At 44.4% G+C, this 72089-nt stretch overlaps 2 protein-coding genes across 2 annotated transcripts; one reads left to right on the plus strand and one right to left on the minus strand.

Annotated features, from left to right (window-relative positions):
* Positions 1-5011: 5011 nt before the first annotated feature.
* Positions 5012-6486, plus strand: LOC123444721 (probable WRKY transcription factor 54). The gene is made up of 3 exons (XM_045121539.1): positions 5012-5545; positions 5662-5769; positions 5853-6486. The coding sequence occupies exons 1-3, from the start codon at positions 5286-5288 to the stop codon at positions 6265-6267; spliced, it is 783 nt and encodes a 260-aa protein (XP_044977474.1). The 5' UTR covers positions 5012-5285; the 3' UTR covers positions 6268-6486.
* A 136-nt stretch (positions 6487-6622) lies between these two features.
* LOC123444720 (protein FATTY ACID EXPORT 3, chloroplastic) lies at positions 6623-12018 on the minus strand. The gene is made up of 7 exons (XM_045121538.1): positions 11626-12018; positions 10801-11197; positions 10438-10608; positions 8593-8639; positions 8477-8514; positions 7135-7218; positions 6623-6981 (listed from the first exon to the last, which is right to left on the minus strand). The coding sequence occupies exons 1-6, from the start codon at positions 11857-11859 to the stop codon at positions 7137-7139; spliced, it is 969 nt and encodes a 322-aa protein (XP_044977473.1). The 5' UTR covers positions 11860-12018; the 3' UTR covers positions 6623-6981; positions 7135-7136.
* Positions 12019-72089: the final 60071 nt, after the last annotated feature.

The following is a 72089-nucleotide window of genomic DNA, read 5'->3' on the forward strand; positions in this document are numbered from 1 at the left end:
ATGTGACTAAGAAGTTAGTCATGGGATTTTGTATTACGGAACGAGTAAAGAGACTTGCCGGTAACGAGATTGAACTAGGTATAGAGATACCGACGATCGCATCTCGGGCAAGTAACATACCGAAGGACAAAGGGAATAGCATGCGGGATTAACTGAATCCTTGACATAGAGGTTCAACCGATAGAGATCTTCGTAGAATATGTAGGAGCCAATATGGACATCCAGGTCCCGCTATTGGATATTGACTGGGGAGTGTCTCAGGTCATGTCTGCATAGTTCTCGAACCCGCAGGGTCTGCACGCTTAAGGTTCGGTGACGTTTCGGTATAGTTGAGTTATATGTGTTGGTAACCAAAGGTTGTTCGGAGTCCCGGATGAGATCCAGGACGTCACGAGGAGCTTCAGAATGCTCCAGAGGTAAAGATTGATATATGGGAAGTCATGTTTTGGTCACCGGAAAAGTTTCGGGCTCATCGGTAGTGTACCGAAGTGACAAGAGGGTACCGGGGACCACCGGGAGGGGTGTGTGACGACCCAAAAGGGTTCATGGGCTGTGAGAGGAGGTAGACCAACCCTTAATGGGCTGGCCAAAGCCTCCCCTAAAGGCCCATGCGGCTGGAATAAAGGAACAAGGCAAAAAAGTCAAAAGGTGGAAAGAGTTTCCAAGTAGGAAAGTGTCCTAATAGGATTCCACCTCCCACAAGGAGGTGGATTCCTCCTCCTTGGTTCGGCCGAGCCTTAGAGGCTTCCCTTGGAGGCCAAGCCTCCTTCCTCTCTCCTCCTATATATACTAGAGGTTTTGAGGGTTTTGACACACAATTAGCCACGTGCTACCTCTCCTCTAGATCGTAGTTCTTCCTCTAGATTATTTCAGCGGTGCTTAGGCGAAGCCCTGCTGGAATAGTTCCACCACCACCACCACCACCACGCCGTCGTGCTGGAGAACCCATCTACCTCTCCGTCCCTCTTGCTTGATCAAGAAGACGGAGATCGTTATCGTGTTGTACGTGTGCTGAACGCGAAGGTGCCGTCCGTTCGGCACTAGATCGGGATGGATCGTGATGGGATCGCGGGACGGATCGTGATGAGATCGCGGGACGGGCTGCGATTTGGATCGCAAAGATGTTCCACTACATCAACCGCGTTATATACGCTTTCGCTTAGCGATCTACGAGGGTATGTAGATCCAATCTCCCTCACGTAGATGATCATCACCATGGATAGGTATTGCGTGTGTGTAGGAAAATTTTGTTTCCCATGCAACGTTTCTCAACACATCAAGGAGAAGTTGAACACGGGAGGTCGCTGCCGCTTCGGTCCCATGAAGGCCACCGCCGAGACGACGGTTCTTCTCTTGTGAGGACCTTCGTCGGCCCTGCATGGGCTGCACGGAAGCGGAGGTGCCCGCTTTCCCTCCCTTTGAAGCATCGGTCGGGGGGGTCCGCTCTGACGAGCGGTGCTGAAGCGAGGCATCCTTTGAGCTGAAGCATATGCAGCTCGGGCTTCTGACAGTCCGGTGAGCGGGTTATCAAACATGAGGAAGACAAAGGGATCCGCCGCGGCCGGCTATAGACTAGTGTAGTGTATTCGGGTCGTCGGAGTGGAGCTCCGCGCAACCTTACGTGCACGTGATTTTACCTTTTTAATTAAGATATGCTCAAAATGTAATTAAATCAGTTGTGTTTGCATGAAATTCATCATGTTTGCATGAAGTCCGTCCGTGCTTGCACGAATTTCGTTCGGTTGGTTTGAGTTGCTATCAAAATGTATACAGCTACGGTTAAATATCGTTCTTCTACATTCATATTCACGGGCTGGTTTCGTCCTATCCACGAACGGATGCGGAACGAAATTTACGAGTTGACATTGAAAATGCGCTGAGAAGAGGCTGCGTACGGGGGAACAGGATGGAAGTTGTCCATGTCTCTGATGGAGATATCTGATCAGTAAGCATGCCAGCGTGCAGCGTGTCCTTGAGCTCGGTCGACGAAACCATTCACCAAGCGGTCCCCGAGTTTTCTTTAGGAAATCTCACGCATGTTGCCAAATCCTCCTTTTTTCTCGCGGGAATGCTACCAAATCGTTTAACTGCCCATACATATGAATGTGATGCGCCAGCTGCCACAGCGATCTTACCCAATCAGTCACTAGTCCTTAACTAGCCTTACAGCCATTTGGACCCCTTCAAAGATGCTAAGTAGTACCACGAGCTAGCAGTCATTTTCCCTCGAGTAATGTCGTTTTCCCGCCCGGTGGAAGCGTGTGTGCGTGACCATGCAAACCCTAATCTTTGTAACCAGCTAAAGCCAATGAACCGGGAGTCGCAGCTACGTACCGCGTATATAGCAGAGCATAGAGGTTACTGTCAAACCCTAGCTAGCAGTATTCCGGTCAAATACCTGCAGAGGAGGAATTTAATTCTTGGACCGGCCGGTTGGTGCATGTTCTCTCGTATAGGAGTAGTTTTCTTTTGCAGGTGACGTTTTCCAGTATATAGTTAACAAAGACAGTAGTCCTACGTTCCGTACTTGGCATCGCAGTCCTGGATCGGTCAAACACGTAGTACATTGAAGAACAATTTTCTTGCGAAGACCCATGAAAATATGAAATGAGAATCGCGCGCGACTTCAAGGTGCATACAAACACACATACGTACATCCACATAAACCTGACCATAATTTGTATCCATGCGTGGAAGTCTAACCTAATTAAGCCGTTTGTTTTGCATGTATATATGTGGCGATTTTGGAACGTTCTAAAATGCGTACTTTCAATAGTCTTCGTCCTGTGCGCAGGGTTTTTTTTATGATAATAGTGTCTTATTTATAGAATAAGATCAAGTTACAAGGCACGTAAGCACTGATTTTACAAGACTGGAAAAATAAAATTATCTTATGCAAAATATCAATGATTATCTTTCTCCTTCGATACCATCAAAACAGCCATCAAAAAGAACGAAGCCAGATGCCTCTTCACCTGAACTCAACGCAGCTCCATCGCTGATGTACAGCTTTACGGACCTCCAAAGTAGTTTGTCAGAAGCAAAACCATTGTCATTGAAAGAATCAAATTGGGGCAACATGCTCCTGGACATGCCTTCGAACTTCAGATCTGATACCCTCGCAAGACGACAACGTCTGAGTAGGAAACAGAACTAGCATCCATCAATCACAAATCCAGCACAAGATGCACCATCTTCCACTTGTCACTTGCGTAGACAACCGTCTGCGCATACTTCTGAACGACAAAACCTCCCTGCTCCACCAGGACGTTGGAGACAACGCCGCAGCAACAGGGACAGAGCAGAAGAAGAGACACACCTGATGGAGTCGCCGCCGCCACCTCGCCGACACCATCCACGAACTCTAAAGCCGCCGATCTGAAGGATCAGCAAACACACGATGCCATCAACACCAAAACGACGTCATGAAAGACACCACCGATATGAGAGTGAAGTTGAAGCAGATTTATTCGTCCGAACGCTGCTTTCATCATTCCAACGACGCACCACGACCTATAGCTCCAAATCCTAACTACACACCAGAGGAACGGGTCCCCCCTCCCTCCTACCGCAGGAACAGCGGCCAGAGGGAGAGGGACCAACACACTGAACCGGTTGAGATCCCGTGAAAGAAAATCGCCTCCTTAGTCGCGTGGCTCGTGGCGATGGCTAAGGTAGGAAACGTCCCAAATAGGGTTGTGGTCTTGGAGATGGAAATTGCTTGTACGTTCGTGGCGACTGCTCAGGTTAACATGATATACGTATTTTAATCGGACAAAGTCAGGTCAATTCGAAGAAAAGGGGTCCCGTGCACACAGGTCCGCGATTATTCTCGCCCTTTCGGCCTAAAGAAGCCAATCTCGATCACCTGTTACTTGTCGAGGCTTCTTTACCTAGTTTAGTTAATTGATTAACTGTCGTGTCATATCCACTTTTGGAGACCGATCGAACATTACGACATGTCGAACCGGTACGTTACTCACGGGAGGTGGTGGCTACTGCGAGTCTGTGACAGTCTAGTTTATATCAAGAGAAGAAGGAAGATCGTATCAATATTCTGAAATCCAAAAAGGCATTATTGCAGCACACATGCTGGGCAAGGAACAACCCCATTGTTTTTGGCAAGGAACAACCTAATCTCGCTTCTCGAGCAGCGTGGATCACTGGCCATCACCCATTTACACTCAGAACACCAACACAAAAGCATTAGACTTTAGGGAGGGAAGACTGTCCGTACTATCGGTGTTCTCATCGTGTTTTTTATAAGTTGGCTTTGGATCAGCTTGGGGTGCAAGTAAGCTGAAGATAGGCAGGCGCACATGAACACGAGCAATATCATACTGGTGTGGTGCTCGTCGCTTCAATTCGCAGAAGGATCTTTCCCGAAAAGAAAAACTGCAAGAGGGTCGATCGATCAATCAATCGGTTGATGTACGCGGCCGGCCCAGGGATTACACGGCCGCTTTGAATCTTTTTGTTTAGGACCCAACGCGGGGCTTTGGCACGGCACATATATACATTGAACCGAACCTGAATCCGAATCCAGAGCCGCAGAGCGAGCAGGCAGCGCGCACGTGCCAAGCGTCAACCGCCAGCGAATCTAGGGAACACTTGCATTTTTGTTCTCTGTTCCTTGCGTCTCTCTTGGCGCCCGCCCGTGTGTGCATGTTGGTTTTTTTTTTTTTTTTGCGGGGGCCGTGTGTGTGTGTGTGTTTTCTTCTCAGGAGTTGATTAGGGCCTTGTGGCAACACGACTGGTGTCACGTATGCATCACCCCGTACGTCAGGTATCACTGGTGAGACGAGAGTGAGCTCGGGTCGCCCATGTGACGGCGCACGTACGTACAGTACGTGCGTAGGGCGACGCGTTCCCGTAACCACTACGCGTCGCCTTCGATCTCACCCGGACTGCGGGCTCTGCTAGCTTCGACCTCTCTCATCACAGGTTACAATTGTCTGCATCTGACGCATGTACGTAGTTTATCGTCGTTACTTACCAGTTAACTCTTGGCCCTTGACTTTCCACTCGATCGTCTGCAAAGGGAAAGGGAGGGAGGTACTGAGCTCGGTTTCGGCCGCCTTCCATGCACCTTCCCCGTTGTTCCCCTGCCCGAGGTTTCCTATAAATTGTCGAGGATATGGCACGACCAGCCGATCCATTCGCACTCACAACACAAGCTCGACAACGAGAAGCCAGAAGAAAAGTTGGTGCACGACGTACTGTCCAGTCCAGTTATAGGGACTGCCAAGTTCGATCGAGGTAGCAGAGGCGGAGAGACCCTTGCCATGGCGCTGGCCACCCCAACAGCGGTGGTGCTGGAGCTGATGACGATGGGGCAGCAGTCCGCGGCGCACCTCGGGGACCTTCTCCGGGCGGCCTCCCCGCCGGTGCGGGCGGAGCACCAGGCGCTCGCCGCGGAGATCCTCCGCTGCTGCGACCGGGTGATCGCCGCGGTGAGCGCCGGCGCCGCCGGTAAAAAGAGGAAGGCGATGGACCCAGGCAGCCATCCTCACGCTCACGCGGCCGCGATGCCGTGCAAACGAAGGTGCGAGGCTTGGATCGCCACTCGCGCCGGGATGGAAGGATTCTGAATTAATCCTCCACCCTTGCACGAGCATGACAGTATGTTTGACTGACAGACTTGCCGTCGATTTCTCGCAGGGTGCGTGGCGCGGAGGCGCACAGGGAGGTCCATGCCGGCACGACGGCGGACGGGTTCGCGTGGAGGAAGTACGGGCAAAAGGACATCAACGGAAGCAACCACCCGAGGTACATACAGTATGTGTACAGTAGAAAGAAATGCCGCTAATGGTCGATCAGAGCAGAGCCTGACGCTATTTTGGTGCATGCAGGCTCTACTACCGCTGCGCGTTCAGAGGCGAGGGGTGCGCCGCGACCCGTCGGGTGCAGCGGGCGCAGGAGGAGCCCGCGGCGTTCGTGATCGCCTACTACGGCGAGCACACCTGCGGAGCCGCCGTCTGTCGGCAAAGCGCGGAGCCACTGCCTCCTAGTGTCGTCGACTCCGGCTCAAACGCTCGTGGAATCGTCGGTGCCACTGCCATCGACCAGAACAGGGGCTCGCCTCTGCTGCCGGCGGGCGACCAGCACGGCGCACAGCGTCACGGCCAGGCGCCCTGTGACACGTCGCGGGGATGGTTGTCGCCGTCGTCCTCGTCATACTCGTCGGAGGAGTTTCTCGATGGCAGCTTCGACTGGGAGTGGGAGACCGTCGTCAACTCCCTCAGTTACGGCGATCTGCTTCAGTAGAGCACAGCAGATAGCCTGCCTCGGCTAGCGTGCGACGACGACCTGTTCACCGTTTAGTGGACAGATCTGGAGTGCCTTGGCTGTCGCAGTGTGACTAATGAGTAGTGATAATGTACGCGGGTGGGTGAGAGCTGAGAGGTTCCGGCTGCAAGAGGTTGTGTTGTGATGTAGAGTTGGCTAATCAAATTGGTTGCAATACTAAGCGTTTGTTTCAGCAAACGGAATAGATCGACAAATGGTTGAACAAATTGACAAACTCGGCTACAATCTAACAAGCATTAATAAGCAAACAAAAGATAGCATGCCACCGTCACTGCCAAATTGTTACCCTCAGGCCAAACAGCAACATACTGAGTGAGACAAGCCGATTTTCGGATTTCACTGGATATTCAATGTGTTACAACTACGTTGCATAAATAAACAATATAAATGATGAAGAGCTTGATACATACTAGAGACCTTGAAGGGCCATTCCTTATTCTGGTTCGGGACAGCATCTATATTACACGAGGAAAGGAACAAACGCGAGGGGCGAGTATGCGAGCAATTCTTGTGAGTCCAGGTATCACTGTATAGAGCAACTTTAGAGTTCAGACACCATGGAGCGTGCCTGAGTTGAATGCCGATGAAAGAAGGATAAGGCGAAGGGTCACCATCAATCTCCAGAACCCAAGTTCCCGCGGTCATATGATTCATCCAGGTGTGTTGTATAACCTAGAGAAGTGTTGTGCCGTGAGATATAGAGCAATTTAGTTCAATCATTTAAGGCACATACGGTTTAGCTAGTTCAGTATCCAAGTGCACATACTATACAAGGTACACTGGTTTATACAAAAGGATCTTTAGGTGAAAGAAGTGAGGTATTACCATTAGTTATCTGAACTGCTCTCGGTGCGACCTTTGTGGCCACCAGTCACAATGCGATGAATGTAAAAGGTCGCTACCATTCCACTGCAACACAAATAAAAAATATATAGATATTGTGCATGTTTTCCGTGGTCCAATTCAAAATCGCCCTGGTGGCCTTTGCAAACAGCATAAAGTGCTCTCTAAATGAAGTACACAAATAGCCAGCTTAATTGCTGAAAGAAAATCTCCAAAAAAAAAAAAATCAGTCCGCCTGCAAGTTCACAAAATGCTGATTTTTTTTTACATAGGTGTCAAACTTCAACCTTCTATGTTTTCATATATTTAAATTGGGCAATCATATGTGCTGATTTGTCTAGAAAGTACTTCCATAGTATCACAGCATTATTAGATTTAATAAATAGAACAGAATAGAAATTATGGGTCACTGTGTGATGGAGACCGCGTAAATATCCAAAACGCTAAATTAGGGAACTAGAGGAGCTCGCCCATCCTCGTCCGATCCGCAGGGTGTCACATTTCTACCTAACAACATACAGCTAAGGGAATGAACTTCACCTCTTAACACGTTTTTGAACTAGAGGAAGTAATAGAGCTATCAGACCTTTTAGACTTTTAGTTGACGGGGGGCTAGTACATGTCCAACTAGTATTATTTGACAGCAATTTGTGTGTAATGCTTGACAACAACTATGTGATAGATACTTCCACTAGTTCCATCCTTCTATTTAAAGGAAACATTCATCACATTTGGGTTGATAATGGTGCAAGTCTTGCACTATAAGACACATCCAAAGTGTAGTAGGGAAACTCAAGGGCGAAACAAGATGAAAATGATGTATTTACCAGTTTAGCCTTTAGTCATCATCAGCTTCTTGTTCACACCTTACAAGTATAACGCGATAAAACTACCGAAAGGTGGTAGCAACAGAAGAAGGAAAAAAGAGGATTTCTAACAGATCAATGGGAGGTGTCACCCTGTCAGGGGATTGCAGCAGAGGCAATCAATATAGTTTTGGAAAGAACTATGTGGTACAGTGTAGTACAGTAAAAGTGAGAGGTGGTCTATTGTGGGGCACAGGTTGCCAGAAAGGTTGAATGCAAAATTGCAAATAGGTGAGAAAATCGTAATATCCACCAAGGAAAAACTGTACTGTGTAGAGCCCTTGTAGACACAGGAACAAGCCATTTTATGCAGTCTTGCAGGTATAAACGCACAACATAAACATGCAAGGAAGCGACGTAGCTCATGACAGTAACTGTTTATATAAAACTAGTATATGTTTCTCTGATTCTAGACTAAAAGTATTCATAGCAAGTACAAGGATAAAATGTCTACTGACCTGAGAAGGACCGCGAAAACATTTGGAAACCACCCATACTGCACACACACAAAATTCAATTAAATCCTGCCATTGCTAATGGGGGGGATACAATTTGAGCCAAACTAGAAACCTACCCGGAAGAAAACTGACAAGTCCTTGAAGAAGATAACGCTTGCAATAGCTGCATACCACAAGTCAAGTATGTTGGGAATTTGCAAGTTATTAAAAAGAATAACAAACCAATAACTTATCAGAGCTCAACTGGTAACATCATCTTGAGACTATTACTCAATGTGCAACTATAAATTGAGCCTCACTAGCGTTACACGGTCAATACAAGTCAATATGAATAATCAGATATATGAATCATAGAAGAAGTGCATTGCACTATCAATCTGAATAGTTGAAACCTTGGAGGATCAACTTGAGTCGAAACTCCATCAGTAATATATGTTCAATATTTGTATGCATTATGGAATTCAACTTGAATCTAAACTCGACGTGTGCTATGTGTGGAAACTCCCAAAAAATATCAAAATAGAAATGGATATAGCCGGAGCACCCAGTCATGTAAAAAAAAAGAGAAATCAAGATCAAACAGAATCACATCCTCAAGGTTAAAAAAACTGCATGCAAGACACTAGTCACTGTACACCACCTACTCTATGTTTACAACATTGTTTGACAACTTCAGAAGAAAAGAAAAAATGCATGTGGCTTTCTTAGAGTTTACGCTTGGTTGTGCTTCATTTGGTATTTGCTTTTCAAATATATTTACATATCATTACAGAACTGAACATCAGCTCCAATAGACAGCAAAAACAATTTTATTGTACTAAAAATGGAAAATGTCAAAATAAGTAGTACTCCCTCTGTCTCAAAATAACTGTCTCAACTTTATACTAGCTCTAGTACAAAATTGTACTAAGCTTAAGACACTTATTTTGGGACGGAGGGAGTACAATCTTCTTGTTGGCATGGACCAATTATCAAAGTTAACTTTTGACGAATAAACATCAATGATTGGTTAAGTTTGCAGAAATAACAAAAGCAAATCTTAAAATCCATTATAACAGGAAAAAGTGAAATCCAGATATATTTAGGGCCTCTTTGATTCGCAGTATTCTCAAAATGCAGGAATAGAAAAAACGCAAGAATATAGTGACATGCCCTATTGTATACTACAGGATTAGCAGACTACAGGAATTTGGATGGAAGAGTGTTTGGTAGCACAGAAAAAAACAAAGAAATTCTACCAAGAGGTTTGAGTGGATGGGAATTTTCCTCCAAAATGCAGTACAAATGAATCCTATGGAAAAATTTCTAAGGATTCCAATACTGAGAATCAAACGACCACCGAAGGAAAAAAATCCTAAGGATCCAAATCTTTAAAAAATCCTATGGGTTTCCTTTGGATCAAAGGAGTTATAATTGCAACAATATCATGCAGGAATACTGAATTCCTGTTTGATTTACTTTGAACTAATGTGATTGGATTTTATTGGAAGCTGTCGAATTTAAATAGAGGACAGGAGAAGCCTGATAAAAATATTCTTCTATTCCTGGAGCCCAAAGCTATTTTGCAATACCGATACATTTCATAGCTGAAAGCAGTCACCTATTTGCTCTCAGCAGAATTGTGATGGGTCTGATAGTATGCACAACAAAAACAGATGCATATCACCTCACTCAACAAATGTAAATAAGCACAAAAACATAAAACTCTTAGATAGACAAAACAAACAAATCAGTTGAAGAGCAATCTTCTGAACTCAATACATCACAAACAAATGTACTCCTATTTTACTTCTTTTTTCTTTCATTCTGTTTTTCTTAACTATGCCAACATTAAGAACATGTCACATAAGCATACAGATAATATTTACTGGCAGAAGTAGCTATGCCAATGCCACTTCAGTCGTGAAACAGGGGTAAATAATATGAAGCAAGGAAAATAATGTGAGAAGAAATGAACTAACCAGCTTGCCCTTTCAGCAGAAGACGAGGCTGACGACCGCCTGCTCTTTGCGATCTCAAACTTGAGATACCCAGAGCCAATAGTGCAAACCCAAGAACAAAACCAAAGCGAATTGCAGATGTACTTCCAGTTAGCATGAAGTTAAGGAAACCTCCTACAGTAAGAAAGGTACCTACAAGGAATAAAACAGTTCCATTAATACTATTCAATTGCAACGCTAACATAGCAAGGCAGCACCAAACTGCCTATATACAACTGATGATCTAACAAAGCCATTTCCGGAAAGAGCCACATGTTCGTCAACTTGCGGCATGAGTATTACATAGATAACTGGAAATGCTAGCAACAGAATGCCATTACATACCAAATGAAATGCCGACATGATAATCCTTGTACTCTGATGGCCCATTGAGGTTGCCAACTGCATTGATTGTCTCGGTGATATCCTTGATTGAATCTGGGGAGTTCTTAGCTGCCAGCTGTAGATATTCCTGCCCCTCCTCACCAACCTCTGCAGCGATAACGCTCAGGTCCTTTTGTGCTTTATCAGCCTGGATCCTTAGCTTCTCTGAGGCCTCTAACAGCACCTCCCTCGCCCTCTTGGAGTAGACATCGTATGCCTGCGTTGTCAGGGCCTGCATTCGGATGGCCTCGGCCTTGAACTGCTTGAGCATTTCCTTCCACACCTCCTGGGCCTCCTCGGGCTCTATCTCGATCTTCTCCGATTCCTTTTCCTTGTCATCACCCAATTCTGAACTCATCTGAACTCAGCAGAGAAAATAACTTGTGAGCTTAGCATAATTTGACAACACAGTTGAGCCACGGAATATGGTATTTAGCATACAGAAACATTGCCGAAAGGCCTCGATGCGTTAACAGAGACACCGCTGCAAACATCTCCCATTTGGCTGGCACACGAAAAGAATATACTCGCACATTATCCTCAATGCACTTAACGAATCGAAAATTGTAAAAGCGCACAACGATTACTTCAGCCCGTGCATCGCGCGAGGAGGATAAAACAAAATGAAAGGCGGGCGGGTGAGATGACCAACTACTACTCTACTCCTACAACCTAGCAGATCAGATAGGTAGGGGCAGAAGAAACACGCGTCAGAAGACAAAACAGGGCATCACCACTGGAAACAGAAAAAACGGGGGAAGGATCTCGGAGAGGGCGGGCACGCACCGGTTCCTCCCCTGCGAGGGCGGCGACGAAGCGGCGAGGACGGAGGGAGGCGGCGAGGCGAGCGCCGCCCGAGAGCGCCCGGGGCGGGGCGTCCAGTCGGCTACGGCGGTCGGGGGAGGAGCGAGCGAGGCGCAGGAATGGGGAGGAGGCGAGGGGGCGGAAGGCCGCGCGGGCGGCCGGGTTGGGGCCCGCGAGCGGGGAGGAGGCGGCGGCGTGGAGGAGAGAGGCCGCCATGGGAGACGGGGCGAGGGGCTGGTCTCGGGGAGGGTGGCGAGGGGTGGAGGACGGGACGGCGGAGGCGGACGGCACGAAGGAAATGGGAGCGGAGGATGGAGGGGAGTTCGGTGGGGTTTCTTCGGGGCTTTTGTTTTGGGTTCCGTTCCGTGGTGCTTGGCTTGGCCGCTGCGGGGATTTTGCTCGAGATTCCTTTCTTTTGCTTTTCGGCTTTCGTAAGCAGGGAGCAGGGCAGTGAAGTGAGATACAAGTCCCGTCCATCCAATGATCCAACGCTCATATAGGGTGATTCTAAATCTCACACATGATTTATTTATTTTTTGCATGATATCTCACACATGATATTGATATGGATACTTTCACACACTGTGCCCAATGTCGAATACCACTGCGGTTAGAGCATCTACAAGTGATTAGAGCCATGGACGGATTCAGGCCGAGGCAGCCCGGGCGGCGGTCTGGGACGTGAGGCCCATCTCGGGTGTACACTATAGTGTTTAGTGTAGCTAGACTTCTACAGGCCTTGGTCTGGTCTGGTTCGTCTGGGGCTTGGTTCATTTCTGGGTCCGCCACTGATTAGAGGATCTATAGCTCGACCTAGCTAAACTGGTCCAGTTTGCGTGGAACTTGGTTCATTCGTGGGTCCGTCACTGATTATAGGATCTATAGCTGGACCTAGCTAATCATCGCACTTTGTGGGAGTGAAGGCGACGCCGACAGCTCCAGTTGTTAACCACCTACTCTTTGCGGATGATAGCATGCTGCTTTTCAAAGCGAGTGTTGAAGGGGCGACGGTGGTATCAAACCTGTTGACCACTTATTGCAATGCTTCTGGCCAGAAAGTTAATAATGTGAAGTCCTCTATCTTTTTCAGTAAATGGTGCCCTCAAACTGTTAGAGATTCCACTAAGATATCACTGGATGTCCACAGGGAAGAACTATGTGTGAGGTACTTAGGTTTGCCGACTGATGTGGGACATGCAAGCAAGGGGACTTTTAAGTACGTGTGGGGCAGAGTTTGGGAAAAGATTAATGGATGGATGGGGAAGATGCTTTCGTATGGGGGAAGGAAGTTCTGATAAAGGTTGTTGCTCAAGCAATACCAGTTTTTTCGATGGCATGCTTCAGGTTACCTCGTGGCATTTGCGAGAACATAACTTCGATGATTCGTCAATTTTGGTGTGGGGGTAAGAGGGGCAAAAGGAAGCCATGTTGGGTCTCATGGGACGTTTGTACTTCACCAAAATCTCTTGGAGGTCTTGGTTTCAAGGACATTGAGTTGTTCAACTTATCACTCTTGGCAAGACGAGCATGGAGGCTGTTAAAGGGGCGTGCAACACTAAGTGGTAGGATTCTTAAGGCAGTGTATTATCCCACGGTCTTATTACTAGAGGCTTAGCTGGGCGGGCATCCTTCTCAAATTTGGAGGGCAATCTTGAATGGGAGAGATGTTGTTGCACAAGGGATTATCAAGAGGATTGAAACTGGAGAGAACACCAATATTTGGTCCCAGAACTGGCTGCCTAGGCTGGGTATGATGCGGCCGATTGCCCCTCTGGTGATTAACCCTCCCCAAAGAGTGTCAGATCTTATTGATGCCTCCGCTAGCGCATAGCGAGAGGATGAACTTCGTAGAGTTTTTACTCCGATCGATGTTGATATGATCTTATCTATTCCATTATGCACGAGGAGGATGGCAGATTTTTGGGCGTGGGGTGAAGATCACCGCGACATGTTTTCAGTAAGTTCAGCTTACAAGATGCTTCTTAAATCAAAAAGGGATGGAGCGAACCTACTAGATGGAACTGGTGGGGCTTCAGCTACGGATCGAGAGAAACATGCATGGGCTTCCTTGTGGAACATTAAGGTTCCCTCCAAGTTGAAGAACTTTGTGTGGCGGCTTTGCAGGGACGTAGTTCCCTCTGCGAATGTCCTTTGTCATCGACATATGATACCAGCTCTATTTGCCACTTCTGTATGGCGGAAGATAGCTGGAAGCATGCTCTGATAGACTGCATCTCAGCTAGATGCGTGTGGTCTTTGTCATCTGAAGAAGTGGTGAAAAATATGAAGGCGAATCTGAACCTTAATGCCAGAAGTTGGATCTTCACTATGCAGGAAATCCTATCGCAACAAATGTTTAACCATATGGTGGTTACTATGTGGGCTATCTGGAGATCTAGGCGTCGAGCTATTCATGAAGAGATATAAGATAGCCCACTTCAGACCCACCGTTTCATCGAGGCATTTCTGCGAGATATTGACATAACTTCTAAATCGGCACTTTGCAGTCCTTCGCTAAGGGCTCCCAGAACCAATGGGTGGATTCCCCCACCACTGGGCTTCTTAAACATGAATGCAGATGCCACTACTGTGATGGTTGTGGTGGTGTTGGGGTGGTGTGTAGAGATTCAGAGGGAGTTTTTCTGGGGGCATCAGCCATCTCTTATCAGCATATACATGATCCGGTTGTCTTGGAAGCTCTGGTGATGAGAGAGGTGATGGCTTTAGCAGAGGATGTGTACGTCCAGAAGATTCATGTGGCATCAGATTGCAAGACGGTGGTGGATGATATCAAGCGAAGAGCAAAAGGGAAGAATGCAGCCATTATAGTTGAGACCATTGAGCGTTCTAAGGCTTTCTCTGCTTGTAATTTCATTCATGAATTTAGGAGCTCGAATTTCGAGGCTTGCACACTCGCTGGGCATGCTCTGTCTCTTGGGTATGGTCCCCATGTTTGGTTAGGCCTACCTGGAGATTTACATTTCCTACATGTAAAGGTTGTCTCAGTTTAATATGGCCTCGCGAGTTTGTCTAAAAAAAGCTAATCTGGTCCCTCTTGCTCAAGAAAAAAAAGTTAATCCGGTCCCTAAACATCCATAGAGGTGACTGGTTAAATACGAGTGTAATTAGAGCATCTATAACCGCTCCTAGATAATTCGGACCCTAGTCGTGTGCAAACGTGTCCGCATTCACAGCAATGACGTGTCAACCCTTAAATGTTCGCTTTCACAACTGAATACTATTGGGGAACGTTGCATGGGAAACAAAAAATTCCTACGTGTTGGAAATATGCCCTAAAGGCAATAATAAATTGGTTATTATTATATTTCCTTGTTCATAATAATCGTTTATTATCCATGCTATAATTGTATTAATTGAAAACTCACATACATGTGTGGATACGTAGACAAACACAATGTCCCTAGTGAGCCTCAAATGGACTAGCTCGTCGATCACAAGATGGTCGAGGTTTCCTGGCCATAGACATGAGTTGTCATTTGATAACCGAAACTATGAACGTAGCATACCATCATGTCAGGCGTTAATGACAAGTGAGTTGTCGCTTGATACGTCTTCAACGTATCTACTTTTCCAAACTCTTTTGTACTTGTTTTGGACTCTAATTTGCATGATTTGAATTAAACTAACCCGGACTGACGATGTTTTCAGCAGAACTGCCATGGTGTTATTTTTGTGCACAAATAAAAGTTTTCGGAATGACCTTGAAACTTACGAGGATTTTTTATGTAATATATAAAAAATATCAGAGAAAGAATCAACTGAAGATACGCTGCCAGTGGGCCACGAGTCGTGCAGGCGCCCCCCTAGGGCGCGCCTAGCAGGCTCGTGGGGCCCACGTGGCTCCTCCGACTTCATCTCCAACTCTATATAACCTCTCTCACCCAGAAAAAAAATGAAAGAGAAGAGTTCAACGCGTTTCACGATACGGAGCCGCCGCCACCGCCTGTTCTTCCTCGGGAGGGCACATCTGGAGTCCGTTCTGGACTCCGGAGAGGGGAAATCGACGTCGCCGTCATCATCAACCATCCTCCATCGCTAATTCCATGATGCTCTACATCGTTCGTGAGTAACCTTATCGTAGGCTTGCTGGACGGTGATGGGTTGGATGAGATCTATCATGTAATCGAGTTAGTTTTGATGGGGTTTGATCCCTAGTATCCACTATGTTCTAAGATTGATGTTGCTACTACTTTGCTATGCTTAATGCTTGTCACTAGGGCCCGAGTGCCATGATTTCAGATCTGAACCTATTATGTTTTCATAAATATATGTGTGTTCTTGATCCTATCTTGCAAGTTGTAGTCACCTACTATGTGTTATGACCCGGCAACCCCGGAGTGACAATAGCCGGAACCACTCCTCGAGATGACCATAGTATGAGGATCCCATGTATTCACCATGTGCTAATGCTTTGTTCCGGTTCTCTATTAAAAGGAGACCTTAATATCCCTTAGTTTCCAACAGGACCCCGCTGCCACGGGAGGGTAGGACAAAAGATGTCATGCAAGTTCTTTTCCATAAGCACGTATGACTAAATACGTAATACATGCGTACATTACATTGACGAACTCGAGCTAGTTACATATCACCCTATGTTATAATTGTTACATGATGAATGCCATCCAACACAATTATCCATCACCGATCCAATGCCTACGAGCTTTTCCTATACTGGTCCTTGCTAAGTTACTTTACCGCTACTGCTGTCACACTTGCTATACAAATTACTACTGCTACTGTTACCGCTGCTACCGTTACTATCATACTACTTTGCTACTAAAACTTTGCTGCAGATACTAAGTCTTTCAGGTGTGGTTGAATTTACAACTCAACTGCAAATACTAGAGAGTATTCTTTGGCTCCCCTTGTGTCGAATAAATAAATTTGGGTTGAATACTCTACCCTCGAAAACTGTTGCAATCCCCTATACTTGTGGGTTATCAAGACCTTTTTCTGGCGCCGTTTCCGGGGAGCATAGCTCTATTCTGTGAGTCACTTGGGATTTATATCTGTTGATCACTATGAGGAATCCGAGAGATCCAAAAACTAAAGTCTTGCCCTAAACTACGAGGACACGTAAGGAAATGTCATCTAGCTCTGCACTTGATTCCCCTTCTGTTATGAGTAAATTTGCGACACCACCACCTACTAGTAATTATGATATGTCGCATGTGCTTGATGATGCTATTTCTGCTATCCATGATGCTTATGATGATGCTTTTCTTGATAATGATATGCCACTGGGTGAATTTCTAGATGCACAAATTGCTAGAGTTACTGTTGAATCTGATGATACTTCTGAAACTGATGAAATTATTGAAGTTGAACCTGTTGTGACACCTGTTAGACCTAGCTCTCCTAGATATATGAATTGCCTAATATACCTAAGGGTTATGTTATGGAGGGAGAGGTAGCTGAAGACTTTCTTCCTTGTAAGGATAGCTATGATCTTGAGAATTTATTATGCAAGTGGAAAGAAAAATCTCCGAATGCTAGAATGAAATATGATCCTAAGTTTGCTACTTCACCCATCTTTGTTACTGATAAGGATTATGGATTCTCTGTCGATCCTGAGTTAATCACTTTGTTTGAATCTGATCCTTTTCATGGTTATGAATCTGAAACTGTTGTAGCACATCTTACTAAACTGGATGATATAGCCACCCTATTCACTAATGAGGAAAAAATCGCTATTACTATGTCCTTAAGTTGTTTCCTTTCTCACTAAAGGGTGATGCTAAAACTTGGTTTACTTCTCTTTCTCCTGGTTGTGTGCGTAGTCCCCAGGATATGATATACTACTTCTCTAAGAAATATTTTCCTGCCCATAAGAAACAAGTTGCCTTGCACGATATATATAACTTTGTGCAAATTGAAGAAGAGAGTCTCCCACAAGCTTGGGGGAGGCTTGTCCAGTTACTTAATGATTTGCCTGATCACCCTCTTAAGAAAAATGAAATACTTGATATCATTTATAATGGACTAACCAATGCTTCTAGGGACCACCCAGATAGTTGTGCTGGTTGTGTTTTCAGGGAACGAAATGTGGAACAAGCTGAAATTCTATTGAATAATATCTTGAGCAATGATAATGCTTGGACTATTCCCAAACCACTGATACGTCTCAAACGTATCTATAATTTTTTATGGTTTCACGCTGTTATCTTGTCTTCTTTGGTTGTTTTATGTACCTTTTATATATTTTTTGGGACTAACTTATTAATTCAGTGCCAAGTGACAGTTCGTGATTTTTCCGTGTTTTTGACTCTTTTCAGATCTGATTTTGGAACGGAGTCCAAACGGAAGAAAAACCCCGAAATTATTTTTTCCCGAACGGAAGAAGATCAGGGGGCCTTTGGGCCAAGCCAGGTGGGCTCCAGGGAGCCCACAAGCCCCCACTCCGCCACCAGGGGGGAGGCAGCGGTGGGCAGGCTTGTGGCCTCCCTGGCCGCCCCCTGACCTAGATCCTTGGCCTATATATTCCCAAATATTCCGCAAAAAATCAGGGGAGCCTCGAAAATACTTTTCCGCCGCCGCAAGCTTCCGTTTCCGCGAGATCTCATCTGGAGACCCTTCCCGGCGCCCTGCTAGAGGGGACTTTGGTGTTGGAGGGCTTCTTCATCATCATCATCGCCCCTCCAATGACTCGTGAGTAGTTCACTTCAGACCTATGGGTCCGTAGTTAGTAGCTAGATGGCTTCTTCTCTCTCTTGGATCTTCAATACAAAGTTCTCCATGATCTTGATGGAGATCTATCCGATGTAATCTTCTTTGGCGGTGTGTTTGTCGAGATCCGATGAATTGTGGATTTGTGATCAGATTATCTATGATATATATTTGAGTCTTTGCTGATTTATTATATGCATGATTTGATATCCTTGTAAGTCTCTCTGAGTCTTGGGTTTTGTTTGGCCAACTAGATCTATGATTCTTGCAATGGGAGAAGTGCTTGGTTTTGGGTTCTACCATGTGGTGATCTTTCCCAGTGACAGTAGGGGCAGCAAGGCACACATTAAGTAGTTGCCATCAAGGGTAAAAAGATGGGGTTTTTATCATTGGTTTGAGATTATCCCTCTGCATCATGTCATCTTGCTTAAGGCGTTACTCTGTTCTTATGGACTTAATACACTAGATGCATGCTGGATAGCGGTCGACGTGTGGAGTAATAGTAGTAGATGCAGAAAGTATCGGTCTACTTGTTTTGGACATGATGCCTATAGATATAATAATTGCATAGATATCGTCACGAATTTGCGCGGTTCTATCAATTGCTCGACAGTGATTTGTTCACCCACCGTCTACTTGCTTTCATGAGAGAATCCACTAGTAAACACTACGGCCCCCGGGTCTATTCACATCCATCGTTTACACCTCCGCTTTTACTTTGCTTTGTTACTTTTTTGCTTTCAGTTCTCACTTGGCAAACAATCTATAAGGGATTGACAACCCCTTCATAACGTTGGGAGCAAGCTTTTGTGTTTGTGCAGGATCTTGTGATACTCCTCCACCGGATTGATACCTTGGTTCTCAAACTGAGGGAAATACTTACCGTCGCTGTGCTACATCACCCTTTCCGCTTCAAGGAACACCAACGCAAGGCTCCAGGGCCACGGGGGAAATCCTTTGCATACTTTCCTAGGAAGTCCCTTAAGGCGTAGCCGCAGCTGAAGGATTCCTGGTGCCGTCGACACACCTGTTTCTGGCGCCATTGGAAGGACTTTTGTGCATTAGCATAGCTGACATCAGAAGTATTTCTGGCGCCGTTGCCGGGGAGGAGAAATCAAGATCTATCCAAGTAGGTCTCACAAACTCTTCTCTTGCATTTACTTTTGTTGCCAGTTGCCTCTCGTTTTCCTCTCCCCCACTTCACATTTGCCGTTTTCATTTGCCTTTTGCCTTATTCGTTCGCCCTTTTCTCTCGCTTGCTTTCTGTTCGCTTGTGTGCCATGTGCCTTCAATATGCTTGCATCTTCGTTTGTTAATCTCTTTAAGAGACCCACTTATGTGGAACGAATTGCTAGTGAGTTGAGGGCAATTGACTATCTTTATGGAGTTTTGCGTGAGAGGCGTGAATCTGAAAATTGTGTGGAAGAAAATTATGAAGTGATTCATGGGGGTTCCTTGGATGAAAAGCATGATTGCAATGATTTCACTATAAATTCTATTAGTGATAATCATGCTGAAATTATGCAAAACCCTAAGCTTGGGGATGCTAGTTTTGCTTTGTCCACTACTTGTTGCAATAATCATGATTGGGGTGATGATCTTTCTTATGATCTTGAAAATTTGTTCAAGCCTCAAGATGAATATGATATTTGCAATATTATTGAAAGTGGGTTTGGAGAAGTCATGACTTTAGATGATAATCCCACTATTTTTGAAGAGCGTCAACTTTGCATGCATGTGGATCATGAAAAGAATATCCTATGGGATAGCTATATTGTTGAATTTGAATATGATCCCACATGTAATTGCTATGAGAGAGGAAAATATTTTGGTTGAAACTTTCATGTTACCAAATTACCTCTCGTTATGTTGAGATTGCTATTGTCTCTTTCTTCTTCATTGCATTTGGTAACTATTGGTTGTCTTGCAAATTTTTTTCTCCTATAAAATGCCTATGCATAGGAAGTATGTTAGACTTAGATATGTTTGCCTTATGCCTAGCTAAGGGCGTTAAACAAAAGCGCTTGTTGGGAGGCAAACCAACGAATCTATCATTTTTCTTTCTGTTTTGTGTTTCCCACACTTTCATAATTCTGTTATGATTGTGTTTTTTGTGTTTCTTTTTGCGTTTGTGCCAAACAAAACCGGTATGATTAGTCATCGGGATGATCGTTTGGTCATGCTGGAAAAGACAGAAACTTTCTGCTCACGAAAAGAATTTTCATTGTTTTTCTGTAAGAGCTTTTGAGTTGATTCTTTTTGCTGCTGATTTCTACGCAAATTCTTCAGACTGTCGTAACGTTTCAGAATTTTTGAAGTAGCAGAGGTATACGAAATATACAGATTGCTACAGGCTGATCTGTTGTTAACAGATTCTGTTTTTGTTGTGTTGGTTGCTTATTTTGATGAAACTATGGATAGTATCGGGGGGTATTAGCCATGGAAGATTGAAAGTACAGTAACCCAACATCAGCACAAGTAGAATTTAAGTTTTCTACAGTACCTAAGGAAGTGGTGGTTTGCTTTCTTGTACTAATGTTATCACGAGTTTCTGTTTAAGTTTCGCATTGTGAAGTTTTCAAGTTTTGGGTGAAGTTCTTATGGACAAAGAGAAAAAGAGTGGCAAGAGCTCAAGCTTGGGGATGCCCAAGGCACCCCAAGATATTCAAGGATGTCGTAAAAGCCTAAGCTTGGGGATGTCCCGGGAAGGCATCCCCTCTCTCGTCTTCAATCCATCGGTAACGTTACTTGGGGCTATATTTTTTATTCACCACATGTTATGTGTTTTTGCTTGGAGCGTCTTGTATCGTAGGAGTCTTTTATTTTTGTTGTGTCACAATCATCCTTGCTGCACACCTAGAGAGAGAGACATGCACACACCGTGATTTTGTCGAGCTTCACTTATATCTTTTGGTAGACAATTCAGCTCACATGTGCTTCATTTATATCTTTTGAGCTAGATACTTTTGCTCTATGTGCTTCACTTATATATTTTGGAGCACAGCGGTGCGTGGCTTGGTAGTTCATCTATGATTTGAAAGTAGTCTCAAAAGGGGTAGTTATCCAAAGGGATACGAAAACTTCCACCTTGATGTGCATTCAATAGTTAGAGAAGTTTGATTCATCTCAATTAGTTTTGAGTTGTGGTTATGGTAATATTGAAGTCATGCCAGTAAGGTGTTGTGGATCTAGAAATACTTGTGTTGAAGTTAGTGATTCCCGTAGCATGCACGTATGGTGAACAGCTATGTGATGAAATCTGAGCATGATTAGTATATTGATTGTCATCCTTTGCGTGGCGGTCGGGATCGCGCGATGGTTTATACCTACCAACCCTTCCCCTAGGAGTGTGCGTTGAATGCTTTGTTTCGATTACTAATAAAACTTTGGCAACAAGTATATGAGTTCTTCATGACTAATGTTGAGTCCATGGTTTAGATGCACTTTCACCTTCCACCATCACTATCTTCTTAGTGTCGTGCAACTTCCGCCGGTACACAAAACCCACCATTAGCCTCCCTCAAAACAGCCACCATACCTACCTACTATGGCTTTTTCAAAGTCATTCCGAGATATATTGCCATGCAACTACCACCATGACATGTGCCACCACGTCTACTTTTCCTTTGCATGATCGTAAGATAGCTAGCATGATGTTTCCATTGATGTCTATGCCATGCTAGATCATTGCCACGGTACACTACCGAAGGCATTCCATATAGAGTCATAGTTGATCTAAGTTTTGAGTTGAAAGTGTGATGACCATCATTAATGGAGCATTGTCCCATGTGAGGAAATAAAAGAGGCCAAATAAGCCCACCAAAATAAAAAAAGAGGCCAAAGAGCCCACCAAAAAAAACAAATGAGAGAAAAAGAGAGAAGGGACAATGCTACCACTTTTTCCACACTTGTGCATATTAAGTACCATGATCTTCATGATTGAGAGTCTCTCGTTTTGTCACCACCATATAGCTAGTGGGAAATTTTCATTATATAACTTGGCTTGTATATTCCAATGACAAGCTTCCTCAAAATTGCCTTAGGTCTTCGTGAGCAAGCAAGTTGGATGCAGACCCACTAGTTTTCTTTAAGAGTTTTCACATACTAATAGCTCTAGTGCATCATTTGTATGGCAATCCCTACTCATTCACATTGATATCTATTTATGAGCATCTCCACAGCTCATTGATATGCCGAGTTAATGTCACTATCTTCTCCTTTTTGTCTTGCAACCTCCACCACACTCCACACCATCTATAGTGCTATAACCATGGCTCACGCTCATGTATTGCGTGAGAGTTGAAAAGGTTTGAGAAAGTAAAGGTGTGAAACAATTACTTGGGCAATACCGGGGTTGTGCATGATTTAAATTCGTTGTGCAATGATGATAGAGCATAGCCAGACTATATGCTTTTGTAGGGATAACTTTCTTTTGGCCTTGTTATTTTGAAAGTTCATGATTACCTTGCTAGTTTACTTGAATTATTATTGTTTCCACGTCAATAGAAAACTATTGTTTTGAATCTAACGGATCTGAACATTCACATCACATAAGAGGAATTACAAAGGACACCTATGCTTGGTAGCATGAAAGCATCAAAAACTCATTCTTTATCACTTCCCTACTCGAGCACGAGCAGGAGTTAAGCTTGGGGATGCTTGATACGTCTCAAACGTATCTATAATTTTTTATGGTTTCACGTTGTTATCTTGTCTTCTTTGGTTGTTTTATGTACATTTTATATCTTTTTGGGACTAACTTATTAATTAAGTGCCAAGTGTCAGTTCCTGTTTTTTCCGTGTTTTTGACTCTTTTCAGATCTGATTTTGGAACGGAGTCCAAACGGAAGAAAAACCCCGAAATGATTTTTCCCGAACGGAAGAAGATCAGGGGGCCTTTGGGCCAAGCCAGGTGGGCTCGAGGGAGCCCACAAGCCCCCACTCCGCCACCAGGGGGAGGCCGCGGCAACCAGGCTTGTGGCCTCCCTGGCGCTCCCCTGCCCTAGATCCTTGGCCTATATATTCCCAAATATTCCGCAAAAAATCAGGGGAGCCTCGAAAATACTTTTCCGCCGCCGCAAGCTTCCGTTTCCGCGAGATCTCATCTGGAGACCCTTCCCGGCGCCCTGCCGGAGGGGACTTTGGAGTTGGAGGGCTTCTTCTTCATCATCATCGCCCCTCCAATGACTCGTGAGTAGTTCACTTCAGACCTACGGGTCCGTAGTTAGTAGATAGATGGCTTCTTCTCTCTCTTGGATCTTCAATACAAAGTTCTCCATGATCTTCATGGAGATCTATCCGATGTAATCCTCTTTGGCGGTGTGTTTGTCGAGATCTGATGAATTGTGGATTTGTGATCACATTATCTATGAATTATATTTGAGTCTTTGCTGATTTCTTATATGCATGATTTGATATCCTTGTAAGTCTCTCCGAGTCTTGGGTTTTGTTTGGCCAACTAGATCTATGATTCTTGCAATGGGAGAAGTGCTTGGTTTTGAGTTCATACTGTGTGGTGACCTTTCCCAGTGACAGAAGGGGCAGCAAGGCACACATCGTGTTGTTGCCATCAAGGGTAACAAGATGGGCTTTTATCGTAGATATGAGATTGTCCATCTACATCATGTCATCTTGCTTAAGGCGTTACTTTGTTCTTTTGGACTTAATACACTAGATGCATGCTAGATAGCTGTCGACGTGTGGAGTAATAGTAGTAGATGCAGAAAGTATCGGTCTACTTGTTTTGGACGTGATGCCTATAGATATAATCATTGCCTTAGATAACGTCACGACTTTGCGCGGTTCTATCAATTGCTCGACAGTAATTCGTTAACCCACCGTCTACTTGCTTTCATGAGAGAAGCGACTAGTGAACACTACGGCCCCCGGGTCTATTCACAACTATCGTCTCCACTTTCACTTTTACTTTGCTTTGTTTTCTTTGTTGCTTTCAGTTCTCACTTTGCAAACAATCTATAAGGGATTGACAAACCCTTCATAGCGTTGGGTGCAAGCTCTTTGTGTTTGTGCAGGTACTTGTGACTTGACGCAATCCTTTCTCTGGTTCGATACCTTGGTTCTCAAAACTCAGGGAAATACTTGCCGCCGCTATGCTACATCACCCTTTCCGCTTCGAGGGAACACCAACGCAAGGCTCCAAGGCCACGGGGGAATCCTTTGCATATTTGCCAAGGAAGTCCCTAAAGGCGTAGCCGTAGCAGAAGGATTCCTGGCGCCGTTGCTGAGGAGTATCAAGACAAGAATAGTCTCCCGTCAACACGCTTGTTTCTGGCGCCGTTGGAAGATCTTTTGTTGCAGTAGCTGAAGTATTTCTGGCGCCGTTGCTGGGGAAGGAGAGATCAAGACCTATCCAAGTAGGTGTCACAAACTCATCTCTTGCATTTACCTTTTTTGCCAGTTGCCTCTTGTTTTCCTCTCCCCCACTTCACATTTGCCGTTTTCATTTGCTTTTCTCCTTTGCCGTTTTCTTTTTCCTTTTTGCCGTTTTCCTTTGCCGTTTTCTTTTGCCCTTTGCCGGTTTTCTTGCTTGCTTGTGTGCTTGTTTGTTTGTTGAAGTCATCATGGCTGAAAACACCAAACTTTGCGACTTCTCGAGCACTAATAATAATGATTTTATTAGTACTCCAATTGCTCACGCCACTAGTGCGGAATCGTATGAAATCAACGCAGCCTTGCTGAGTCTTGTTATGAAAGAGCAATTCTCTGGCCTTCCTAGTGAAGATGCCGCATCCCATCTCAATACCTTCATTGAGCTTTGCGATATGCAAAAGAAAAGAGATGTGGATAATGACGTGATTAAGTTGAAGCTTTTTCCTTTCTCGTTGCGAGATCGCGCAAAGACTTGGTTTTCTTCTTTGCCTAAAAATAGTTTCGATTCTTGGGATAAGTGCAAAGATGCTTACATATCCAAGTATTTTCCGTCGGTTAAGATTATCTCTCTACGTAACGATATAATGAATTTCAAGCCACTTGATCATGAACACGTTGCACAATCTTGGGAGAGGATGAAGTTAATGATTAGAAATTATCCCGCTCATGGTTTGAGTTTGTGGATGATTATACAAATCTTTTATGCTGGTTTGAATTTTGCTTCTTGCAATATCTTGGACTCCGCCTCAGGTGGAACGTTCATGGAAATCACGTTAGGAGACGCTACAAAACTCCTAGACAATATCATGACCAACTACTCTCAGTGGTACACTGAAAGGTCACCTGCTAGCAAAAAGGTGCACGCTATAGAAGAAATTAACTCGCTTAGTGCTAAGATGGACGAGTTGATGAATTTGGTTGCTAGTAGAAATGCTCCTTTAGATCCTAATGACATGCCACTATCTTCCTTGACTGAGAGTAGCAACGCTAGTTTGGACGCTAATTTTGTTGGTAGGAACAATTTTGGCAACAACAATGATTTTAGAGGAAACTATGTTCCTAGGCCTTTTCCTAGTAACTCCTCTAACAATTATGGCAATTCCTACAACAACACTTATGGAAATCACAACAAATTACCCTCTGATTTAGAGAGTAATATCAAAGAGTTCATCAACTCTCAAAAGATTTTCAATGCGTCCATAGAGGAAAAACTACTCAAAATAGACGATTTGGCTAAGAGCGTTGATAGGATGTCTTGTGATATTTATGCTTTGAAAGTTAGATGTGCTCCTCCCAAGGTCAACTTGGATGAAACTTTAAAAGCTATGCGTGTCTCCATGAATGAGAGCAAAGAAAGAACCGCCCAAATTCGCGCTAGGCATGAATGGTTTAAAAGGGTGCGTTCTAGTGATGCAAATCACGAAGATCTTAAAGTGCTTGGTGTGACTCCTCTTGAATCTTTTTTTTCTCATGTCAAACCTATTGATGAAGGGTCTGGATATGAATCCACTTTGGTTGAAAAACGCCCCAATGATTCGGAGCCCACCTATCTTGATGATAAAGGTGTGGAGAGTGGAGTAGAAGAAATCAAAATTTTGGGTAGTAATGAAACTCCCACTTTGGATTTCAAGGAATTCAATTATGATAGTTGCTCCTTGTTTGAATGCATTTATTTGATGCAATCCATTGCAAACTCTCCACATGCTTATAGCCAAGTCAAAGCCTTTACCGCACATATCGTAGATGCTATGATGAAATCTCTTGAAGAGAAGCTCGAATTAGAAGTCTCTATACCTAGAAAACTTCATGATGATTGGGAACCTACTATCAAAATCAAAATCAAAAACTATGTATGCAATGCTTTGTGTGATTTGGGTGCAAGTGTTTCCGCGATTCCAAAGTCTTTATGTGATATTCTTGGTTTTCATGAGATTGAAGAGTGTTCTCTTAATTTGCATCTTGCGGATTCTTCTGTCAAGAAACCCATGGGAAGGATCGATGATGTTCTTATTGTTGCAAATAAGAACTATGTACCCGTGGATTTCATTGCACTTGACATAGATTGCAATCCTTCATGTCCCATTATTCTTGGTAGACCTTTCCTAAGGACTATTGGTGCTATGATCGATATGAAGGAAGGGAATATTAGATTTCAATTTCCCCTAAAGAAGGGCATGGAGCATTTTACTAGAAAGAAAATAAGATTGCCTTATGAATCTATGATGAGGGCTACTTATGGTTTGAGCACCAAAGATGACTATACGTGATTCCATCACTTTTTGCCTAGCTAAGGGCGTTAAACAATAGCGCTTGTTGGGAGGCAACCCAACGAATCTATCCTTTTTCTTTCTGTTTTGTGTTTTCCACACTTTCATAATTCTGTTATGATTGTGTTTTTTGTGTTTCTTTTGCGTTTGTGCCAAGTAAAACCGTTATGATTAGTCTTTGGGATGATCGTTTGGTCATGCTGGAAAAGACAGAAACTTTCTGCTCATGAAAAGAATTTTCCTTTTTTTCTGTAAGAGATTTTGAGTTGATTATTTTTTGCTTCTGATTGCTACACAAATTCTTCAGACTATCATAATTCTTCAGAATTTTTGAAGTACCAGAAGTATACAAAGTATACAGATTGCTACAGACTGGTCTGCTGTTAACAGATTATGTTTTTGTTGAGTTGGTTGCTTATTTTGATGAAACTATGGATAGTATCGGGGGTATTAGCCATGGAAGATTGAAAATACAGTAACCCAACATCAACATAAGTAGAATTTAAGTTTGCTACAGTACCTAAGGAAGTGGTGGTTTGCTTTCTTATACTAATGTTATCACGAGTTTCTGTTTAAGTTTCGTGTTGTGAAGTTTTCAAGTTTTGGGTGAAGTTCTTATGGACAAAAAGATAAAGAGTGGCAAGAGCTCAAGCTTGGGGATGCCCAAGGCACCCCAAGTTTATTCAAGGATGTCGTAAAAGCCTAAGCTTGGGGATGCCCCGGGAAGGCATCCCCTCTTTCGTCTTCAATCCATCGATAACGTTACATGGGGCTATATTTTTATTCACCACATGTTATGTGTTTTGCTTCGAGCATCTTGTATCGTAGGATTCTTTTAGTTTTGTTTTGTTACAATCATCCTTGCTACACATCTAGATAGAGAGACATGCACTCATCGTGATTTTGTCGAGCTTCACTTATATCCTTTGGTTAGACAATTCAGCTCACATGTGCTTCACTTATATATTTTGAGCTAATTGATTTTGCTCTATGTGCTTCACTTATATCTTTTAGAGCACAACGGTGCGTGTCTTGGTAGTTTATCTATGCTTTGATAGTAGTCTCAAAAAGGGTAGTTATCCATAGGGATATGAAAACTTGCACCTTCATGTGCATTGAATAGTTAGAGAAGTTTGATTCATCTCAATTAGTTTTGAGTTGTGGTTGTGGTAATATTGAAGTTATATTAGTGAGGTGTTGTGGATCTAGAAATACTTGTGTTTAAGTTAGTGATTCCCGTAGCATGCACGTATGGTGAACCGCTATGTGATGAAGTCTGAGCATGATTAGTCTATTGATTGTCATCCTTTGTGTGGCGGTCGGGATCGCGCGATGGTTTATACCTACCAACCCTTCCCCTAGGAGTATGCGTTGAATGCTTTGTTTCGATTACTACTAAAACTTTTGCAACAAGTATGTGAGTTCTTCATGACTAATGTTGATTCCATGGTTTAGATGCACTTTCACCTTCCACCATCACTATCTTCTCTAGTGCCGTGCAATTTTCGCCGGTGCACAAAACCACCCATATAGCCTCCCTCAAAACAGCAACCATACCTACCTACTATGGCTTTTTCAAAGCTATTCCGAGATATATTGCCATACGACTACCACCATGACATGTTCCACCACTTCTACATTTCCATTGCATGATCATAAGATAGCTAGCATGATGTATCCATTGATGTCTATGCCATGCTAGATCATTGTCACGGTACACTACCGAAGGCATTTCTTATAGAGTCATCATTGCTCTAAGTTTTGAGTTGTAAGTGTGATGATCAGCATTGATGGAGCATTGTCCCATGTGAGGAAATAAAAGAGGCCAAAGATGCCCACCAAAATAAAAATATATATAAAAAAAGAGGCCAAAGATCCCACCAAAAAAATGAGAGAAAAAGAGAGAAGGGACAATGCTACTATCCTTCCACACTTGTGCATATTAAGCACCATGATCTTCATGATTGAGAGTCTCTCGTTTTGTCACCACCATATAGCTAGTGGGAAATTTTCATTATATAACTTGGCTTGTATATTCCAATGATAGGCTTCCTCAAAATTGCCTTACGTCTTCGTGAGCAAGCAAGTTGGATGCACACCCACTAGTTTTCTTTAAGAGCTTTCACATACTCTTAGCTCTAGTGCATCAATTGTATGGCAAACCCTACTCATTCATGTTGATATCTATTGATGAGCATCTCCATAGCTCATTAATATGCCTAGTCAATGTGACCATCTTCTCCTTGTTTGTCTTGCAACCTCCACCACACTCCACACCATTTATAGTGCTAAAACCATGGCTCACGCTCATGTATTGCATGAGAGTTGAAAAAGTTTGAGAAAGTAAAGGTGTGAAAACAATTACTTGGCCAATACCGGGGTTGTGCATGATTTAAATTTGTTGTGCAAGGATGATAGAGCATAGCCAGACTATATGATTTTGTAGGGATAACTTTCTTTTGGCCTTGTTATTTCGAAAGTTCATGATTACCTTGCTAGTTTGCTTGAATTATTATTGTCTCCATGTCAATAGCAAACTATTGTTTTGAATCTAATGGATTTGAACATTCACGTCACATAAGAGGAGTTACAAAGGACATCTATGTTAGGTAGCATGAAAGCATCAAAAATTCATTCTTTATCACTTCCCTACTCGAGGACGAGCATGAGTTAAGCTTGGGGATGCTTGATACGTCTCAAACGTATCTATAATTTTTTATGGTTTCACGCTGTTATCTTGTCAACTTTGGATGTTTTATATACCTTTTATATCTTTTTTGGGACTAACTTATTAATTCAATGCCAAGTGCTAGTTCCTATTTTTTTTGTGTTTTAGACTCTTTTCAGATCTGATTTTGGAACGGAGTCCAAACGGAATAAAATCCCCAAAATATTTTTTTCCAGAACGGAAGAAGATCGGGAGGCTTGAGGGCCAAGGCACTGGGCCCACAGGGAGCCCACAAGCCCTGTTGCCGTGGCCAGAGGGCCCGCGGCAACCAGGCTTGTGGCCTCCCTGGCGCTCCCCTTCCCTAGCTCTTTGGCCTATAAATTCCCTAAAAATCCAGAAAAAACCAGGGCATCCACGAAAACACTTTTCCGCCACCGCAAGCTTCCATTTCCGCGAGATCTCATCTGGAGACCCTTCCCGGTGCCCTACCGGAGGGGACTTTGGAGTTGGAGGGCTTCTACATCAACATCATCGTCTCTCCAATGACTCGTGAGTAGTTCACTTCAGACCTACGGGTCCGTAGTTAGTAGCTAGATGCCTTCTTCTCTCTCTTGGATCTTCAATACAAAGTTCTCCATGATCTTCATGGAGATCTATCCGATGTAATCCTCTTTGGCGGTGTGTTTGTCGAGATCCGATGAATTGTGGATTTGTGATCAGATTATCTATGAATTCTATTTGAGTCTTTGTTGATTTCTTAAATGCATGATTTGATATCCTTGTAAGTCTCTCCGAGTCTTGGGTTTTGTTTGACCAACTAGATCTATGATTCTTGCAATGGGAGAAGTGCTTGGTTTTGGGTTCATACCGTGTGCTGACCTTTCCAAGTGACAGAAGGGGCAGCAAGGCACACATTGTGTTGTTGACATCAAGGGTAACAAGATGGGCTTTTATCGTAGATATGAGATTGTCCATCTACATCATGTCATCTTGCTTAAGGCGTTACTTTGTTCTTTTGGACTTAATACACTAGATGCATGCTGGATAGTGGTCGCCGTGTGGAGTAATAGTAGTAGATGCAGAAAGTATCGGTCTACTTGTTTTGGACGTGATGCCTATAGATATAATCATTGCCTTAGATAACGTCACGACTTTGCGCGGTTCTATCAATAGCTCGACAGTAATATGTTCACCCACCGTCTACTTGCTTTCATGAGAGAAGCCACTAGTGAACACTATGGCCCCCGGGTCTATTCACAACTATCGTCTCCACTTTCACTTTTACTTTGCTTTGTTTTCTTTGTTGCTTTCAGTTCTCACTTTGCAAACAATCTATAAGGGATTGACAAACCCTTCATAGCGTTGGGTGCAAGCTCTTTGTGTTTGTGCAGGTACTTGTGACTTGACGCAATCCTTTCTCTGGTTCGATACCTTGGTTCTCAAAACTCAGGGAAATACTTGCCGCCGCTATGCTACATCACCCTTTCCGCTTCGAGGGAACACCAACGCAAGGCTCCAAGGCCACGGGGGAATCCTTTGCATATTTGCCAAGGAAGTCCCTAAAGGCGTAGCCGTAGCAGAAGGATTCCTGGCGCCGTTGCTGAGGAGTATCAAGACAAGAATAGTCTCCCGTCAACACGCTTGTTTCTGGCACCGTTGGAAGATCTTTTGTTGCAGTAGCACGCCACACCATGATCTCCATCATCGTGCCGCCATCGAGGTTGTCGTGCTATCTATGCTATTACTACTAAAGCTACAACCTAGCAATATATTCAACACATCTGCAAACACAAATGTTAGTTTAAAGACAACCCTATGGCTCCTGCTGGTTGTCGTAGCATCGATGTGCAAGTCGATATTAACTATTACAATATGATCATCATCCAATATATCACATCATGTCTTTGGCCATATCACATCACAAGCATACTGTCACACCCAAGATGCGACCCTATCCTCAATTTGGCACGAGGGCCTCGTCACGGATAGAAGCGCATCTCGTCGTGTCGCAAGAATGGATATCGATACAAGTACATGTACTGAAAAGAAGATATATATATATATATATATAGAATTGGCTTACACTCGCGACAAGCTGCATCAGAGTCACAACAATACAATTCATCAACATCATGAATAAGAGCAGGGTCCGACTACGGACGAAAACAAACGAGAAAAGAAGAACGACGTCCATCCTTGCTATCCCAGGCTGCAGGCCTGAACCCATCCTAGATCGATGAAGAAGAAGAAGAAGCAACTCCAAATGAACAACCAACACACTCACGTCAAGTAACCTTTACCTGTACCAGCAACTGGTATTGTAGTAATCTGTGAGCCACAGGGGACTCATCAATCTCATTTCCAAAGGTATCAAGACTAGCAAAGCTTAATGGGTGAGGTAAGGTTAAGTGGTGAGGTTGCAGCAGCGGCTAAGCATATATATCTGGTGGCTAAACTTACGAGTACAAGAAATAAGAGGGGGGAATATCTACGCATAGCGGACGTGAACTACTGATGATCAAATGAATTATCCTAAACACCTACCTACGTCAGACATAACCCCACCGTGTCCTCGATCGGAGAAGGAACTCACGAAAGAGACAATCACAGTTACGCACACAGTTGGCATATTTTAATTAAGTTAACTTCAAGTTATCTAGAACCAGTGTTAAACAAAGCTTCCACGTTGCCACATAAACGCAGGCATGACTTTCCGAAAAGATTTAACCCTCCAGGGGTGCTCCAACTAGTCCATCACAAATTACCACAAGCCGCATAGAAATCCTCAATCACGAAGCTCGCGATCTCGTCGGATTCCCTAGTGGAAAACCTCAACTCTGAGATTACCCAAAGCATCACCGGAATCCTGATGCACAAGATATTTCGTCAAAGGTAAAACTAATCCAGCAAGGCCGCCCGACGTGTCGACGATCCCGATAGGAGCCACGTATCTCGTTCTCAAGACACGATGGATGGAAAAGCCTACAGGTACCAAACCTCGAGTTGCCCCGTGGTGGCCCCGCAGTCTGTCCATTTTGGACCAACACTCATGAGGAGCACTGGCCAGGGGGTTGATTAAATTTCCTCGGGTTAATTACTCCCTATGCAGTTCATTAGTTGTTAGGCAAATGTAGTACCAAAGTTGGGCCTTGCCAGACCAGCTTTAATCTAAAACGAATTATCAAGGGGGTCCCCATAACAACCCCGATCGTGTTAGGAGCGCTCAATTATGGAATATAACACCGGTAGCCGAAAACTAAGGGGGCAAAGGTGGAACAAAACACCAGGCTAGAAAGACCGAGCCTTCCACCTTTTACCAAGTATATAGGTGCATTAAATTAAATAACATTAAAATGGTGATATGACATGGGGCCCATGTTATCACATGGAAGCAACTACACCTGCAACTAGCAACGCTAACAACAGGGTTAAGCAAGCGGTAACATAGCCAATCAGTGGTTTTCTAGGTCGAACAGGTTGAAGGTTATCATGGCATTGTTGAGAGGCTCATATATAACATGTGCTAGGCAACGAGACATAAACGATAGAAGCGATAAAACTAGCATGGCAATGATAGTAATGGTATCCGGGGAAATGGTCATCTTGTCTGAGATCCCGCTTGGAAGAAGAACAACTCCGAGAAGTTGGCGAACCAACGTAGTCGAATGGGTCCTCACATTTCGACACGCTTGCGGAACTCTATCGAGACGGAGCAAACCGGAAACAAACATCAACACAAATATTCACCACATGATGCACAACCTACTATGATGCATGAACAGGTCCAAATGCAAGGGGTGGCATGGCAATTCACCTCAGACAAACACTACACATTAAGTGAAGCTCGATATGCAACGACTTGCGTATTGACGAAACTCCACGTTTATTTATTTAGTTCACTCCCGTTTATTTACACGGTAATGTTAAATTGTTGTTAACATGGCAAGGGGTGAAGCGATGATCCTACATGTCATCCTAGTCGATAGCACGCGGGACTTAGAACGGAGCTACGACACAAGAGACATGCAACACAAGATTATATGCCATGAATGTGTCATGCATGCGAGTTCATAACACGGGCAAGAAGGGAAAGAAACAGGTGTCGCCACGGCGAGCGAGAGGGAACCATGGCGAAAAGACGGAAATGATGCCACGGCAACGTTCCTATCCCGATAACTCGTCGAGATATCGTGCCAACGTATAGGAAGCGTGTGCGGGTACGCTAAATGAAGATGGGTGATCCCGCTACCGGGTTCCCATGTGTCGAGGGCGCGACGAAAGAGAGACAACGTGCAACGGGCAACATACGACGCAAACATACGATACATCTCATACATCACAAGCATTCGGTACATGACACGTTCCAACGGTATACCTTCAAAGCGGCACGAATCGGAGCGGTTCGGTTCGTCGCGGACGTCGTGGAAGTCGTGGTACTCGGGTCTCGTTGACGGTAGTCATTCATTTGTCGTGGGTACACGGTCTTCGGCGTCGGGAGTCGAACACGTTTCCGGGGGGGTCGTCGAGGACGTCGTCGTTCTCGTGAACTTGTTGATTCCACGGCAGCGGGGATGGTCTACACGGCGACGACACGCGACACAACAACATCTAGCGGGCAGCGGCGGACAACAACTACAACAACTAGCTTAGCAGCACGGCATTGCTAGCATCTATGAGCAAGCCTAGCAACTAGCAATTACTAGCTATAGCAGCTAGCTACATTTACCAAGAGCAACAACAACTAAGCACAACAGGCAAGCTCGGCAGCAAGACGCGGCAAACAGCAACAGGACATCGGCAGCGGCGCAGGCAAGCAGCAGCAACAACAAAAACAACTCCTATCAGCAAGCTAGCAACGCTACGCTTCAACAGCTCCACAACAATCAGCAACAGCAAAGCCCAACAGCTAACTACAGCAACATCAGCAAAACGCATCGACAGGCACGCACCAGGCCAGCAGGCAACCGCATCGCGAGGCAAAGCGGCACCAGCAACGGCGACAGCAGGGGCGCGCACCGTCGGCACGCCGAGGGAAGAGCGACGACAAGCAGCTCGGGCATGGAGGCGGAGGAGGTCGGGGGCGAGCCAGCTTTGGTGGCGCAGCAAGCCGACGACGACCACGAGCACGGCGGGGAACCTCGGGCCGACCAGGATCTTGGCGCGCGGGGACGGATGAGGTCGGCCATGGCAGGGAGCATGGCGGCGACCTGGGCCGAGGGCGGCGTGCGATAGCTGGAGGCGGCGAGGAGGCCAGGGCGTCGGCGACCACGGCGGGGCGCGGGGCACGGCGGCGCAGCGCGGGGAACAACGGCGAGAGGGAGCCACGAGGAGGGGGCGAGGGAGGCCGGGCCAGGGCGGCTCGGGCATGGGAATGAGGGGAGCACGGGAGGAGAGGGGAGGCTGGGGAACGACGACGGCACAGGGGAAGCGGTCGCTAGGGCAGGGGGGAGCTGGGCCTTGGGCCAGCTCGGCTCGGCCTGCTCCCTCCCCCTATTCTACTCTGCATTATTTACTTTAAAAAAGAAATCACCACACACAAAAATAAATAAAAAGGAACTAACAAAAATAAAAGAAATACCTTTGACTCATTTAAAACAAACCCCAACTATAAAATAGATTGGGCATTTTTTTAATGAATAAAAATAAAACCTTTTTTTAAAGAATAAAATAAAACCCTCTTTTATTTAAAGAATAAAGTAAAAGCTCTTTAAAGGAGAAAAGAAAATGAGACTGTTTTAGAAAATAAACAGAAGGAAAAAATAAAGGAAACCCAATGGGGTTGCCTCCACATTTAATACAAGGATTTTTAAAAGAAGACGAGTTTATTTTGAAGGGGTTAAAACTGAAATCTTTAGCAAACCACAAAAATAGAATAGAGAGGAGAGAAGGGTTTTAGGTCCACGGTGTCACACGGTTTGAAGCGGCTCTGTGGCACCCACTCTCATCACGCCATCGAACAACGCCACACTCACAAGCACTCACAAGCAATAACACCCAACAACACGGAGCAACAAGCAACACCGACAAAACACAGTTGACATGATGCCATGATGCAAACTACATGATGATGCAACAAATAAAAATAACACACGACGGAAACGGAAATAAAGGGGAATCTTCTGGGGTGTCGGCATCGGGGTGTCACAACTCTCCTACACTACAAGAGGATCTCGCCCCGAGATCCAAGAATGAAAGGGGGAGAGGATGAGAAAGAACAAGAGGTAAAAACTTAGTCGCTTCTTGACCAACGAGTGAAACCAACGATCCTTGAAGGTTGCAAAGAGATGAGGAATGATATGAGAAAGAAGCAAGAATTCATGGAAAATTTCGGCAGCACTTCGGTAGGAAAATGGGACAAAAAAATCGATAAGAAGAGAGAATTAGACAATATTCATAACAAACAACTAAATAGAACAAGGGAACACCATGATCTTGATAGAACAACATAATAGACCCAAAAGAGCAACACCACAATGCCTCCGGAACAAGAGAATATGAACTAGCTCAAGCGAAAGAAGAGAATGAAGAAAAGAATGGCAACTATCATCACAATAGAATTGAAGAGCCTTCGGACAGAGAATTGACGTAGTAGTTGGAAAACCAACAACGAAGAACAAGATAGTAGTGGGCTTATGAAAATCATCTCAACATTTATGAGGTGACAACCAACCACTAAAAGAAACAAGGATAGCTGAAAGCAAAGATATCATAACTTCTTACACTAAGAGGGTGCATTGAGAACTGGGATAAATGACAAGCACCATAATGGCAACATCCTTAGACAAGCTTTAGGTGAAATCCAAACCAAGATAGCTCAATGAAGAAATCATGGGTTGAAAATATCTCATGGTCATAGAATTGGTGGATTTAATTATCTTATTCTTAAAAGGAAAACTCTCTGAGGCTCCTACACTAACAAGAATGCTATAATACCACCTCAAAGGATGAAGGAAGAACAAATGCACTAAAATGCAAGGGAAAGAATGCTTGAGGTACTCCAACAGGTATCTTGAAGATCACTTTGAGAAAAAATCACATACTTGAAGAACCACCAAGACGAGCCTCCGTATCAAAAGGATGATGCAAGATATGAAGGATGAAAGAATAAGATTGAAGCCTTGCAATGATTTAGATGAAGCTTCACAAAGAGATACTGATAGACTTGGAACTTCAGAAAAGAAAGATAAGCACTTGAGAAAAGAATTGATATCATGAGCCACTCCGGAACAAGAATTGAAACCACTATGGAGAAGAATAAGAATTATGTTATGCCTATCCTTCATCAAGTTAAATTGATGACAAGCAACAGATTAAGCATACAACTTATTCCTCTTGAAAGAATCTTGAAGAGACAGAGAGATAAGCACCACCTGAGGCAAAATTGAAGCACCGGTAAGAATTCACAATTGAATGGTAACACCACGAATTAATGGAGATACATGAGAATGAAGAGATCATAAGCCACGTGAGAGAAGAAAACTTAAACAAGGCACCGAACAATCGAGAGACGAACGAAGAGACAACAATTGAGAAGAGTTGAGGATGAAAGCTGAAAGCTGAGAATGAAGATTCTTCTGAAATGATGGCCTTCGGAGGATCGAGAATGAAAACAACTCAGAGAAGCACTGGATAGCCAGAAAGAGATTACTCATGATTGGGAATAATTCAAGATGATGCCAAAAGGTTGAAACGATGAATCACGAAGAGAATGGGCCAAGATTGAGAGAAACACTCCTTCGAATTGCAAGCTGAGAATGATGACGAGAACAACACCAAGAATTACTGAGAAACTCCGAAATAATGAAGAATGAAAAGTTGATCCAAAGAATGAATTAATTCAAATTGAACTTGAAGAAGGAATATGACTGATGAAATTCATACTTACGTCATAGTTGAAAAGTTTTAGAGATCTCCGGAAAAGATTAAAAGAGCCAGATAAGATCCTGGGAAAACCTGTGGGTTATGGGCCCACTCAAAGAAACCACCGTTAGAAAAGATTGATATAACACCGGTACAAATGAAGACTAGATGAGGTTAGCATCTCGAAATAATTGAAAAGATTGGAAACAAGAACTACTGAGATAACTTCAACGCTCCGGATAGAATAGAGAGAAATGATAACAACATAGGCTGATAAGAATCTCCAACACCGGAAATAATTTACGAGGATGAAAAGGATATGATGAACACGGGCAACTAAATTAAATTCACCGGTAAGGATGACAAGACTGAGCAAATATGACACGAATCTCCTGAGAATCTTCACAATGAATCACCGGGTAAGAGAGAAAAGAACAGACAACGGAAGCACATGAAAAGAAAACTCTTGGATGAAAATTGAATCACTGAAGAAAAGGGTGGGAGGGCGGGGAAAAACAAAGACAACTTGAGACAAACTCCGGAAAGAATTGAGAGAATGATCTGCAAAAACTGGAGAAGATTGAATTCAGTTGCAGAGAAGCACACCGGTTGCAAAAGAATTAACATGACGACTCCGGTTGACAAGATAGATATGACAATTGATTGAGCAAAATAACTTGCATTCTCACATAAAAATATGAGAACACAGATTAGGAAAGATCTGAAATCACCATTGACATCGAAGCAACACGAATTACCACATTCCAACAATACAAAGGGTGAGGCTTATGAAACGAGCCAGAACAAACTCATGAGAAAGATTTCCGTTCTATATTTTCGTGAACAGGATCACACGGGCTCGAACCTTACAGTAGCCATCAAGTGCAAGGCAGTGCACCCGACATACGAAGCGTCCCCTTGTCGTAGCAAGCTACAAGGACTCTTTAAGACACAACGAGAACCGCTGTAAGTCGACCGTCAACAAACGAATCCACTAGATGTCGAACCCCAACCTAACATCATGCATTTGTTGGAAGATTGTCCTATAAGCAACTACTTGAATTCCCACCTAAGAATTCCTGAAATTATCTGGTCATGCAATCTGGTACACGTATACAAGGAGTAATAATCACACAACTCCTATACTAACCCGTCACCTGTATCACATCCGTCAACACACAACGAGAATCTTGGACCTTCATCTACAACAGACCCTCGTGATCACAACGATACAAAGTATGGCAGTACTCCTGAACAATCTGCACCAGTATTGGGGACATCGAGGTTATCTCGCCACTACTAGTATTGAAGCAATTACGAACATCCTTCATTCTGAGATACTAAGAAACCTGAATGATAACGATGTGCTCGAGAATCCCCTGGAGCTCAACTCCCCGGAAGAAAATCAAGTCAGACAGGAGGCACCAAGACAGAACTCCGTCACATCGCATCATATAGATTCCAAAAATATCCGCGTGATCCTAAAAAAATTTGAGTGAGAAGAGGAGCAGAATAAAATTATTACATCAAGATTCCTCACCAGAGCATAGAGAAGGAGAAAAAAGAATCCTACTCTCTGATATATAACTAGACTCAAAGTAGTTTTTCACTAGACTCGACTCGGCCAAGTTCGATCAATCAAGGGGGCTCCTAGGTCGGTACTGCTCTGATACCAACTTGTCACGCCCAAAATGCGACCATATCCTCAATTTGGCACGAGGGCCTCGTCAGGGATAGAAGCGCATCTCGTCATGTCGCAAGAATGGATATCGATACAAGTACATGTACTGAAAAGAAGAGATATATATATAGAATTGGCTTACACTCGCGACAAGCTACATTAGAGTCACAACAGTACAATTCATCAACATCATGAATAAGAGCAGGGTCCGACTACGGACGAAAACAAACGAGGAAAGAAGAACGACGTCCATCCTTGCTATCCCAGGCTGCCGGCCTAGAACCCATCCTAGATCGATGAAGAAGAAGAAGAAGCAACTCCAAATGAACAACCAACACGCTCACGTCAAGTAACCTTTACCTGCAACTGGTATTGTAGTAATCTGTGAGCCACAGGGGACTCATCAATCTCATTTCCAAAGGTATCAAGACTAGCAAAGCTTAATGGGTGAGGTAAGGTTAAGTGGTGAGGTTGCAGCAGCGGCTAAGCATATATATCTGGTGGCTAAACTTACGAGTACAAGAAATAAGAGGGGGGAATATCTACGCATAGCGGACGTGAACTACTGATGATCAAATGAATTATCCTAAACACCTACCTACGTCAGACATAACCCCATCGTGTCCTCGATCGAAGAAGGAACTCACGAAAGAGACAATCACAGTTACGCACACAGTTGGCATATTTTAATGAAGTTAACTTCAAGTTATCTAGAACCAGTGTTAAACAAAGCTTCCACGTTGCCACATAAACGCAGGCACGACTTCCCGAAAAGATTTAACCCTCCAGGGGTGCTCCAACTAGTCCATCACAAATTACCACAAGCCGCATAGAAATCCTCAATCACGAAGCTCGCGATCTCGTCGGATTCCCTAGTGGAAAACCTCAACTCTGAGATTACCCAAAGCATCACCGGAATCCTGATGCACAAGATATTTCGTCAAAGGTAAAACTAATCCAGCAAGGCCGCCCGACGTGTCGACGATCCCGATAGGAGCCACGTATCTCGTTCTCAAGACACGACGGATGGAAAAGCCTACAGGTACCAAACCTCGAGTTGCCCCGTGGTGGCCCCGCAGTCTGTCCATTTTGGACCAACACTCATGAGGAGCACTAGCCCGGGGGTTGATTAAATTTCCTCGGGTTAATTACTCCCTATGCAGTTCATTAGTTGTTAGGCAAATGTAGTACCAAAGTTGGGCCTTGCCAGACCAGCTTTAATCTAAAACGAATTATCAAGAAGGTCCCCATAACAACCCCGATCATGTTAGGAGCGCTCAATTATGGAACATAACACCGGTAGCCGAAAACTAAGGGGGCAAAGGTGGAACAAAACACCAGGCTAGAAGACCGAGCCTTCCACCTTTTACCAAGTATATAGGTGCATTAAATTAAATAGCATTAAAATGGTGATATGACAAGGGACCCATGTTATCACATGGAAGCAACTACACCTGCAACTAGCAACGCTAACAACAGGGTTAAGCAAGCGGTAACATAGCCAATCAGTGGTTTGCTAGGTCGAACAGGTTGAAGGTTATTGTGACAGCCCGATGCCGACGTTCTAGAAGCTTCCCCTCTCTTTCCGTTTTCATCGTGTGGCCTATTTTAATTGTCGTGTCATCATCGCATCATGCGCATCATCAGCATTGCATCGGCGTCTTCGTTGCCGCCAGTTTTCAAACTTGTATCCGTTAGTAGTTGCCGGTTCTCGTCGTTGTTCGTTCCGAGTCCGACCGCACACGCACGCGCCCGCGGCACCGTCGAAACCCTGTTTTTAAAGTGCGTGTAAAACTCTTTCTGTTCGAGGTGAAACTTGGCATGCGGTCGCGATTAGACATAGCTAGCCGCCTGTCGAATTTCGTCGCGATCGGAGACCGTCTGGTACCCGAACGGTCGCCCGTAGCGGCACCGTATTCGGTCTACCGTCGGACGTTTGTCGGTGTTTTAAAGTTCGTGCCGCGCCGCCCGTTCTCCCTCTCGTCTCCGGATGTCTACACAACACGGCCACGAAGCACGCCCCGCGTTCGGAATCGTCCGAATCCGACCCCGCGGTTGGATCCGGATCGCGATTCCGGTTAACCGAGCCGCTTTTTCTTTATAAATACCCCCCCTCCTTAATTTTTAGACAACCTTCCTCAAATTCCTCCTCAATTTCCGCACCCCACCAAACCCTAGCCTCTCTCCTCCCACCTGTCTCCCTCCTCCCGCCGCCGGCCCGCTAGGCCCGCGCGTGGCCCGTCCCGGCCCAATTCGCGCCGCCGCCGTGGCTCGAGCCCGTGTGCCCCGAGGCCCCGAGCTACTGGCCATGGCCGCGTCTCCCGGCGGAGGTCCCGTCGCCGCGGCCACGCACGACCCGCCGCCCCGTTCTTCCTGCCCGGAGCGCCGCCGACGCCCCCTACTGCCGGCGGGCTGCTGCCGCGCCCCGCAGCTCGCCCTTGCCGCGCCGCCTCGCCGCCTTCCGCCCCGTGCCTCGCAGCTCGCCGTTGCCGTGCCGCCACCCGCGCCCGGATCTGATCCGAGCGCTCGCCGTGGATGCCCTCGGCCCCGCCGCCCTCGGGTCCCCTGCGGCCCGCACCAACCTTCCGCCGCCGCCAGTTAGCTCCCGGTCGGGAGCAGCACGACGGGGCGCTGCACCCGCTCGCCCCAGGACCGCGCCGTTGACCCCGCGTGTGGGCCCCGCTGGGCCAGCTTCCACAGCGCCTGAGCCGGGCCCAGCAGCCGGCTCGGCACCGCCTCGCCCCGGCCCAGCAACGTCGGGCCGACCCCGAGGCCCACTGAGGTGAGCCCTCTCACCAGCGCCTTGTGCGTGATTTAACTATTTTGCGCCTGTTCGGCCCATTAGGCATTTTAGGTTGTTTTCGGAATTGTTTTATTCCAGATTTTAGGTATATCTTAGAACGTCCGTAGTTTCTAAAACGTAGATCGGAACGACGCGTGTTATATATCGTTTTGGGGTAGCTCCGCGAGTAGAACACGTTTATCCAACATGCATATTTATTTAACGCTGTTTAGAGTGCCTAATGCCTCGTTTTACGTGTTGATTAGCTAGGATCCATTCCGTAGTTAATTTCCGTGCGTATCCGGATTGCCCGTATGCCATAGATTTTATGCCCATGTTTTAGGGACCATATTTCTACGTATTTTAGAACGGTCACTCGTATTTTTCCGTGTAGGGTTTGCCGGTAGTTTATTTTCCCGTTTAGAGGTATTATCTCGCATTATTGTGTAGCGTTATTTTGTGTTGCAAACCCCACGTATTATATATGTTTCCGGGGTAGAAAAATCTCATGGATTTTTCTGTGCAATTAGTTTTAGCTTTTAAGGAAGTTAGTTTGCGAGTTATGTTGACGTGAAGCCCTTTTGTTTAATCCGTAGGTTTTATTCCGGGCCTCGTTTGAATTAGTTGTCAACTAGTGATTTGATCTTGGATGTTTTGAATAGCCTCTGGTATTTTTGGTTGCAATAGGAATGCATGTTTAGGTGTTGTTTGACTGCTCTCGAGTTGCTTGAAAAGTGTTGTTTCAGAGGAGCTGAAATATTTCTAAGTCTGGAATCTGCTATTATTTTGTTGATGTCTTGTCTGGTTTGCATCTTTGGATCTGTAGCTCTTTTGAGGTTGGACCAATGGAGTTAGTTGTTCCCCTTGTGTTCCTCTAGCATGTTGTTAAGTTTCATGCCATTTGGAGCCCTGTAGATATAAGTTTTGCTGCTGTCAATATTGCTTCAGGCTGAAAACTGCACTTTCAGGAGGTGATATTTTCACTAAGTCTGATATAGTGCGTGAGATCCCTTTTTGTGTCTTCTTTTCCTAGTGCTCCCTGGTGCCATGCTAGTTGTTTTTAGTTGATCATAGTAGTGCGTCTTGCCCTCTTCCGTGCCATGCCTTGCTTGAGTTTATCGGAGTTGTGTAGCCGAAGTTGCGAGGCGTAGAAGTTGCTATGTAGCTGTTTGGGCAGTTTGTAGTGTTTTCTTGTTTTGCCCGTAGTTTCTGAACCGTAGCTCCGTCTTGATCGAGTCCTACATGTAACTCGCTTAGAATCTCGTGTAGTTTCATTTTTCTCTTGCTGTTTGTATGTGTTGAAGTGCTCGTAGCCGCCGTTGGACACATTTTTGCATTCATGCCATCATATCTTGCGGTGCTTGCATCTTTTGATCCGTAGCTCCGTTGGAGATGTTCTTTACGTGTAGGATGCTTGCCTTGACGCGTAGAAACATGTGAACCTAATTGTTTTGCTGTTTAACAACCAATTAAATGCATTAATTCAGATCTGGACAGAATTGTAAATTACCATGTGAGGTCGTTTCGGAGGGGCTATATGTCATTTCCGACCTCACTTAAATTGTCTAGATAGGTAGCTTAACTTCTGCTTCACCTCTTGCATGTTTGACAACTTTAATATTGACGTGTAAATAACCGGGAGTGAACTAAATAATCAACGTGGAGTTTCGTCAATATGCAACTCGTTGCATATTGAACTCCACTTAATGTGTAGTGTTTGATTGTGTGAATTGTCATGCCGTGACTCGCATGTATTCAGTAGCTCATGCATCATATGTGTTATGCTTCGTGTGGTGAATTTCGTGTGTTGATTTGTGTTTCCGGTTTGCTTCGTCTCGATAGAGTTCCGCTACGTGCCGGATTGTGAGGACCGTTCGACTACATCGGTTCGTCTGCTTCACGGAGGCATTCTTCTTCCAAGCGGGATCTCAGGCAAGATGATCATTTCCCCAGATACCATTACTATCATTGCCATGCTAGTTTACCGCTTCTATCGTTTATGTCTCGCTGCCTACCACCTGTTAAACTCAGCCTCTCAACAATGCCATGATTACCATCAACCTGTTCGACCTAGCAAACCACTGATTGGCTAAGTTACTGCTTGCTTAACTCTGTGTAGCGTTGCTAGTTGCAGGTGTAGATGCTTCCATGTGATAACATGGGTTCCTTGTCATATCATCACATTAAATGCTATTTAATTTAATGCACCTATGTACTTGGTAAAAGGTGGAAGGCTCGGCCTTTCTAGCCTGGTGTTTTGTTCCACCTTTGCCCCCTTAGTTTCGGCTACCGGTGTTATGTTCCATAATTGAGCGCTCCTAACACGATCGGGGTTGTTATGGGGACCCCCTTGATAATTCGTTTTAGATTAAGGCTGGTCTGGCAAGGCCCAACTTTGGTACTACATTTGCCCAACATAACAACTTGATAATATTGAAATGCATAGGGAGTTAGCACTACCCGAGGAGTATTCTACATAATACAGGGGGGCCAGTGTTGTTGGTGCTGGTCCAAAACTAGAGCCGTTTGCGGGGCCAACCCGGGGCAACTCGGGAGATTTCTATCAGGCCACCGTACGCTGTGCTTATCCGTCGTGTCCTGAGAACGAGATACGCGGCTCCTATCGGGATCGTCGACACGTCGGGCGGCCTTGCTGGATTAGTTTTACCTTTGACGAGATATCTTGTGCATCGGGATTCCGGTGATGCTTTGGGTAATCTCAGTGTTGAGGTTTTCCACTAGGAATCCGACGAGATCGCGAGCTTCGTGATTGAGGATTTCTAGGCGGCTTGTGGTAATTTGTGATGGACTAGTTGGAGCACCCCTACAGGGTTAAATCTTTCGGAAAGCCGTGCCCGCGGTTATGTGGCAACGTGGAAGCTTTGTTTAACACTGGTTCTAGATAACTTGAAGTTAACTTAATTAAAACATGCCAACTGTGTGCGTAACCGTGACTGTCTCTTTCGTGAGTTCCTTCTCCGATCGACGACACGGTGGGGTTATGTCTGACGTAGGTAGGTGTTCAGGAGCATTCATTTGATCATCTGTAGTTCACGTCCGCTATGCGTAGTTCTTCCCCCTCTTACTTCTTGTACTCGTAAGTTTAGACACCAAATATATGCTTAGCCGCTGCTGCAACCTCACCACTTAACCATGCCTCACCCATTAAGCTTTGCTAGTCTTGATACCTTTGGAAACGAGATTGCTGAGTCCCCTGTTGCTCACAGATTACTACAACACCAGTTGAAGGTACAGGTAAATGTTACTTGACGCGAGCGCGTTGATTGTTCATTTGGAGTTGCTTCTTCTTCTTCTTCTTCATCGATCTAGGATGGGTTCCAGGCCGGCAGCCTGGGATAGCAAGGATGGACGTCGTTCTTCTTTTGTCGTTTATTTTCGTCCGTAGTCGGACCCTGCTCTTACTCTTGATGATTATGTAATGTACTGATGTGACTCTGATGTAGCTTGTGGCGAGTGTAAACCAACTATTTATATATCTCTCCTTTTCAGTACATGTACTTGTAACGATATCCATTCTTGCGACACGACGAGATGCGCTTCTATCCCTGACGAGGCCCCGTGCCAAATTGAGGATAGGGTCGCATCTTGGGCGTGACAAGTTGGTATCAGAGCCTGTACCGACCTAGGAGCCCCCTTGATTGATCGAACTTGGCGAGTCGAGTCTAGAGAAAAACTATTTGAGTCTTAGTTATATATGGGAGAGTAGGATTCTTTTTTCTCCTCTTCTATGCTCTGGTGAGGAATCTTGACATAATAATTTACTCTACTCCTCTTCTCACTCAAATTTTTTTTAGGATCATGCGGATATTCCTGGAATCTATATGATGCCGATGTGACGGAGTTCTGTCTTGGTGCCTCCTGTCTGAATTGATCTTCTTCCGGGGAGTTGAGCTCCAGGGGATTCTTGAGCACATCGTTATCATTCAGATTTCTTGGTATCTAAGAACGAAGGATGTTCGCAATTGCTTCAATACTAGTAGTGGCGAGATAACTCCGACGTCCCCAGTACTGGTGCAGATTGTTCGGGAGTACTGCCATACTTTGTATCGTTGTGATCACGAGGGTCTGTTGTAGATGAAGGTCCGAGATTCTGGTCGTGTGTTGACGGATGTGATACAAGTGACGGTTTAGTATAGGAGTTGTGTGATAAGTACTCCTTGTATCCGTATACCAGATTGCATGACCAGATATTTCGGGAATTCGTAGGTGGGAATTCAAGTAGTTGCTTATAGGACAATCTTCCAACAAATGCATGATGTTAGGTTGGGGTTCGACATCTAGTGGATTCGTTTGTTCACGATCGACTTACAGCGGTACACGTTGTGTCTTAAAGAGTCCTTGTAGCTTGCTACGATTCGGGGACGCTTCGTATGTCGGGTGCACTGCCTTGCACTTGATGGCTTCTGTAAATCGTGCCCGTGCGATCCTGCCCACGAAAATATCGAACGGAAATCTTTCTCATGAGTCTGTTCTGGCTAATTGCAAGCCGCATCCTTGTTTTGTTGGAATATGGTAATTCAGTTGCTTCGATGTCAAGTGGTGATTCCAGATCTTTTCTAAGCAGTGTTCTCATGTTCATATGAGAGTGCAAATCCTTTTGCTTAATCAATTCTCTTGTTAATTCTTGTCAACCGGAGTCGTCATGTTAATTCTTTTCCAACCGGTGTGCTTCTCTTAAGTGAATTCAACCCTCTCCAATTTGCAAGATCCTTCTCTCATTTTATTCCGGAGTTCATCTCATCCGTCCCCAGTTGTCTTTGTTTTTCCCCGCCCTCCCGCCCTTTTTCCTTAGGGATTCAATTTTCATCGAGGAGTTTTCTTTTCATTGTGCTCCCGCTGTCTGTTCTTTTCTCTCTTATCCGGTGAATTTAATTCAGTCGTCTGTGTTCATCATATCCTTTTTCGTCCTTGTAATTCTTCCTATGTTGGAGATTCTTATCAACATATCCTGTTATTCATTCATTTTTTTTCTATCCGGTGTGTTGAAGATATCTCAGAGTTTCTTGTTTCAGATCTTTAATTATTTCGAGGTGCTCAACCTCATCTAGTTCTCTTCATACCGGTGCAATATCTCTCTTTCTAGCAATCCTTTTTCTACAGTGGCTTCTTTGAGTGGGCCCATAACCCACATGTTCTTTCCCAGGATCTTACCTGGCTCTTTGAATCATCTCCGGAGATCTTTAAATTCTTTTCAACTATGACGTAAGTATGATTTTCATCGGTCATATTCATTCTTCCAGATCAATTTGAATTAATTCTCATATTTGGCTCAACCTTGCATTCTTCATTAGTCCGGAGTGTCTCAGCTATTCTTGGTGTTGTTTGTCGTCGTAATTCTCACCTTGCAAATTCGAAGGAGTGTTTCTCGTAAATCTTGGTTCATTCTCTTATTTATTCATCATTTCAGCCTTGTGTTATCATCTTCAATTGTTTCTATCATGAGTATCCCTTTCTTGCTATCCGGTGTAGTTCTGAGTTGTTTTTTCTTATTTCTTGTTCCTTCGAAGACCATCATTTTAGAAGATTCTTCGTTCTCAGCTTTCAGCTTTCGTTCTCTAATTCTTCTCAATTGTTGTCTCTTCGTTCGTCTCTCAATTATTCCGGTGTCTTATTCAAGTTTCTCTCAGGTGGCTTATGATCTCATCATTCTCTTGTATCTCCATTGATTCTTGGTTTTCTCATTCAAGTGTGAATTCTTACCGGTGCGTCCTTCGTTCATGCTTCAAGTGGTGCTTATCTCTCTGTCTCTTCAAGATTCTTTCAAGAGGAATAAGTGGTATATGCTAAATCCGTTGCTTATCTTCAATTTAACTTGATGAAGGACAAGCATAACATAATTATTATTCTTGTTCGTAGTATTTTGATTTCTTGTACTCGTAAGTTTAGACACCAAATATATGCTTAGCCGCTGCTGCAACCTCACCACTTAACCATGCCTCACCCATTAAGCTTTGCTAGTCTTGATACCTTTGGAAACGAGATTGCTGAGTCCCCTGTGGCTCACAGATTACTACAACACCAGTTGAAGGTACAGGTAAATGTTACTTGACGCGAGCGCGTTGATTGTTCATTTGGAGTTGCTTCTTCTTCTTCTTCTTCATCGATCTAGGATGGGTTCCAGGCCGGCAGCCTGGGATAGCAAGGATGGACGTCGTTCTTCTTTTGTCGTTTTTTTTCGTCCGTAGTCGGACCCTGCTCTTACTCTTGATGATTATGTAATGTACTGATGTGACTCTGATGTAGCTTGTGGCGAGTGTAAACCAACTCTTTATATATCTCTCCTTTTCAGTACATGTACTTGTAACGATATCCATTCTTGCGACACGACGAGATGCGCTTCTATCCCTGACGAGGCCCCGTGCCAAATTGAGGATAGGGTCGCATCTTGGGCGTGACAATTATCATGGCATTGTTGAGAGGCTCATATATAACATGTGCTAGGCAACGAGACATAAACGATAGAAGCGATAAAACTAGCATGGCAATGATAGTAATGGTATCTGGGGAAATGGTCATCTTGTCTGAGATCCCGCTTGGAAGAAGAACAACTCCGAGAAGTCGGCGAACCAACTAGTCGAATGGGTCCTCACATTTCGACACGCTTGCGGAACTCTATCGAGACGGAGAAAACCGGAAACAAACATCAACACAAATATTCACCACATGATGCACAACATGATGCACAACCTACTATGATGCATGAACAGGTCCAAATGCAAGGGGTGGCATGGCAATTCACCTCAGACAAACACTACACATTAAGTGAAGCTCGATATGCAACGACTTGCATATCGACGAAACTCCACGTTTATTTATTTAGTTCACTCCCGTTTATTTACACGGTAATGTTAAATTGTTGTTAACATGGCAAGGGGTGAAGCGATGATCCTACATGTCATCCTAGTCGATAGCACGCGGGACTTAGAACGGAGCTACGACACAAGAGACATGCAACACAAGATTATATGCCATGAATGTGTCATGCATGCGAGTTCATAACACGGGCAAGAAGGGAAAGAAACAGGTGTCGCCACGGCGAGCGAGAGGGAACCATGACGAAAAGACGGAAATGATGCCACGGCAACGTTCCTATCCCGATAACTCGTCGAGATATCGTGCCAACGTATAGGAAGCGTGTGCGTGTACGCTAAATGAAGATGGGGTGATCCCGCTACCGGGTTCCCATGTGTCGAGGGCGCGACGAAAGAGAGACAACGTGCAACGGGCAACATACGGCGCAAACATACGATACATCTCATACATCACAAGCATTCGGTACATGACACGTTCCAACGGTATACCTTCAAAGCGGCACGAATCGGAGCGGTTCGGTTCGTCGCGGACGTCGTGGAAGTCGTGGTACTCGGGTCTCGTCGACGGTAGTCGTTCTCTTGTCGTCGGTACACGGTCTTCGGCGTCGGGAGTCGAACACGTTTCCGGGGGGGTCGTCGAGGACGTCGTCGTTCTCGTGAACTTGTTGATTCCACGGCGGCGGGGATGGTCTACACGGCGACGACACGCGACACAACAACATCTAGCGGGCAGCGGCCGACAACAACTACAACAACTAGCTTAGCAGCACGACATCGCTAGCATCTATCAGCAAGCCTAGCAACTAGCAATTACTAGCTATAGCAGCTAGCTACATTTAGCAAGAGCAACAACAACTAAGCACAACAGGCAAGCTCGGCAGCAAAACGGCAGCAAGACGCGGCAACAACAACAGGGCATCGGCAGCGGCGCAGGCAAGCAGCAGCAACAACAAGAGCAACTCCCCCTATTCTACTCTGCATTATTTACTTTAAAAACAGAAATCACCACACACAAAAAGGAACTAACAAAAATAAAAGAAATACCTTTGACTCATTTAAAACAAACCCCAACTATAAATTAGATTGGGCATTTTTTTAACGAATAAAAATAAAACCTTTTTTTAAAGAATAAAATAAAACCCTCTTTTATTTAAAGAATAAAATAAAAGCTCTTTAAAGGAGAAAAGAAAATGAAACTGTTTTAGAAAATAAACAAAAGGAAAAAATAAAGGAAACCCGAGGGGGTTTCCTCCACATTTAATACAAGGATTTTTAAAATAAGACGAGTTTATTTTGAAGGGGTTAAAACTGAAATCTTTAGCAAACCACAAAAATAGAATAGAGAGGAGAGAAGGGTTTTAGGTCCACGGTGTCACAGGGTTTGAAGCGGCTCCGTGGCACCCACTCTCATCATGCCATCGAACAACGCCACACTCACAAGCACTCACAAGCAATAACACCTAACAACACGGAGCAACAAGCAACACCGACAAAACACAGTTGACATGATGCCATGCATGATGCCATGATGCAAACTACATGATGATGCAACAAATAAAAATAACACACGACGGAAACGGAAATAAAGGGGAATCTTCTGGTGCGTCGGCATCGGGCTGTCACACATACCCTGCAAAAACAAGTTACACATCCTCTAATTTGTTGTTGCATGTTTTACGTGGCTACTATGGGTATCTAGTATGATCGCGTCTTACTTAAGCAAAACCTGTTGGGGAACGTTGCATGGGAAACAAAAAAATTCCTACGCACACGAAGACCTATCATGGTGATGTCCATCTACGAGAGGAGATTCGATCTACGTACACTTGTAGATCGCTCCGCGGGAAGCATTAAGAAACGCGGTTGATGTAGTGGAACGTCTTCACAGTCCGTTCCTCGAACCGTCCCACGATCCGTCCCACGGACCGTCTCGCGATCCGTCCCATGATCCATCCTGATCTAGCGCCGAACGGACGACACCTCCGCGTTCAGTACACGTACAGCTCGATGACGATCTAGGACTTCTTGATCCATCAAGCAAGATGGAGAAGTAGATGAGTTCTCCGACAGCGTGATGACGCTCCGGTGGTGGTGATGATCTACTCGTGCAGGGATCCGCCCGAGCTCCGCAGAAAACCGATCTAGAGGTAAAACTATGTGGAATAGGCTAGAGTTGCACGTGGCAAAGTTGTGTCTCAAAAAGCCCTAAACCACCAATATATATAGGAGGAGGGGAGGGGCTAGCCTTGTGGCATGACTCCATAACAGCAGACCTTCCCTTGCAACGGCACCAGAAGAATGTTGCTAGCACTCTCCGGCAATCGAAACTAGAAGAATGTTGTTGACGGCCCACCAGCGCGTGGGATCGTAGCAGTTTTCGAGGGTAGAGTATTCAACCCAAATTTGTTGGTCCGCCGGACAGGAGGTGAGAGGATACTCTTGAGTATTAGCAGCTGAATTTATCAGATTCAACCACACCTGAAAGATTAGTATCTGCAAGCAAAGTATCAGTAGCAAAGTAGCGAGTAACGGAAGTGGAAGGAACAACAGTACTGACAGCAGTAACAAGTAGCAACAGTAGCAAGCGACAGTAGTAGCAACAATAGCAGCAAAGCAAGACAAGTAACAACAGTAGCAATAGTAGTAACAGCAGCAGAGCAAGACAAGTAACAGCAGTAGCAACAGTAGTAACAGCAGCAGAGCAAGACAAGTAACAGCAGCAACAGGACAAACTCGTAGGCAATGGGTCGGGGATTTGTTTGGATTATATTCATCATGCAACAGTTATAACACGGAGAGATATGTGGCTAGCTCCTGTTCGTCAATGTGATGTAGGCATGCATTCCGTGTGTCGTCATACGTGCTTAGGGAAAAGAACTTGCATGACATCTATTGTCCATCCCTCCCGTGGCAGCGGGGTCCAAAAGGAAACTACGGGATATTAAGGTTCTCCTTTTAATAAAGAACCGGACCAACGCATTAGCACTTGGTGAACACATGAACTCCTCAAACTATGGTCATCACCGGGAGTGGTTCCGGTTATTGTCACTCCGGGGTTGCCGGATCATAACACATAGTAGGTAACTACAACTTGCAAGATCGGATCTAAAACACACATATATTGGTGAGAACATAATAATTTCATATCTGAAATCAAGGCACTCGGGCCCTAGTGACAAGCATTAAGCATGGCAAAGTAGTAGCAACATCAATCTCAAAACATAGTGGATACTAGGGATCAATCCCAATCAAAACTAACTCGATTACATGATAGATCTCATCCTACTCATCACCGTCGAGCGAGCCTACGAATAGATTACTCACGAACGACGAAGAGCTTCATGGAATTAGAGAAGGAAGAAGGTTGATGATGACGATGGTGACGATTTCCCCTCTCCGGAGCCCAAGACGGACTCCATATCTGCCCTCTAGATGAAGAACAAGTTGTGGCGGCGCCTCCGTATCGCAAACACAACGAAAATTCTCTTTTTGTTTTTTCTCGGACGAAAGTGAACTTATAGAGCTGGAATTGGGGGCGGCAGAGCCGTGTGGGCCGCACAAGCTTGCCCATCGCCACCAGGGGGGTGGGGGAGCCAGGGCTTGTGGCCCACTGGCCCACCCCCTCGGGTGGATCTTCGTGCAGGTATTTTTTATATTTTCCATAAATGATCTCCGTAAATTTTCAGGACGTTTGGAGAACTTTGATTTCTGCACAAAAATAACACCAAGGCAATTCTGCTGAAAATAGCGTCAGTCCAAGTTAGTTCCATTCAAATCATGCAAATTAGAGTCCAAAACAAGGGGAAAAGAGTTTGGAAAAGTAGATACGATGGAGACGTATCAACTCCCCCAAGCTTAAAACCGTGCTTGTCCACAAGCAACTCAGTTGACAAACTGAGAGAGAAAGAAAAACTTTGACAAACTCTATTTGATCTTGTTGTTGCAACTATTTCTAACTCATAACCAGAATTTCAGCAAGATCACAAGTTAACCACATAAGCAAGTGACACAAAGGTCTCATGGTAAACTAATATCAATGGCATAATCAGCTAACGAGCAAATAATAATGAGTTTCAAATACCAAGACTTCAATCAAAACAAGTATGAAGCAATATGAATAGGTGGTATCTCGCTAGCTCTTTCTGAGACCGCAAAACATAAATGCAGATCACTTTCAAAGATCAAGGGATGATTAACATTGTAATTCATAGCAACAAAGATCTAGTCATAGTCATACTCAATATCAATCAAAAGCAGAGCATAAAAATGACAGAGGTGCTCTCTAATTGGTGCTTTTATAAGAAGAGGATGACTCGACAGGGAAGCATTGATTTGAAGAGGTGCTAGAGCTCAAGCTTTGAAAACAAAGATAATAATTTTGGGTGGCATGCTTTCATTGTCAACGCAATGACCAAGGGTTCTCAATATATTCCATGCTACTCATGCTATAGGCGGTTCCCAAACAGAAAAGTAAAGTTTTAACTCCCCCACCACCAATCAATCACAATCCATGGCTAGCCGAATCCTCGAGTACCGTCCATACTAACATCAATCCAGGGGGAGTCTTGTTTTACAGTTAAGTTTTCGATTTAAGCGTGGAACTGGGCATTCCAATTACTAGCCCCTTTCTCGTGAATGACAGTGAATAAACACATGTCGAGGATAACACTCCTAGCATGGAAGATACCAATAGCCCCTTGTCACCACATGAGCGGTTCGGGCATGCAAAACAGATTATTTCTTGAAGGTTTAGAGAATGGCACATGCAAATTTACTTGGAATGGCAGGTAGATACTGCAAATAGGTAGGTATGGTGGACTCTCATGGAAAAACTTTTGGGTTTATGGAAGTGGATGCACAAGCAGTATTCCGCTTAGTACAAGTGAAGGCTAGCAAAAGACTGGGAAGCGACCAACTAGAGAGCGACAACAGTCATCAAGATGCAATGAATTTGACTAACATTGAATGCAAGCATGAACATGATATAAATCACCATGAATACGAACATCATAGAGGCTATGTTGATTTTGTTTCAACTACATGCATGAACATGCGCCAAGTCAAGCCACTTGAAACATTCAAAGGAGAATACCATCCTATCATACTACATCATAGTCATCTCAAAATCTATGTTGGCATTCAAGACAAACCATTATAAACTCTCAGCTAACTAAGCATGGCATCAGAAACTATGATCTCTAAGTTGTCATTGCAAACATGGTTCTCTCACAACAAAGCTGAATCTGGGTTGACAAGCTAGTCATATTTACAAAAACAAAATAGATAGAGTTCATCCCAGCTTTTCAGTCTTAGTCACTTCATCATATATCATCATTGTTGCCTTTCATTTGCACGATCGAACGATGTGAATAATAATAAGCGCATTGGACTAAGCTGAATCTGCAGGCAAACACAAAGGAGAATACAAAGTAATATGGATCTTTTAAAGCTAAACAGGTAAGCATGCAAAAGCCACTAAACATTGAAACCAATATCTTCTACCTTGACCCAAAGAAAAAGAAAACTATTTACACGGGAAAGCTCCTAACAAGCAAAAGAAGAAAGAAAAATCTTTTTGGGTTTTCTCAAAAGGACACAAAACAAGAAAACAAGAAAACGAAAATAACTAGCATGGATAATACAGTGGCAAAGTGTAAACACCGGCTGACAAAGCGAAAGCATAAGCATGAATGTGAAGTCGGTGAGGACACGTACTCCCCCAAGCTTAGGCTTTTGGCCTAGCTTGGTCTACTCCCATGGATAGTCCTGGTGAAACCCAAAATCATAATGGGTGTTATACGGGACTGCTGCAGCCACTGCCTGAATAGCTGCCTCACGAAGTCGAGCAGCCGTCGCCTCCCTCTCATACTCCTCTGCTTCTCATATGGTTATGTAGTATCTTTGTTTTACCTGAAAGTCAAAGAAAGCAGGAGCAGGAAGGGTAATATGGAAAACATGCTGCCGGTTAAATATCAAGCGGTATAGGAGGGATCCATGATCTCTCTCAAGGAACTGGTAGCGTGTTAGAGCGACACGATCAAGGTAGGCTGTACGGAGAGGAGGGTCTTTTGGACGGATGGAAACTCCAAGAAAATTTTCTAAGCGTGTAGCATAAACTCCACCAAAGAAACCCCCCTCACTGGCATTTTTATTCAGCCTCCTTGCTATTATAGCTCCCATATTGAAGCTCCTGTCACCTGTTACTGCGCTCTTAAGGATACTAAGGTCGGATGCGCATAGGTGACAATGTGCACCCTTGCCGTTAATGCACCTACCTATGAAGAGGGCAAGGTAGTGCAAGGCAGGGAAATGGATGCTTCCTATGGTGGCTTGCGTGATATCTCTGGTTTATCCAACAGTTATACTGGAGACAAAGTCTCTGACTGAAGACTTAGAAGGATCATTAATACTACCCACATCGGGCATCTTGCAAATCCTATTGAAATCCTCCAAATCCATGGTATAGGATTTATCGTACAGATCAAACAGTATGGATGAGTCACGGCCAACTGAAAATTTAAATTTACGCACGAAAGAGGCAGTGAGCATAGCATACTGTTCACATTTATCTGAGAGGAATTCTTCTAACCCGGCATTGCAGACAAGTGTATCAAACTCATCCTTGAAACCTGCTTCGATCATGAACTCGTCGGAAGGCCATTCACATGGTTGCACCGGTGCGTCCCTTAGTTGAAAAGGTTCGGGCTCCCAAAAAGAAAGACGGAGACCCTTCTTACTTGAGGAACCACCATGAAACTTCCTCCTGAACATAATTTCCTTTTGCTGAAATTTTTGAAGTTCAAGAGAAAAGTGAATGAAGATCAACCATACCTTGTAGCAACTACTCCTACTAGTGCCTAGAGACCGTATCACGGGCTAAAACTACTTGGGACCAGCTAAAATCAACATTTCAAACTCAAGAACAGGGTCACCAAGGTAGCAAGAATACGCGAAGGATAAAGCACTAGAGCAAAAACTAATTAGACCAATGGAGGAGTCACTTACCAAGGAGTAATTTCCCCAAAACAGTTCGGAGAATGGTGCTTTGAGCAAGGAGATCGAAAATCACAGCCAAATGAGCAAGAACACGGGTTTGAGCTGCGAAACAGTTTTTTGTGGAGGTGGAAGAAGAGGCTGGGAGCTAGAATGAGTGGAGGGGGTCCCTGTGGGCCCCACAAGCTTGCACTCCGCCACCAGGGGGAGGTGGCGGTGGTAGGGCTTGTGACCCACTGGTCTGCCCCCCAGGCCAGCTCTCAGGCCCAGTAATTTTCAAAAATTCCAGAAAAAATCATACTAAAATTTCAGGACCATCGGAGAACTTTTATTTTCGAGGTATTTTCCCCGGGACGCTAAAACAGAAGACAGGAAAAACTAGACTAATTCTATCATTTTTCTTCTAAGAAACAGAAAATGAAAGCTTAAAATAGAGGTATGTGACTCTTTGATTCATCCATTTCATGGTCATCGAAAGAAATCCGTCAATGGGGTTGATCAAGTCCTTATGACAAAACCTTCTCGAATCGCAAGAGAGAATGGAGAATTTTCGAATAGCCACTAAGTCACATAAATTGGGATATGAATCTCCCCAACAAGAAAATCATACTTCATCTTGACACGAGGAATAGGGCATTCAAAGCTCCCAATGAGAATCGATGAAGTCTTTTCGATAGCATTGATGCAATGTACTTGATATCGTTTCTTTGGAAAGTGCATTGTGTGCTCATTATCGTTGACATGGAAAGTGACATTGCCTTTGTTGCAATCTATAACAGCCCGTGCAGTGTTTAAAAAGGGTCTTCCGAGGATGACAGCCATGGCATCGTCCTCGGGAATATCCAAGATAACAAAGTCTGTTAAGATAGTGGTGTTAGCAACCACAACACGCACATCCTCGCAAATGCCGATAGGGAAAGCAGTTGATTTGTCGTCCATTTGCAGATAAATTTCAGTGGGTGTCAACTTATCCAATTCAAGTCTACGATAAAGAGAGAGCGGCATAACACAAACACCGACTCCAAGGTCACATAAGGCAGTTCTTACGTAGTTTCCTTTAATGGAGCAAGGTATAGTGGGCACTCCGGGATCACCAAGTTTCTTAGGAGTTCCACCTTTGAAAGTGTAATTGGCAAGCATGCTGGAGATCTCAAGATCTGATATCTTCCGTTTATTAGTCACGATATCTTTCATGTACTTGGCATACGGAGAAATCTTGAGCATATCAGTTAACCGCATCTGCAGAAAGATGGGTCTTATCATCTCAACGAAGCGCTCAAAATCCTCATCATCCTTTTTCTTGGATGGCTTAGGAGGAAAGGGCATAGATCTCTGAACCCATGGCTCCCTTTCTTTACCATGCTTCCTAGTAGTGAAGTCATCCTTATCGTATTTCTTAGGTTGTGGGTTATCAGGATTAACCGCAAGTTCAATCTCCACGTCCTCATCATTGCTAGGTTGAGCATTATTATGAACATCACTGTCCATATTGTCACCAGGTCCATGTTCATCACCAGATTGTGTTTCTGCATCAGACGCAGAAATATCATTAGGTTCTTCAGGTGTGACAGTATTTGGTGAACTGGCATGTAGGTTTCTATCATCCTTCTTCTTCTCCTTAGGATGACTGGGTGTATCAGCATTAATTCCTTGAGAATCTTGATCAATTCTCTTAGGATGACCTTCAGGATACAAAGGTTCCTAAGTCATTTTGCCTCCTCTAGTAATGACTCTGACAGAGTTGTCATTTAATTCATTGAGCAAGTCATTCTGAGCTTTAAGTACTTGTTCTACCTGAATAGTAATCATAGAGGCATGTTTACTCAGAAGCTTCAGATCATTGACATTTTTGTCTACACAAGCACTTAAATGGCTAAGCATACGAGTACTTTGTTCCAGATGTGTGCTAACATAATCATTGAAACTCTGTTGTTTGGCAACAAAGTTGTCAAATTCATCAAAGCATAGGCTAGCAGGTTTATCAAAAGGAATATCACTCTCATCAAACCTACGCAGAGAATTCACTTCTACTACCTGTATCGGGTTATCGAGACCATGGATCTCTTCGATAGGTGGTAGATTTTTGACATCTTCAGATCTAATGCCTTTCTCTTGCATAGATTTCTTGGCTTCTTGCATATCTTCAGGACTGAGGAATAGAATACCTCTTTTCTTTGGAGTTGGCGTAGGAGGTGGTTCGGGAATAGTCCAAGCATTATCGTTGATCAAGATGTTATTCAGTAGAGTCTCAGCTTGTTCTACAGTTCGTTCCCTAAAAACACAACAGGCACAACTATCTAGGTGATCTCTAGAGGCATCGGTAAGTCTGTTATAGAGGATATCAAGTATCTCGTTCTTCTTAAGAGGGTGATCAGGCAAAGCATTCTCTAGATGGACGAGCCTCCCCCAAGCTTGTGGAAGACTCTCTTCGTAGAGTTGAGCAAAGTTGTAAATTTCCTGCAAGGGAGCTTGCTTCTTATGGACAGGGAAATATTTCTCACGGAAGTAATAGACCATATCCTGGGGACTACTCACACATCCAGGAGCAAGAGAGGTGAACCAGGCTTTAGCGTCATCCTTTAGAGAGAAAGGAAACAGCTTAAGGATATAGTAGTGACAGATCTTCTCCTCATTAGTGAAAAGGGTGGCTATATCATGTAGTTTGGCAAGATGGGCTACGACCGTCTCAGGCTCATAACGGTGAAAAGGATCAGATTCGACTAGAGAGATTATCTCAGGATCGATGGAGAATTCATAATCCTTATCGGTGATAAAGATAGGTGAAGTGGCAAACTTCGGGTCGTATTTCATCCTAGCTTTCAGAGATTTTTCGTTCCACTTGACAAGTAATTTCTCAGCGTCATAGGCATCCTTAGACGCAAGAAAATCCTCAGCTATCTCTCCCTCCATAACATAACCCTCAGGTATATAAGGCAATTCATATCTTGGAGATCTAGATCTAGCAGGAGGAAAAGCAGGTTCTATCTCAATAGTATCGGTAGTTTCAGAAGCATCACGAGCATTGGCAGTAACTCTAGCAATATGAGCATCAAGGAATACCCCTAGTAGAACATCAGGCAAAGTAGCATCTCTAGCAGTATCAAGCATAGCATCTCTAGCAATATCAAGCATAGCATCATCAGGCATAGCATCTCTAGCAATATCAAGCATAGCATCATCAGGCAAAATAGCATCTCTAGCATCATCAGGCAAAGCAGTATCAGGCATAGTATCAAGCGTAGCATCTCTAGCAGTAGCATCATAAGCATCATCAAGCACATGCGATATATAAAGATTTCTAGCAGGAGGTGATGTCGCAAACTTACTCATAACTGAAGGTGAATCAAGTGCAGAGCTAGATGGCAATTCCTTACCTCCCCTCGTAGTTGAGGGCAATACTTTGGTCTTCGGATCCTTCAGATTCTTCATAGTGATCAGCAGATATAAATCCTAAGTGACTCAAAGAATATAGCAATACCTCCCCGGCAACGGCGCCAGAAAAATGTTGACTCCGTAACAGCAGACCTTCCCTTGCAACGGCACCAGAAGAATGCTGCTAGCACTCTCCGACAAGCGAAACTAGAAGAATGTTGTTGACGGCCCACCAGCGCGTGGGATCGTAGCAGCTTTCGAGGGTAGAGTATTTAACCCAAATTTGTTGGTTCGCGAGACAGGAGGTGAGAGGATACTCTCGAGTATTAGCAGCTGAATTTATCAGATTCAACCACACCTGAAAGATTAGTATCTGTAAGCAAAGTATCAGTAGCAAAGTAGCGAGTACCGGCAGTGGCAAGGAACAACACTAGTGACAGCAGTAGCAAGTAGCAACAGCAGCAAGCGACAGTAGTAGCAACAGTAGCAGCAGAGCAAGACAAGTAACAGAGTAGCAACAGTAGTAACAGCGGCAGAGCAAGACAAGTAACAACAGTAGCAACAATAGTAACAGCAGCAGAGCAAGACAAGTAACAGCAGCAGCAGGACAAACTCGTAGGCAATGGGTCGGTGATTTGTTTGGATGATATTCATCCTGCAACTGTTATAACACGGAGAGATATGTGGCTAGCTCCCGTTCGTCAATGTGATGTAGGCATGCATTCCGTGTGTCGTCATACGTGCTTAGGGAAAAGAACTTGCATGACATCTATTGTCCATCCCTCCCGTGGCAACAGGGTCCAAAAGGAAACTACGGGATATTAAGGTTCTCCTTTTAATAAAGAACAGGACCAACGCATTAGCACTTGGTGAGCACATGAACTCCTCAAACTATGGTCATCATCGGGAGTGGTTCCGGTTATTGTCACTCCGGGGTTGTTGGATCATAACACATAGTAGGTAACTACAACTTGCAAGATTGGATCTAAAACACACATATATTGGTGACAACATAATAATTTTAGATCTAAAATCATGGCACTCGGGCCCTAGTGACAAGCATTAAGCATGGCAAAGTAGTAGCAACATCAATCTAAGAACATAGTGGATACTAGGGATCAATCCCCATCAAAACTAACTCGATTACATGATAGATCTCATCCTACTCATCACCACCCATCGAACCTACGAATAGATTACTCACGAACGACGAAGAGCTTCATGGAATTGGAGAGGGAAGAATGTTGATGATGAGGATGGCGACGATTTCCCCTCTCCGGAGCCCAAAACGGACTCCAGATCTGCCCTCCAGATGAAGAACAGGTTGTGGCGGCGCCTCCGTATCGCAAACGCGATGAAAACTTCTCTTTTTATTTTTTCTGGGACAAAAGTGAACTTATAGAGCTGGAATTGGGGGCGGTAGAGCCGTGTGGGCCCCACAAGCTTGCCCACCGCCACCAGGGGGGTGGCGGAGCCAGGGCTTGTGGCCCACTGGCCCACCCCCTCAGGTGGATCTTCACGCAGGTATTTTTTTATATTTTCCACAAATGATCTCCGTAAATTTTTAGGATGTTTGGAGAACTTTGATTTCTGCACAAAAATAACACCAAGGCAATTTTGCAGAAAACAACGCCAGTCCAAGTTAGTTCCATTCAAATCATGCAAATTACAGTCCAAAACAAGGGCAAAAGAGTTTGGAAAAGTAGATACGATGGAGACGTATCATGGCACAAGGGGCCCAAGGGTGCAACAACCACCAGGGAGGAGGAGGACTCCTCCTCCAATTCGGTTTGGGAAGGAGGAGTCCTCGTCTTCCTTCCCACCTCCCTCTTTCCTTTTTCTTCTTCTTTTCCTTTGGTATTTTAACATGTGGCGCCATAGCCCTCTTGGGCTGACTTCACCAGCCCACTAAGGACTTGATGCGCCACCCTAGGGCCTTGGGCTCACTCCCGGGTGGGTGGGCCCCTCCCGGTAAACAACCGGAACCCATTCGTCACTCCCCGTACACTGCCGGTAATGCCCGAAACTTTCCGGTGACCAAATGAAACCATCCTATATATTAATCTTCGTTTCCGGACCATTCTGGAAACCCCCGTGACGTCCGTGATCTCATCCGGGACTCCGAACAACATTCGGTAACCACACATATAACTCAACTATACTAAAACATCATTGAACCTTAAGTGTGCAGACCCTGCGGGTTCGAGAACTATGTAGACATGACCCGAGACACTCCTTTGTCAATATCCAATAGCGGGACCTGGATGCCCATATTGAATCCTACATATTATCCAAAGATCTTATCGTACCTCAGTGTCAAGGGTTCATATAATCATGTATGTCATTCCCTTTGTCCTTCGGTATGTTACTTGCCCGAGATTTGATCGTCGGTATCCCTATACCTATTTCAATCTCGTTACCGACAAGTCTGTTTACTCGTTCCGTAATACAAGATCCCGTGACTAACACTTTAGTCACATTGCTTGCAATGATTATATTTGATGTCGTATTACCGAGTGGACCCCGAGATACCTCTCCATCACGCGGAGTGACGAATCCCAGTCTTGATCCATGCTAACTCAACGGACACCTTCGGAGATACCTGTAGAGCACCTTTATAGTCACACAATAACATTGCGACATTTGATACACACAAGGTGTTCCTCCGGTGTCAGTGAGTTACATGATCTCATGGTCATAGGAATGAATACTTGACACGCAGAAAACAATAGCAACAAAATGACACGATCACATGCTACGTTCATAGTTTGGGTCTAGTCCATCACGTGATTCTCCTAATGATGTGATCTAGTTATCAAGTGACAACACTTGCACATAGCCAGAAAACCTTGACTATCCTTGATCAACTGGCTAGCCAACTAGAGGCTTGCTAGGGACATTGTTTTGTATATGTATCCACACATGTATCTATGTTTTCATTCAATACAATTATAGCATGGATAATAAACGATTATCTTGTAACATGAAATACAATAATAACTATTTAACATTGCCTCTAGGGCATATTTCCAACAAAACCACAACGGAGATGTGCAAATTGCTATTTAACCTCTCTCCAAGGACCGCCTCCGTCAAATCCAATTCAACTAAAGTTGAAGAAACAGGCACCCGCCAGTCATCTTTATGCAACAAGTTGCATGTTAGTCGATGAAACTAGCCTCTCGTAAGCGTATGAGTAATGTTGGTCCGGGCCGCTTCAATCCAACAATAACGTCAAATCGAGAAAAGACTAAGGAGGGTAGCAAATCGAACATGAACGCCCACAAAAAAATTTGTGTTCTTCTCGAGATTACATCTACGCATGAACCTAGCTCATGATGCCACTGTTGGGAAATGTTGCACGGGAAACAAAAAATTTCCTACGCACACGAAGACCTATCATGGTGATGTTCATCTATGAGAGGGATATCGGATCCACATACCCTTGTAGATCGCTAAGCGGGAAGCGCTAAGAAACGCGGTTGATGTAATGGTACAACTTCTTGATTCAAATCACCGTCGTCCCACGATCCGTTCCGATCTAGCGCCGAACGGACGGCACCTCCGCTATCAGCACACGTACAGCTCGATGACGATCTCCTTCTTCTTGAGCCATCAAGAGATACGGGGAAGTAGATGAGTTCTCCGGCAGCGTGACGGCACGTCGGTGATGGTGATGATCTATTCCTGCAGGGCTCCGCCCGAGCTCCGCAGAAAACCGATCTAGAGGAAGAACTATGAAGTAGAGGTTTAGGGTTGCACGTGGCTAAAGTTGTGTCTCAAAAACCCTAAAACCTCTAGTATATATAGGAGGAGGGGAGGGGCCAGCCTTGGGGCTTAAGAGAGCCCCAAGTGCGCCGGCCGAGAGGAGGAGGAGGACTCCAACTCCAATTCGGTTTGGGGAAGGAGGAGTCCTCCTCTTCCTTCCCGACTCATCAGCCCACTAAGGGCTGGTGCGCCACCCATAGGCTATTAGGCTCACTCCCGGGTGGGTGGGCCCCTCCGGATGAAAACCCGGAACCCATCCGTCACTCCCGGTACACTGCCAGTAATGCCCGAAATCTTTCCAGAGACCAAATGAAACCATCCTATATATCAATCTTCGTTTCCGGACCATTTCGGAAACCCTCGTGATGTCGTGATCTCATTCGGTACTCCAAACAACCTTCAGTCACCAACACCTATAACTCAACTATACCGAAACGTCACCGAACCTTAAGTGTGCAGACCCTGCGGGTTCGAGAACTATGCAGACATGACCTGAGACACTCCCCGACCAATATCCAATAGCGGGACCTGAATGTCCATATTGGATCCTACATATTCTACGAAGATCTTATCGGTTGAACCTTTATGCCAAGGATTCATATAATCCCCTACAACATTCCCTTTGTCCTTCGGTATGTTACTTGCCCGAAATTTTATCGTCGTTATCCCTATACCTATTTCAATCTCGTTACCGGCAAGTCTCTTTACTCGTTCCGTAATACAAGATCCCATGACTAACACTTTAGTCACATTGCTTGCAAGGCTTATATGTGATGTTGTATTACCGAGTGGGCCCCGAGACACCTCTCTGTCACACGGAGTGACGAATCCCAGTCTTGATCCATGCTAACTCAACTGACACCTTCGGAGATACCTGTAGAGCACCTTTATAGTCACCCAATAACGTTGCGACGTTTGATACACACAAGGTATTCCTCCGGTGTCAGTGAGTTACATGATCTCATGGTCATAGGAATGAATACTTGACACACACAAAATAATAGCAACAAAATGACACGATCACATGCTACATTCATAGTTTGGGTCTTGTCCATCACATCGTTCTCCTAATGATGTGATCCAGTCATCAAGTGACAACACTTGTATATGGTCGGAAAACCTTAACCATCCTTGATCAACTGGCTAGTCAACTAGAGGCTTACTAGGGATATTGTTTTGTCTATATATCCACACATGTATTTATGCTTTCATTCAATACAATTATAACATGGATAATAAACGATTATCTTGAAATAGGAAATATAATAATAACTATTTTATCATTGCCTCTAGGGCATATTTCCAACAGATACTTGGTAGATAACAAGACTGGCAAGGTCAAGAGAAGTATATTAGATATACGTGTTATTGATGTGTACATTACTAGTACTCCTAGTAGCACCTAGCTATTAGATACGTGTTCAGTTGCTAAATGATGGTAACTCAAAATAAAAGCTACAGAATAAACGGAGACTAGCTAAAGGCGAGGTGATGATGTGTGTTGGAACTATTTCCAAGGTTGATGTGATCACCATCACGCGCTCCCTCTACCTTCGGGATTAGTGTTGAACTTGAATATTTGTTATTTGATGTTTGCATTGAAAATGAACATGATTAGTTTGTGTTTATTGCAAGCGATTATTCATTTAAAGTTAGAGAATAATGCTCATTCTACTTAGAGGAATAATACCTTTAATGGTCATGCACCCAATGTGAATGGTTTATTAAATCTCGATCGAAGTGATATACACGTTCATACAATTTATGCCAACAAGATACAAAGTTAGTAATGATAATACCACTTGCTTGTGGCACTCCCGCTTAGGTCACATTGATATAAAATGCATGAAGAAACTCCATGCTGATGGATCTTTGGACTCACTTGATTTTGAATCGTTTAAGACATGCGAACCATGCCTATTGGTATAAAATGCATGAAGAAACTCCATACTCATGGATCTTTTGGACTCACTTGATTTTGAATCGCTTGAGACATGCAAACCATGCCACATGGGCAACATGACTGAATGCCTCGTTTTCAAGTGAGATGGAACGTGCAAGTGACTTATTGGAAATAATACATTTTGATGTATGTGGTCTAATGAGTGTTGAAGCACGCAATGGATATCGTTATGTTCTTACTTCACACATGATTTGAGTAGATAGAGGTACATTTACTTGATGAATCACAAGTCTGAAATATTGAAAAGTTCAAGCAATTTCAGAGTGAAGTTGAAGATCGTCGTATCAAGAGGATGAAATGTCTGCGATGTGATCGTAGAGGTGAATATCCGAGTCACGAGTTTGGTATACATTTACGACATTGTAAAAATTGTTTCAGAACTCATGTCACCTCGAACCCCATAGTATGATGGTGTGTTTGTACGTCGTAGCAGTACCCTATTGGATATGGTGCATACTATGATGTCTCTTATAGATTTTTCACTATCCTTTTGGGGTTATGCATTAGAGATAATCACATTCACTTTAAATAGGGCACCATATAATTCCATTGAGATGACACCGTATGAACTATGGCTTGTCAAGAAACCGTAAGCTATCGTTTCTTAAACTTTGGGGCTACGATGCTTATGTCAAAAGGCTTCAGCCTGATAAGCTCGAACCCAAAGCAGATAAATGCATCTTCATAGGATACCCAAAACAGTTGGGTATACCTCCTATCTCAGATCCAAAGGCAAAGTCTTTGTTGCTAAAAACGGGTACTTTCTCGAGAAAGAGTTTCTCTCGAACTGTCACTTCAGCCACAGAGTAGAAGGGCGCAGGAAGTTGTTCATGTGGCGCCTACACCAGTTGAAGTGGAAGCTGATGATGGTGATCATGAAGCTTTAGATCAGGTTCCTACCAAACCTCTAAGTTGACAAGGACACGTACTGTTGGGGATCGTAGTAATTTCAAAAATTTCCTACGCCATACAAGGATCTATCTATGGAGAAACCAGCAACGAGAGAGGTTGTAGAGCATCTTCATACCTTTGAAAATCGCTAAGCGGAAGCGTTACTATGAACGCGGTTGATGGAGTCGTACTCGGAGCGATTCAGATCGCGGTGAATTCGATCTATATGCCGAACTACAACACCTCCGCATTCAACACACGTGCAGCCCGGTGACGTCTCCAACACCTTGAACCAGCAAGGAGGAAGGAGAGGTTGAGGGAGAAAGCTCCGGCATCACGACAGCATGGTGGCGGTGGAGCTACGTGGTTCTCCGGCAGAGCTTCGCTAAGCTATGCGGAGGATGAGGATAGAGAGAGAAAGGGTTGCGCCGAGAGAGAGAGAGAGTTTTCGTGTGTCAAATCAGCCAAAAACTCCACTATATATACGGGGAGTGGGAGGAGGTGCCCACCCTTAGGGTTCCCACCCCCAAGGGGTGCGGCAGCCCCATCTAGGGCAGGGGCAGCGGCCACGGTAAGGGAGAGGAGGGGTGGCGCTCCAGATGAGCGTTGGGCCCCCTCCTACGCTAGGGTTTGCCCCGCTTCCTCCCTTGGTGCGCCTTGGGCCTTGGTGGGAGGCACACCAGCCCACTGTGGGTTGGTTCCCTTCCACCTTTTGGCCCATGTTAGCCTTTGGGGCTGGTGGCCCCTCCTCGTGGACCCCCGGAACCCTTCCGGTCGTCCCGGTACATTACCGGTGACGCCCGAAACACTTCCGGTGTCCGAAACCTCACATCTTGTATATCAATATTTACCTTCGGACCATTCCGGAGCTCCTCGTGATGTCCGGGGTCTCATCCGGGACTCCAAACAACCTTCGGTAACCATCCACACTATTTCCCTATAACCCTGGCGTCATCGAACCTTAAGTGTGTAGACCCTACGGGTTCGGGAGACATACAGACATGACCGAGACATCTCTCCGGCCAATAACCAACAACGGGGTCTGGATATCCATGTTAGTTCCCACATGTTCCATGATGATCTCATCGGATGAACCACTATGTCAAGGATTCAATCAATCCCGTATGCAATTCCCTTTGTCTATCGGTATGATACTTGCTCGAGATTCGATCGTCGGTATCCCTATACCTTGTTCAATCTCGTTATCAGCAAGTCTCTTTACTCGTTCCATAACACATCATCCCGTGGCTAACCCCTTAGTCACACTGAGCTCAATATGATGATGGATTACCGAGTGGGCCCAGGGATACCTCTCCATCACATGGAGTGACAAATCCCGGTCTCGATTCATACAACTGAACAGACACTTTTGGAGATACCCGTAGTGCACCTTTATAATCACCCAATTACGTTGTGACGTTCGGTACACCCAAAGCACTTCTACGGTATCCGTGAGTTGCACAATCTGACGGTCTAAGGAAATGATACTTGACATTATAAAAGCTTTAGCAGATGAACAACACGATCTAGTGCTGTGCTTAGGATTGAGTCTTCTCGGTCACATCATTCCCCAATGATGTGATCCCGTTATCAATGACATCCAATGTCCATGATCAAGAAACCATGATCATCTATTGATCAACGAGCTAGCCAACTAGAGGCTCACTAGGGACACATTGTGATCTATATATTCACACATGTATTATGGTTTCTGGTTAATACAATTATAGCATGAATAATAGACAATTATCATGAACCGGAAATATAATAACAACTTTATTATTGCCTCTAGGGCATATTTCCAACAGTCTCCCACTTGCACTAGAGTCAATAATCTAGTTACATTGTGATGAATCGAACACCCATAGAGTTCTGGTGATGATCATGATTTGCCCGTGGAAGAGGTTTAGTCAACGGGTCTGCGACATTCAGATCCGTATGTACTTCACGAATATCTATATCTCCATCCTGGATGTATCCACGAATGGAGTTGAAGAGATGCTTGATGTGCTTGGTCTTCTTGTGAAACCTGGGCTCCTTTGCAATAGCAATAGCTCCAGTGTTGTCACAGAACAGAGTCATCGGGCCCGACGCACTTGGAATCACTCCTAGGTCGGTGATGAACTCCTTCATCCAGACTCCTTGATGTGTTGCTTTCTAAGCAGTTATGTACTCCGCTTCACATGTAGATGCCGCCACGATGCTTTGCTTGCAACTGCACCAGCTAACTGCCCCATTATTCAAAATGTACATGTATCCGGTTTGTGACTTGGAGTCATCCTGATCTGTGTCGAAGCTAGCATCGACGTAACCCTTTACGACGAGCTCTTCGGCACCTTGATGACCCACAAGTATAGGGGATCAATCGTAGTCCTTTAGATAAGTAAGAGTGTCGAACCCAACGAGGAGCAGAAGGCTGTGATAGATGGATTTCAGCAAGGTAATAACTGCAAGCACTGAAAGTAACGGTAACAAGTGATTGTGTAGAGAGGTGAAATGTAGCAAGCAAAGAGCAACAAGTAACAAGTAGTAGAAACGGTGCAGCAAGTGGCCCAATCCCTTTTGTAGCAAGGGACAAGCCTGGACAAAGTCTTAAAGGAGGAAAAACGCTCCCGGGGACACACAGGAATTTCTGTCATGCTAGTTTCATCATGTTCATATGATTCGCGTTCGTTACTTTGATAGTTTGATATGTGGGTGGACCGGCGCTTGGGTACTGCCCTTACTTGGACAAGCATCCCACTTATGATTAACCTCTCTCGCAAGCATCCGCAACTACAAAAGAGGAATTAAGACAAAGTCTAACCATAGCATTAAACTAGTGGATCCAAATCAGCCCCTCACGAAGCAACGCATAGACTGGGGTTTAAGCTTCTGTCACTCCAGCAACCCATCATCTACTTACTACTCCCCAATGCCTTCCTCTAGGCCCAAATATGGTGAAGTGTTATGTATTCGACGTTCACATAACACCACTAGAGGAAAAACAACATACATCGTATCAAAATACTGAACGAATATCAAATTCACATGACTATTATCAGCATGACTTATCCCATGTCCTCGGGAACAAAAGTAACTACTCACAAGACATAATCATAATCATGACCAGAGGTGTAATGAATAGCATCAAGGATCTGAACATAAACTCTTCCACAAAGTAATCCAACAAGCATCAACTACAAAGAGTAATCAACACTACTAGCAACCTTACAAGTACCAATCGGAGTTGCGAGACGAAGATTGGTTACATGAGATGAACTAGGGATTGGAGAGGAGATGGTGCTGATGAATATTTTGATGAAGATGCCTCCCCTCCGACGAGAGAAGTGTTGGTGATGACGATGGCGGCGATTCCCCCCTCCGGGAGGGAAATTTCCCCGGCAGGATCGTCCTGTCGGAGCTCTAGATTGGATCTGCTCAAGTTCCACTTCGTGGCAGCGGCGAAACCACGAAAAAGCTCCCTTCTGATTTTTTTCTAGGTCGGGATGCTTCATATAGCAAAAGATGGGGGCTAGTGGGCCTTCAGGCAGCCCACAAGCTTGCCCACCGCCACTAGGGGGTGGTGGCGGAGTGGGGGCTTGTGGGGCCCTGGTGGCCCCCCTCCGGTAGTTCTTTCCCCCCGTATTTTTAATATATTCCAGAAAAAATCCACGTAAATTTTCAGGGCATTTGGAGATGTGCAGAATAGTGGACTAGGATTTGCTCCCCTTCCGGTCCATAATTCCAGCTGCCTGAATTCTCCCTCTTCAAATAATCCTTGCAAAATAAGAGAGAAAAGGCATAAATATGGTACCACAAGTAATATAACATCCCAAAAAGCAATAAATATCAACATGAAAGCATGATGCAAAATGGACGTATCAACTCCCCCAAGCTTAGACCTCGCTTGTCCTCAAGCGAAAACCAAGTTCCATAAACATGTCCACATGTTTGGGGACGAAGGTGTCGATAAAACATAATACAGACATGACGACATCATGATCACACACAGAACAGCAATATATCATAAAGATTTTTATGGGAAAGTAACAATTCCTTCACAAAGCAAAGCATGAAGCAAAAACCTTACCGAGAAGTAACCAACAATAGTCCATAGTCATTGAAGCAATTGCAATTTATCACAACATCAGAAAGAGTCAAATAAGAGCTTCTAAGGCAAACCCACATAATCAATCATCTCTTTTGTTTTCCACAATTGTTATAACTCACGTGGTAGTAAAGGTGTCAAAGTTTTAGCTGGACACAGAGAAAGACAGGGGCTTAAAGTTTTGCCTCCCAACGGTTTACCTCAAGGGTAAAGTCAACAACAATAAAGCATGAGTACTCAACTCCAAGTTGATATATGAATATAGATCTTTCCCAAGCATGCGACGGTAGCCAAGACAAAGGCAAAAAGGGAATTGGTGATGATCACCATGACTCTTACAAGGGTAAAAAGTAAAGGTACAAGATAGGCCCTTCGCAGAGGGAAGCAGAGGTTGTCATGCGCTTTTGAGGTTTGAATGTGTGTCCTCTTAGTGCGGAGGAACGTCACTTTATATTGCCTCCTGTGATAAAGAACTTTATTATGCAGTCTGTCGCTTTGATGTCTTCCTCATCACAAGTTCGTACAAAGCTTATTTTACACACACTAATAGATCATACAAATTAGAGAGCAATTTTTATTGCTTGCACCGATGACAACTTACTTGAAGGATCTTATTCAATCCATAGGTAGGTATGGTGGACTCTCATGGCAAAACTGGTTGGAGGTTTATGGATGCACAAGTAGTATCTCTACTTGGTGCGGGAGTTTTGGCTAATATGAGGTGGAAACAATCGTCACATGCTAAGGGATCTCTAATCATATAACATTGTTTGGAACCAAGCAAACACAATTCATTATGTTGTGTTCCTTGTCCAACATCTACTCCTAGGCATGTAATAGTTTGGTAAGTGCTCACAATTGTAAAAAAAAGTGTCTAAGATGATATATTTATATGTGAACCTCTCTTTCCTTATTACTTCTTATTAATTGCAACAATGACTGAGGTCTATGTTGATTTATTCTCAACAAGTTTCAATCATCATACGTGTCATAAGTGAAGTTATCACTTTCCATAAGATCGTCTCATGATCTTTCATGCTATCGTTCTTTTCATACTATTCATCATGGCACAAAGCAAAGCCCTTGACAATGACACTCTTTATTATATAGCTCGTAAGCTCGAATACATCGGGGAGAGACAAAAGTAAAAGACTCAACCTAAAAACTAAATACTTATTCCTTTAAAAGAAGAAATAAAAATTGAAAAGGAAAGAACTAAAACAAAGGTAAAAGCAAAAGATATAAAGGTGATACGATACCAGGGCAACTCCCCCAAGCTTGGCAGAAGCCAAGGGGATTGCCCATACACATGCTTAGTTGTCTTCCTTTGGTGGTGATGGTGGTGTTGTTGGAGCAGTCTTGAGCTTGTCTAATTTCCACTTGAGCAAAAAGTTCTGCTCCCTTAGATCGTCATTTTCCTCCTCAAGTTTCAAAACTCTATGGCAAAGCTCCTGTTTACTCTCCTGCAAGAAACGAGAAGGGATAAACAAGGTCTTAGGCTTCTTCCTATGGTCAGGGAGGCTTGACTTCTTGAACTCCACATGGGTGTTTGTAGGTTGAGGTAGAGGAGCCTCCTCTTCATCGGAACTCGTTTGCTCCTTCCCTTTGGGCTCATAGTCCTCTTCCTCATCGGTGGTCCAGCCATATGGTTCCAAGTCCCCATAAATCCTAGAGTTAGCACGATCATCGGCCACATAGATCTCTTCTTCTGAATCTTGAGAAGACATCTTGACCTAAATCTACGACAGACAACAAGCTCGAAACGAAAACAGAGGAAAACTGCGCGATACGGAGATCAAAACCTTCGGGCGACTATATATTGATTTTTTCTGGGCCAGAAGGAGTTCTCCGCAAGAAAACGGTGTCCGGGAGGCACACGAGGTGCCCACAAGCTTGCCCACCGCCACCAGGGGGTGGTGGCGGTGTGGGCCCTTGTGGCTGCCTCATTTGCTCTCTGGGCTGCTTTTTATATTTCTAATTTTCCAAAAATTCCAAAACTGAGGAAATTTCCTATTGGAAAAGTATCGGAGTCCAATTTTTTGCCGAAACAGATACATCTTCGTTTTCAAGGTCTGAAACAGGCTGATAAACATCCCTTATGTACTCCTCTGGAGTTATGACATTGATGATATTGGTCTCAACATTTATGGGAGTACGAGAGATGTAATGCTTGATTCTTTGCCCATTTACTACTCTAGGAA

This window comes from Hordeum vulgare, chromosome 3H, assembly GCF_904849725.1.
Source record: "Hordeum vulgare subsp. vulgare chromosome 3H, MorexV3_pseudomolecules_assembly, whole genome shotgun sequence".
NCBI lineage: Eukaryota > Viridiplantae > Streptophyta > Magnoliopsida > Poales > Poaceae > Hordeum > Hordeum vulgare.

Bases quoted from the DNA above. Each gene is read 5' to 3' on its own strand.
- LOC123444721 (XM_045121539.1), top strand. From the start codon at position 5,286: ATGGCGCTGGCCACCCCAACAGCGGTGGTGCTGGAGCTGATGACGATG. The intron at 5,546-5,661 runs GTGCGAGGCTTG...GATTTCTCGCAG, and splicing joins GCGATGCCGTGCAAACGAAG to GGTGCGTGGCGCGGAGGCGC. The intron at 5,770-5,852 runs GTACATACAGTA...TGGTGCATGCAG, and splicing joins AACGGAAGCAACCACCCGAG to GCTCTACTACCGCTGCGCGT.
- LOC123444720 (XM_045121538.1), bottom strand. From the start codon at position 11,859: ATGGCGGCCTCTCTCCTCCACGCCGCCGCCTCCTCCCCGCTCGCGGGC. The intron at 11,198-11,625 runs GTGCGTGCCCGC...TGCTGAGTTCAG, and splicing joins CCCTCGCAGGGGAGGAACCG to ATGAGTTCAGAATTGGGTGA. The intron at 8,515-8,592 runs GTAGGTTTCTAG...GTGTGTGTGCAG, and splicing joins ACTTGTCAGTTTTCTTCCGG to TATGGGTGGTTTCCAAATGT.